Below are 56530 nucleotides of genomic sequence, written 5' to 3'. Positions count from 1 at the left end.
AGCTAAAAAAAAAAAAAAAAGAAAAGAAAGAAAAAAGAAAAGGGAGCTCATCCCATGAGTAGCTAACTAGCTAATTTGGGGCCTTGTGTGGGGCTTTGAGGGGTGGCCACCCCAGGTAACAGTGGCAGACGGGGCTAGTGAGGCTCTCATGTTTTTGTACTTCGGGTATTGGACTCATCTGGTCACCTATGTTTTGCAGTGTTCCTGTGGCTTCCTGGACCCACCCTCTCCTCCCACACCCAAATGAGGGAAAGATGTGGAGTGTCAGAGTCAAAGGGTATAACCAGAGGAACCAAAGTAAACAAATACAAATTTATTCTTTTCAAAGCAGAATTGAAGGGGAAGGGGAAAAGCACCACAGTGAGTGGCAAAGTTAAACAGTTTGTTCCCAGCCCTGCCCCTTCATCCTAAACCTTGCTAGACTTGTGAGCCACCCTTGCCACTTCCCTGAATCCCATCCTCATGACCAGTCCTTACAGCCAGCAAGCAGCATAGCAGTCTGGCCTCAAGACAGCCCTGGGGACAACAAGGACATTCAGCAGGTGCCCCTCCAAATGCAGCAGCTGTGGGCGGAGATGGAGGCTGGGAGCTGAGCCCTGGCCTTGAGCCCTGCCCTCTCCCACAGTCATTGGCGTTCAAAGAGTAAGAAGGAGCTGAAGTATTCCTTTGTTCTCAGGGCCAGATTTTGGCAGGAAAGCCCAGAGATAGAGCTGCCCCCACTTTCTCCTCCAGTACTGTTCGTGTCAGAGCGGCTACTTTCTTTAGTTATCTGTCACCTACGTCAAGGGAACTTTGAAAAGAATCTTGGCCTGAAATGGCCTCTGAGGCTGTGAGTCTGCCACTGAGAATGTCTGCTCGAGGAATGCTCTAGCCCGCAGCTGAATATGGAGCCTGGATCCCAAACACACACACTTCAGGCATCATGGGTATTCCTTAAATTCATCTGGAAGGAAAACATCTCCTAGGATTGGCCTCTGCTGGGCCTCAGGCTTTCTAATTACATTGGCCTGCCAGCCCAGCTCCTAAAGTACAACAAACTCAAAGATTTCTCTATAAACAAATATTTACATGGACTTTGAAAGAAATGGGCACTTGGGGGCCTTGATTTCAGCTTTTCCATTCTGGAGGGAAGGGCAAATATCCTCCTGGGTAGGACTCTCTCTAGGGAACCATACAACAAACAGCCTGATATCCTCCAGCCAGTCAGCCTTCCTAATAATTTCCCAACCTGACTCCACTCTGCTCTCACCAAGAGCAGATGCACCCTCATAATGGCCTTTTGGCCTCTATCAGATTCTGTCAAGAATTCATCACCTATCAATCCTAACTGTTCCCTGATACTACTGACAACAACCCCAGCAAACACTCACATCCCTTATCACTGATGCTAATCTCACAAGTCAGAGGTTTTCGTTAGGCTCCCTACCCAACGGCTCCCTTCCCCACCCTTCCAGTACAGGGGCCATAAACTACACAGCATGACACATAATACCTCTAGGAGACACAATACATGACAGATGTCTAACATGCAACACATCTCAGTAAATCCCGCCTTAATTTGAATTCGCAGTGCCCAAAGATCCATTTACCTCACTGCAGACAAACTGCCCACATGGGCTGCAATGACTGTCATTAGATCCTCCATCGCTATGCTCACTTCAGGCAACAAGGTAAACACAGGACCACAAAGTGTCAGTGACCAGGTGACTGAGAATTCAACTCTCAACTTTCTGCTCTGGTCCACCTACAGCACAAATCCTACATAACAAGATCTACATCTTCTCTACTGTGGCCCGCTATCATTGCCACAGGCCTTCAACAGTCCAAGGGCTTCCAGGTGGAGAGGGGGTTATGGAAAGGATTTTCCAGAATTTTCCAGGTCAGATTGTTTCATAATATCTACCCTCCTAAGGCTTAGGTAGGCATATGCTTCAAAGACCCTGAGCTCTCTGTCCTAGAGCAAATTTCTTCTCTCCTAGTCCTACATACAATCTAGGCTCCTACAAATATGGCTCCCCTCAACCCTGCTGCCTGATGCCAAGGCTCTGAGTTTGATCTCCACCTGCCACCTGCTCACCATATATCACCAGTTCTCCTGCCCAGGACCTCATGAGCACTAAGGCAGAGTGTCCTGATGAAGCCTGACACCCTGAACCTGTGGCTTAGTGCCCCCTGGTGATTCTAGAAGGAGGCGATCCTAGGCTTCTGGACCCAAGCCACTGCCTTCCCTCCCCTGCAGTAGCTAAATCTAATTTCTCAGCAGTTCTACCCACTGGCCAACTGCTTGATTGTTACAGGACACTCCAACCATCTCATACCCACCTGACCTTGGTGGCAACTGCTACTTTCTTCAAGGCCCTGAGCCAGACAGAAACTGGAAGATGTCTCAGTTGGCAAGGGCTACTAAAAGCCTATTTGTTCCTCCCTTTCCACACGGGGTGAGTAGACCTTGGACTTGCTCTCTTTTGGCCCCTGAACCATTGTTTGGAGGAGCCCAGGAAAATTCACCTGAGGCCCAGGTCTCAAGGGAACAAGATTTGGAATGAATGAAGTGAACAGAGGGACTCTTCCTGTTAGATTCCTCTGGGGCCACAGGCTTCTGTTGTTTTGGTCTTGAGGACAGCTCACCTCAAACATGAATGGAGAGACATCCTGGGGGAGTAGCCAGGATGCATCTATCTGTCCAACCAGAGGCTGGGACTAACAAAGAGCAAGGAAGAACATTACTACATCAAGAGGTATTAGAATTTAATGTGTGAGTGAGGCCAGGGAAGTACTGACATCCAGTAGCTATGTAGGATAGGGATGTATGCATATAAACTGAGGCAAGTTAAGTCAACTGTGGGGTGCTAAGTTATAATGCTCCTTTTGACAGAAAGCTGCTTAAATGGGCTCTGACTTTGTTTAAAGTTCCCAAGCCCACTCCCCCCACCCCCATGCCACCCCCCACTATCTATTCTGAATAGTTTCTGGATAAAAGGAAGAGTTAACTCAGTTTGAGGATGGGGTTCACCTTCCAGAGTTAGAGACACTAGTTTTACGTAAAGGAAGGCTTTGCTGTTGTCTGCGCAGAGGTGGCCAACTCCCTGATCTGTGGCCAGTGGCTCCTAGGAAGGGCCACTGTTCTGGGTGGCTTGTTGCATCTGCCTTATGATTATCTGCGGGGCAGTCAGCCACCTTGTCTGACTCAGCCTAAGAAAGAAGGGTCGCAACCTGCAGGGGCGTGGGGCAGTAACACTCCTTCAGTCTAGAGGGTGGCTTCCCCTTCCTGACCCAAGAAGAAGACCCCCTTTGCTGAGCAGCTGCTGCCCCTCCACCAGGGCTATGAGGGCCGACTCAGAAGAGCCAAGGGTGGCTTCAGCTGGGTTCCCAGGATGCAACCCAGCTGGTCTCTCAGGATGCTGGGATTTTTCAGGAGAGGATCCGGGGAAAATACCTAAGCCCATAAGTATTTCTTTAATGTTTCCCAAAGTAAGGTGAAAATAGGAACCTAAATGAACCTTGAGAAAGGTCTGCCAGGGACTAAGGCAGACAAAACTGAAGATAGTGAAGGAGGAAACAACATCTATGTAGCATCGGGACGACTAGAGCTATGCCCTCGAGCTGAAGCTACATGACACATGTTGCCCAGAATTTTTCAGGGGCACTTTGGGGGTGGGAGTGTCTTTGGGATACCCTTTTGCCTCCCTGAGTTGGGCCAGAGAGTAGGGCTAACTCCGGTGTATTCCTAATGTTGGAGCCCTGGTATCATTACACTCCCCCATCTCCATGATTCCATGGAGAATGGAAAGGGGCTATGGGCACTGCTTCATTCTGCCAGGCAGCTTCACTGCTCCCCATTAAAATGGCCTCCAAGTACCATTAGCCTGGGCTGCAACAGAAGTGTATTTAAGGGACTGGCCTCAGACTTGAAGATTAAAGGGCACATTTCCAGAGTCAGAGGAATCATGTCCCTCCATCCCCCGCCCCCACACACCCACCTCACATACCACCAAATCCCTGCTGCTGCCTGGAGCTCGAATAACTCTGGCTGAGGAGTGTGGGGCCAGTGGGAACTGGAAAGGTTGGGTGAAGGCCAAGGGAAGGCTTTGACCAGAACTGGGAGAGGACCATGGACTATGGGATGGGGATCTGGTTTCCATCAAGAGGCCAGCAGGGTGTTGGCAGTCACATCAGAACTTCGCACGCTGGGGAAGGCATGGCGCAGCTTCTCCATGATGTCCTCCAAGCACAGGCTGACATCTTGGCTCTTTGACCCCACATCATCTGAGTTAGAAAAGAGAGATTTAGGAAGAGACCTAGAGATTCCCTTGTGAGGCCAAGGAGCTGTAGTAGGACGCTGCCTGCTGAAGGGCAAACCTATGGCATTTGTATCTTCCAGGCACCTAGGTACCCATGAGATGTTGGGCACACATTTGTGGAATAAAGAAATGAAGGAATCAGTCAATAAGTCAATCTTCCTCCACCCTAAGCTCAAGGCCAGGAGGAGAAACCAGTCCCAGCTATAGCAGAACTTTGGACAGGAGACCTGGGGCAAGACAAAGCCATGGAGGAAGGGGCTAAGAGGGGTCGGGGGAACTCACCTGCAGCCTCTGTGTCCGGAGTAGTCTGTCCCTTCTCCTGGGGGTGACTGCTTTCTGACTGCTGTGGTGAGGAAGCCAGGGACGAGCCTGCAGAGCCATTGCCATCCGATTCGGTAGGTGGCTAGCAAGAGGTAAAGCGTGGCTTAGGTGGCTTTGCATTCCTGACCTTACTTTGACAGACTCTTGAGCTTTGAAGGGCTTTAGAGACCTCATGCCCAAGCCTTCTCTTTTTATTTTTTTCTTTTTATGGTTGCACCTCCTGCAGCATATGGAAGTGCCCCAGCTAGGGGTCAAATCGGAACTGCAGCTGCCGGTATACACCAAAGCCACAGCAACACCAGATCTGAGATGTATCTGTAACCTATGCCGCAGCTTGAGGCAACACCAGATTCTTAACCCACTGAGTGAGGCCAGGGATCAAACCCACATGCTCATGGACGCTATGTCAGGTTCTTAACCAGGTGAGCCACAATGGGAACTCCTCGTGCCCATCCCTTTGCCCTTGGACTTTAAGGAGCTTTTGGTGATGCCTCAAACAGTGGCATCCACTTTTAGGAAACTTCTTAGATATTCAATTACTGAATAGCTTCTTTTTTCAACATGAATCAAAAGCTCCCAGTTCTTATCAGGATGGCATTGTCTCAAAAGATCTCTTGCTGTCATTTCAGCTATAATTAAGCTATTTAGAATGCAGTTCCCTTTGGAAATAGTAGAGTTGCACACACACTTGGTTCATGACATAGTATCAAATGTTAAGATCTCCAGGAACTCATCTACAGACCATACCTTGGAGGATCTAGAGAAGAGGCATGATGTGGTATTACTAGGTATGGCTAATGGCAATAAAAGGTAACATTTCTGAAGTGTTTATTATATTCTTGGCATCATGCTAAATTCTTTTCTTTTTTCTTTTTACAGCTGCACCTGCAGCATATGGAAGTTTCCGGGCTAGGGATCAAATTAGAGCTGCAGCCGGATGCTATGCCACAACCACAGCAACACCAGATTCAAGCCGAATCTGTGACCTACAGCTTAGGGTAATGCTGGATCCCTAACCTACTGAGCAAGGCCAGGGATTGAACCTGCATCTTCACAGAGACCACGTTGAGCCCTTAACCTGCTGAGCCACAACAGGAACGCCCATTCTTTAAAGGAATTATTTCATTTTATGTTCACCACAATTCCATGAAGTTAGTGTACTTTTATCCCTGTTTCACAGATGCAGGAACTGGGGTTTAGTGATGGAAAATAACTCTCCTAACATCCTACAGCCACTAATTGTCAGAGCAACATTCAAACCCAGGGCTGTCTGACTCTAGAACTATACTACATCATATACACTACCTCTCAAAGAAGAAAGGGCCCAAAAGTAACAAGTGACCCTTTCACAGCAAAAATCTTTCTCTTGGGAGTTCCCGCTGTGGCACAGGTCGCTGCAGCAGTGTGGGTTTTGTCTTTTCTTTTCTTTTTTCTTTTTTTTTTTTTTTAGGGCTGCACCCGCAGCATATGGAGGTTCCCAGGCTAGGGGTCCAATTGGAGCTGTAGCCACTGGCCTATGCCACAGCCACAGCCACGCCAGATCTGAGCCACATCTGCAACCTACACCACGGCTCATGGCAACACCGGATCCTTAGCCCACTGATCGAGGCCAGGGATCAAACCTATAACCTCATGGTTCCTAGTCATATTCCTTTCCACTGAGCCACGATGGGAACTCCAGTGGTGTGGGTTTGATCCCTGGCCTGGCACAGTGAGTTAAAGGATCCAGTATCGCTGCAGCTGCAGCTCAGATTTAATCCCTGGCCCCAGAACCTTCATATGCTGTGGGTACAGCCATAAAATAAAATGAAAATAAAAATCTTTCTCTTGGCAAGCATGTCCAAACTTGCTTCTTTCCAGCAAACATCTAAGAAGCAAAATCAACATTCTGGATGATTCTTTGAACTCTGTTCCTTCAATACCATATTCAAGTATGTGGGGAGGTGAGCCCTCCAAAGCCCTTCCTCTGCCCTCAGCCCCATAGTGGCTTGAAAGTCACATGTAAGGACAGAGTGGAAGCTAGGTGCAAGAGAACCAGCCAAGCCAAGTGACATACCAGCCCCTTCCTTCTCCATCCCCCGCCCCCTCCCCCCCTTTCCTGGCTGCCAGCCCAGTTCTCTTCTGAAAGTCTTCTACCAGCCACTGTCAAGGAGCAGCTCTCACCCACCCTCTTGTGCTCGGAGGCTGCTCTGGTCCTTCCTCGGCCCCAGCCTCACCTGCAGGAGCAGCTCCCTTAAGCGCTGCAGCTGGGACTCGAGTTGCTTGTTGTGGTCTTCGAGAATCTGCATGCGCGTCTCCAGGCGGCTCTTGTGCTGCCGAAGGATCCGAGCCTCAGCCAGCAGCTCCTCGTTGCGGTGGTCCTGTGCCACCTCAGCAGGGCCCTCCCCCAGGGTGGGTGCTTCGGCAGCCTCCTCATGCTGCCACTTCAGGCGCCTCAGCTCTCCCTGGAGGATCCTGTCAAGGATGGAGAAGCCAAGTCCGATGGCCCTCATGGGGTATTGACTGTCCCGGGCCCACTGTCCCTTCCTACCTAGGTGTGAACAATCCCTTTGTTCTCCCATCCCCCCCCGCCCCCCCCCGCCCCCCCCACCCCCCACAGCAGCCGTGCTCTCTCTGGCTTGAATGGCCAAATCCACTTCCTCTTCAGCACGTATGTCATTTATTCTGCCATCCTTAGGCCACAGAGCACGGAGACCTGACATTTCATATAACAAATGTCTCAGGGCTTTGATGTGCTGGCTCAGGGATTAATTCCGACCTTAAAATTGGACAGAAACACAGTCTGCAAATAAATGAGGCATTGGGGCCACTGACTCACCTACTCCATTTTCAGATTTTTAGATTCCAGGGGGAAGACCTAACATAAAGAAAGATCACCCATCTTTTCTCTTTTCTCCATTACCCTCCTCCTCTGTCCATTTTAAACACCCGTTGTTGAGTCATCAAGGAAACAGATTCCAAAGAGATGATTTGTGTTGGGGCACATTACTTCTTCTTTTTCTTCTTCTTTTTTATTTGCTTTTTTAGGGCCAACCCTGCAGCATGTGGAAGTTCCTAGGGGTTAAATTGGAGCTGCAGCTGCTGGCTTACACCACAGCCACGTCAAATCTGAGCTGCATCTGCGACCTACACTACATCTCTCAGCAATGCTGAATCCTTAACCCACTAAATGAGGCCAGGGATTGAACCTGCATTTTCATGGATAACTAGTTGGATTCTTAAGCAGCTGAGCCACCACGGGAACTCCTGGGATATTACTCTTTATTTTTTGCAACTCTCTCCCTAGTGTTTCTCAGGGCCTCCCCACTGTTGCTCTAAAGCAGTGTTTCTTAAACTATCCATAGTGAAAAACCAGGGGGATTTTTCAATCCATTATGGATCAATATGTGGTCTGAATGTGCATGGCTAGTACACAGCTCATGCCACACAAGTTCAACAACACTCAAGCTGGTCTGTACCCTATTCAGTGAAGACAAGTCCACTAATTATGGGCTTGGATGTCATGGCAATGTCAAATTGCTCTAAAAGTTTTTTTAAAGCTGACTTTCTATTTATGTATTTATCTTGCTTTAAACCAGTAACAAATTGTAGATAGACCCTATTCTAAGAACTTGCTACTCCAAATACAGCCCACAGGCCCGCAGCATGGGCATCTTTTGGGAGCTGGTTAGAAGTGCAGGAAGTAAGGCCGCAGCCCAGCCCTGCAAATCAGATTCTGCATTTTACTGGGCTTTCCAAGTGCACACTAGTGTTTTAGAAGCACAGTTCTGGGATTGCTATTGATTCTACTACACATGACCAAAGTGGCTTGGACACTCCTCAAGACTCCTGCTGCCCTCCATGTGTTATGGAGGTCAAGACCATCTGCAAAATCTTCTTCACCTTTTTTCTTCCAGTCCTCAAATGCTCAATGCAATACTGTCCCCCTTTTATGGCTTTCACTAGGTGATAAGGATCTCCTTCCATTTCCAACAACTGAAAGTTCCTTGAGGGCAAAGATATGCCTCATCTCTTCTGGATTCTCTGTTTGCATTCTCTCTACTTGTACCTACTGGGGACGTGTAGATATTTGGGTTGAGTTAAAGGGATTCAAATAATTATTGGGTGAGCTAACTTTTTTTTCTTTTTCTTTCGTCTTTTTAGGGCTGTGTCCGCAGCGTATAGAAGTTCCCAGGCTAGGGGTCAAATTGGAGCCTAGGCAGCTTATGCCACAGTCACAGCAATGCTAGATCTGTGATCTATGCCTCAGCTCAGAGCAATGCCAGATTCTTAACCCACTGAGCAAGGCCAGGAATCAAACCCACCTCCTCATGAATACTAGTCAGGTTCTTAACCCACTGAGCCACAGTGGAGCTGTAGGATAAGCTCGCTTTTATTGAACCCTTCCAATAAGCCAGACATTGGCTAACATATTATATGCCTGATCATTTGATCTTCACAGGTGACTTGAAGAGGGACGTTCTATTATCATCATCATCCCTATTTTACAGATGAGGAAAGGGAAAATTGCAGAACATAAGCAACACGTTTAAGGCCACATAGCTAGAATGTGGAGATCCAGGACTTGAATTAAGCTGTCTGACTCTAGAACCCACGCAGATCTGTGCCACTGCCACACCCACCGGTTCTCATCCTCTAAGTGGGCCAGGATCTTTTCGAGCTCCCCCTTGCTTTCGGTGGCCATGCTGCATGGAGCCTGCTGTCCGAAGGCTGGCTCCCGGTCTGTGATGGGGCTGGAGTGCCGAAGCAGATACTGGTCCTCGTCTCTGTGGGGGGGAGGGGTGTGAGGAAAGGAGGTGGCCAGCCACTGAACCAGGAAACAGCTCAGGGTGTGAGTCCTCAGCTCCCAGCTAAAGCCCCAGGAGACATATGCTGGAGGATTCCCTCTCTAAGTTACATAGACAGGGAAAGGCCATGTATTCGGGCTTAAGAGGAATGAAAGTAAAATAGATAACCAATAAGGCCCTACTTACAGCACAGGGAACTATACTTAATATTTTGTAATAACCTATAGGAGAAAAAAAATCTGAAAGAAGAATACATATATATACATATATACATAATAAGAATATATACTCTAGAATATACATATTATATGTATATAATCATATATGTATATGAATTACTGTGCTATATACCTGAAACTAACATGTTATTATAAATCAACTCTACTTCAATGAAAAAATTTTTTAAATTTTTAAGAAGGGAAACAAAGAGGGATGAAAGTATTCAAAGGTGGCAGGAGTTGTGGTTGGGGGTAGCAAGAGAGAGTGTTTTCAGAATACTGGGGTTTCTGCGTTCTACTTATAGCAACCAGGGAAACCATGAGCAAATTATTCCTCTCTCTGTGATGTTCCCCCATCCCACCCCCATTCACTTTCTCACCACCACTGGGATCATTGCCTGCCTGAGTCCCAGTCCCAGGGCTAGATTTATCCATGTGGTAGCAGTTCCTAGGTCCTCTAGGGAGGCCAGGGACCTTCCTAGAGATGAAGGGTCCCTCCTCTGGGCTATAGCACCAGGGATTCTCTCTGGCCATGCTTTGGTCAAGTCTCTGGTGTCTTCCCAGAGTGGACATGGCCCTAGATGGGGCATTGGCTCTGAGCATAATAGCTCACTTCTGCAACTTTATATGGGGGCATATTCTTCTTTCCTTGGAGTTGGGCGTAGAAGGGTGGAATCTTGCAACAGGAAGGGACCTTGGCAGATGGCAGGGAGGTAATGCGTCATTCATGCCTCAGCTCAGTTGATAGAAGACAGACTGCTTCTCTTATTAAACACTGTGCCCCCAAGCAGCCTTCTGTACTGAGGGTGTCAAAGACCCTAACCACCACAACCCCCTCCTCTTAAAGATCTATCCTGCCCAAATGGTGGCAGAGGGATCCCAAAGAAAGCTATTCCTGGCAAATAAGCAGGTGTGAAAACTCACATGCTGTCATCTGGAGACAGGCTGTCATTAAAGAAGGAGCAATTTTGACTTTCCATCTCAGCAAGCCTGGAAAGAAAGAGCAGGAACAGAAGGGAGAACAGAATGTGAAGCCTGCTTACATCTCAAGGACTCTAATCCCACAACAGGATAATCAGCTTTGGGGGCTGTCCCAAGTGCCCCTCTCCCCAGGCATTGGGCCTCACTGGCTGCTGCACTGTGTACTGTGCATGTCTCCTCAGCCCTGACCCCGTTTTCTTTGCCTCCACTGAAAAGCCTTCTCCCCTGGACTCCTTACAATTCCCCTCCCCCAAAGCTGGTGGTACCTGCTGGCAAAATGCTCAATGCGGGAGTGTGTGTCAGCGTGTGGCAACATCGGGGAAGAAGCTGGCCTAGAAGAAAGCAGCAGAGACTCAGAAGACCAAAGACTGGGTAGCCGAGCACACTGTTTCCTCCGCACCACTCTTCCACATACACACCACCCTACCACCGCCAAATTAGGAAGGACAAAAGCTGATGGGAACAAGATACAGAGATTTAATTCTAGTCTATTTCTTAGGTCAGATTCCTCGTCAGGCCCAAGCTGAACTGTCACTGGTTGGGTTGGCCCTGGAACACTGCCCTAGCCCACGTGGGACTCAGCCCCTTCACAGCACATCCCCAGGCTCAGTGAGGATGCCCGTGGTCCCTGCTCAGCCACCAATACTCACGTCTCACTGTAGTCGGCCTCCAGCACTGATTGCACAGGCAGATAACCTCGCTGAGGATGTTTGCTGAAATAATGCTTTGAGCGGAATTTGTTCTTTAAGGTAGTGGCAAAGTCCCGCATGTTTTCACTGGATGTGGTCTAGGGGGAGACAAGATAGAAAAACTCACCTTAAAGGGCTATTCCAGGGAGGTTTGGCTTCTCCCCTAGTGCAGGGAATGTAATAGTTCATTCTTGTTCATGTTTACCACACCCCACTCTTAGAAAAAGACCTAAAAGGATACATGCCAAACTGTGAACACTGGTTGCCTGTGGGAAGTTGGACTGGAGAGGTGGGGAACATTCTGAGGAGAGAAGGGAACTTTGTTTTAAACACCTCTATATAATTTGACTCTTTTATAATGATCTTCTATTTGTTAAACTTTAAACATCTTTTACATAAATTCTAGGGATGTAAACGATTTGCAGGAGCTACAGGATTATCAGTCTACCATCTTAAGCCAGTTTTCCATGTGTGACATTCATGATTTTTTTTTTCTTTTTTGGCTGCCCCGAGGCATATGGAGTTCCTGGGCCAAGGATCAGATTTAAGCTGCAGTCTTTCCCTATGCCACAACGCTGGATCCTTAACACCCTGCGCTGGGCCGGGGATTGAACCTGCATCCCAGTGCAGCAGAGACACTGCCAATCCCGTTGCATTACAGCAGGAACTCCAATAATGTTTATTTTTAAATGATTATAAATGAAAAATAAAGGGCAAGGTCCCCGCTTCCATTGGGTCACATATGTTTCTGTGCCTACGGAATTTGGAGAAGAGGTGACAACTCAGGGAGATGGATCATGGAGATGGGGAGGTAGGATGGAAGAGAGCAGCAGCGGGGGTGGGTAGCTAGGAATATGCTTGGGACTTTGGGAGTATCTGTGGGGAGAGAGGGATAAAGGAGTTTAGAGAGCAGAGTCAGCTCAGGAAGCTAAGCCTGTTGCTGTGCATCCTGAACACAACAGGGGAGAAATTCTATGACTAGAGTTCAGGGATGCTGACCCACCTGAGCCCTGGAGGCTGTCTGTGAAGGGCACAGTTTCCAATGAAACCCAAGTAGGTTTTGGGTAAAGGAAATGAAAGAAAATACCCCCCCCCCAAGAGATTGAGTAACGAATTTGAGCATAAGCATCAGTATTGACTAGAAGGGATGGAAGCAATGGCAAAGTGGCAGATGAAGACCAGGAGGCATGAACAATCCAGGAAGCTAAGCAGGCAAAAGTAAAGTGAGAGAATAGAAGGTGAGTCATCTGCAACTGCCTTGCTCTATTTTTACCTGAGACTTTTCTCTTCAGGAGAATAGTAAGTATCTTTTAGATGGCCAAGGGTATCCTGTGCTGCTCTAGTGGGGGAGAAGCCCTGCTGGATGAACAGAGAGGTTGGGATCCCCCAAACTGGTGAATCACCAGGACTGTTGGGAGAATGCTCCCCAACAGAGAGCAAAATACAGTGAGCTAATGCCTGGCAAAGTGAATCAAGGGCCCAGAAGCTGAGAGCAGCCTGCCCCTCCTGCCCAGCCCAGAGGCTTCATACCGGGGTGTAATACTCCATGATGGGGTAGTGCAGTTTGTTGCCTTTGCTGGCCCTGCCTGTCAGGAAGCAGGTCTGGCAGATGTCCACGTTAAATTGTTTCAGACTCCGGTACCTTGGGGAGAGGAGAGGTGGCAGGAAAGAGGATCCAGTGTACCATAGTGACCTCCCCCCTCCCCTAACATCCCAATATACACCCACATTAGAAGGGGACAAGGCATGGAGCCATAACCTCCTATATGGGGAGCACTGAATCACCTATACATTTCAGTGGCCTATACATCTAGTCTTCACTAGATGACTAGTCTTACCCCAGAGACCATAAATCTTTTTAGGGCTGCGGCATGTGGAAGTCTCCCGGCTAGCGGTCAAATTGGAGCTGTAGCTGAGGCCTACACCACAGCCATGGCAACACATGATCCAAGCTGCATTTGTGACCTACACTGCCATTTGCAGCAATACCAGATCCTTAACCCACTGAGCAAGGCCAGGGATTGAACTTGCATCCTCAGAGACACTATGTTGGGTTCTTAACCGCAGAGTCACAAGAACTCCCTCACCATATTTTTTAAAAAGGAGTGTGGGACAGGGGTAAAGAGCTCATTATATCAAATAGCCTTCTAAACAAGGATGGCCCAAAAGGTATCACCACCTGACTGAGAAAAGGTACATTTCCAATATGAAGATAAGTGATTTTACCAGCCATAAGCAAGTTAGCTAAAAGTTATTCCCCAAAGTTATTTATAATAATAACTCTATTATGATGGAATACAGACTAGCCCTTCAGATCCACTTCCAAAGCCTGATTGGACTGCCCCGACTTAGTAGCATAGGATGGTGAAATGTCTAGACTTAGCGCAGTCAGAGGACCTGCCATCTGGTCCAGGAGCTACGCTAGCCAGCTATGGGAATGCCACCTCTGTGCTTCATTTGCTTATAAAAAGCAGCATGTCTGTAAAGAGAGTATTGCTAGTGCTTTAAAAAGGCACGGCATTATAAATCATCTATACTTTAATTTTTTTTTATTTTATTTTCCCACTGTACAGCAAGGGGGTCAGGTTATCCTTACATGTATACATTGCAATTACAGTTTTTCCCCCACCCTTTCTTCTGTTGCAACATGAGTATCTAGACATAGTTCTCAATGCTATTCAGCGGGATCTCCTTGTAAACCTCTAAACTGAGATGTTCTACTAGTATAAATTAAACATCATATTTTGAAGACATTCTGAAAAAAATGTAAAATAATGTAAAAAACAAGGTATAATAATTTTAATACTGATTACATGTTGAAATGATAAATGTTTTGGGTATATGGGGTTAACCAAATATATTACTAAAGTTAATATCACCAGCTTTGTTTTTTTTTTTTTTTTTTTTTTGTTTTTTTTTTTAAGGTAAGAATTCTATGGTGGCCTAGTGGTTAAGGATTCAGCCTTGTTACTGCTATGGCTTGGGTTCAGCCTCTGGTCCAGGAACTTACACATGCTGCAGGTGCAGCCAAGGGGCGAAAAAAAAAACAAAAAAAAACAAAAAACAAAAAAAAACAACCAACAAGAAAATCTTTAAGGAAAGAAAAAGGTAAAAGCAAGAATTTTATGGGAGTTCCCTTTGTGGCTTAGCAGTTAAAAAAACCCAACTAGGATCCATGAGGATGCAAGTTCGATCCCTGGCCTCACTCAGTGGGTTAAGGATCCAGCATTGCCATGAGCTATGATGCAGGTTTCAGATACAGCTTGGATTCTGAGTTGCTGTGGCTGCGGCATAGGCCAGCAGCTGCAGCTCTGATTCGACCCCTAGCCTGGGAACCTCCATGTGCTGCAGATGTGGCCTTAAAAAGCAAAAAAAGAGGAGTTCCCGTCGTGGCGCAGTGGTTAACGAATCCGACTAGGAACCATGAGGTTGCGGGTTCGGTCCCTGCCCTTGTTCAGTGGGTTAACGATCCGGCGTTGCCGTGAGCTGTGGTGTAGGTTGCAGACGCGGCTTGGATCCCGCGTTGCTGTGGCTCTGGCGTAGGCCAGTGGCTACAGCTCCGATTCAACCCCTAGCCTGGGAACCTCCATATGCCGCGGAAGCGGCCCAAGAAATAGCAACAACAACAACAACAACAAAGACAAAAAGACAAAAAAAAAAAAAAAAAAAAAAAAGAATGTTCATGGTAGTACTACTTATAATTGAAAACAAACAACCTAAATATCCATCAGTATGAAAATGGATAAATTGTGATGTAGTCATCATATAGAATACTTGATGCATATAAAATGAATTAAAATGTATGGATAAGGAGTTCCTATTGTGGTACAGCAGAAATGAACCCAACTAGTATCCATGAGGTTGCAGGTTTGATCCCTGGCCTCGCTCAGTGGGTTAAGGATCTGGCATTGCCATGAGCTGTGGTGTAGGCCTGCAGCTGTAGCTCCAATTCCACCTCTAGCCTTGGAACTTACATATGCCTTGGGTGTGGCCCTAAAAAAATAAAAGCACCCCCCCAATAAAATGTACGGACTACCGTTACCAAGATAAATCAATTGTAAAACATCACACTGAGGAGTTCCCGTGGTGGCGCAGTGGTTAACGAATCCGACTAGGAACCATGAGGTTGCGGGTTCGGTCCCTGCCCTTGCTCAGGGGGTTAAGGATCTGGCGTTGCCATGAGCTGTGGTGTAGGTTGCAGATGCGGCTCGGGTCCCGCGTTGCTGTGGCTCTGGTGTAGGCCGGTGGCTACAGCTCCGATTCAGCCCCTAGCCTGGGAACCTCCATATGCCGTGGGAGCGGCCCAAGAAATAGCAACAACAACAACAAAAAAGAAAGACAAAAGACAAAAAAAGACCAAAAAAAAAAAAAAAAAAGAAAAAAAAGAAAAAAAGAAAAAGAAAGAAAAAGCATTTTATGATGAAAGCCAAATTCAGGATAGCAGCTACTTTGTGGGTGGAGGGGGGAAATGCAATCAAGGAAACTTCAAATATATTATTTTTTAATGCTCTTTTTCCCCCCCTTTTTTATAAGGGCCACACCTGTGGAATACGGAAGTTCCCAGGCTAGGGGGCACATTGGAGCTACAGTTGCCACCTATACCACAGCAACACCAGATCCTTAACCCAATGAGCAAGACCAGGGATTGAACCCACATCCTCATGGATTCTAGTTGGGTTCATTACTGCTGAGCCATGATGGGAACTCCCAAATATATTGTTTAATGTATTATATAATATGTAATATATAAATTAGTAGATATGTGAAATATATATATTATATAATATATAGTATATTGTAAAATATTATTTCCCTTCTTTTTTTTTTCTTTTTATGGCTGCACCTGGAGCATCTGAAAGTTCCCAAGCTAGGGGTCAAATCAGAGCTGCAGCTGCACGTCTACACCACAGCCACAGCAACACCTGATCTGAACCACATCTATGACCTACACCTCAGCTCACCGCAATACCGGATCCTTAATCCACTAAGTGAGGCCAGGGATGTAATCCACATCCTCATGGATACTATGAGGAGTTCTTAAACCACTGAGCCACAAAGGGAACTCCTTGTTTTATTTATTAACCTTGGTGGTGGGTGCCCACAGTGGGACACTAGAGCCAGCTCTTACCAGCTCGTGAGAGCCAGTTGTTAAAATTTTATGAATTCTCCAAGCCAGTTGTTAAATATAGTCATTATATAAAAATTAAGTCATATAAACTCATAATTAAGCAAATGGTATTAAAAACAAAGGTAATAAATACTCCATCTCATCACTTCCTATATTTCACTATTATCTATTATGCTCTTGAGGTTGTCTACATCTATTGTACCTGATGGCAGAAATATTTTTTGTCTTTTTAGGGCTGCACCTGTGGCATATGGAGGTTCCCAGGCTAGGGGTTGAATCGGAGCTGTAGCCACTGGCCTACACTGCAGCCACAGCAACACCAGATCTGAGCCGCGTCTGCGACCTATACCACAGCTCAAGGCAACACCAGATCCTTAACCCTCTGAGTGAGGCCAGGAATTGAACCTGCTTCCTTATGGATGGTGGTCAGATTCACTTCTGCTGAGCTATGATGGGAACTCTGGAAATACTTTAAATGGTGTGCAACCATGCATCTCTTCCTAACCTCCTATTGGCAGCTTGACATTGGCCATGGTGGGAGTATTTACATCATGGAAACTAGCCAATGCATAAATCAGGTTACTATTTCGCTTTCTGGACAGTAGGTTGTGAACCATCTGCCAGCATACATTTTGGTACAGAGTTCTCATATGTCAGGATGCTGGGGCTTCTGGGTTCTATTTAATACTCCCTGGGAAACACTGTGTAAATTACTTCCCTTTCTGTGTTGTTCTCCCACCCCATCCCCTTTTGCTTCTCTATATGATTTTATAGGTCTAAATATTTCATAATACCACTAAGACAAAAGAAAATATTTCATTGTTTCTGTGCAATCAGAATGATTATAACAGTATATAACAAATACAATAGATTAGTTGTAATTATCTAATTATGCAATGCATTGTTTTATAATATATAATTCAAATGTAACATGGCCTATTTATTATTAATATCATTCCAGCAGATACTGCCTTCCCTACCTGAAGCCCTTGATGGGACACTGCCTACAGATAGAGCACTTGGTCTGATGCTTCACTTGTTCAGCAATGGTGACCCGATGCAGAACAGCCAGCCACACCATAGACTGGGGCTCCAAGTTGACCCATTCCAGGAACTGTGAAGCTTCAATAACTGGCTTCCCAGTGCTCTAGGGAAACAAGACCAATGGCAATATCTGAGGCCCAAAGTGTTTCATTCCTAGAATGACAGTCCTCTAGGGAGGTGGAGAAACAGCCAGTCCTGTTCTTCAGAAATGTCCACTTTCAACTGTGTCCTAGTTGGTCCTCCCCGAAGGAATTGGACCCTAGAAGCTCAGAGAACTCTCTGCCCTCTTATTCCAGCCCAACAAACTTCCCTACCCCTGAGTACTTCAGATCAAAACCCTAGTTCTTGTCCTCCCTTCTGCCCACCCTCCCTCCTTCCTTTCCTTTCCTCCCTCCCTTATTCCATACTCACAAAACGGAAGCAACTACGGACACTGGGCTCCACGTTGCTGCCGCCAAAGGCTGCTACTTCCCCCAGCTGACGGGGCACCTGAATGGCCTCATGAAGCAGGACACCAAGGTGGCGTTGGTCACACTGACTGCCTGAGTTGGCCACTTGGCTGAAGAGGTCTGCTGGTCCCACGGAAGTCATGGCCAACCCCGATCCACAAATGGCCAGAGAATGGTGAGAGGAGAAGGAGCAGAAAAAGAAGACAGGGAAAGAGCAAAGCACATCGACTTAACTAATGATGTTGGCAACTAGAATACCTAAAGGTCCATCCATTACCTCCTAGAAGCCCAGAAGTTCTAAAAAACAGCATTCTCTGGGTGCAAAGAGAAAAAAGTGAGAGAGACACAAGGAAGGAGAGTATCAGAAAGAGAGGGGAATCAAGGGGGGGAATACAGATGGCGAGCTGTGTGTGAGAGTAGTGTCAGACACAGATGTGACACTGCTGGGAAAAAAGATTCTTGAGAAGCGAGACGAAGGGGTGGGGGGTTCAATGGTGCCTGAATATGAGTCTCAGTTGGTCTGTCCTATCCCTTTCTGTTCATATAGCCCATGTAGTCTGATACTGCAGTAATCTCGTGGTTATCCGCACAAATGGAAAGAAACACTGTCATGGATAATCCAAAAAGAGGAGATAATTTGACACAGTCAATCATCGGAGAATTAGTTCTAAATGACTGTGGAACAGATTCTGGTATTTACATTTGAATATGGGCTACATCTGCCTTTGTGGGAACTTCCCCATCCCACCCCAACCTTAGAAAACCTCCTCCAGAAGTTCTTGCCTATCTGCTTCATACCTCACCAGGGCCCAGGAAATCAACAAAAGTAGAAGGCAGAGGGCCTGGGTTTTAGTTCTGGATCCATTATTGAGTAGCCGGTAAAACCTTGGGTAAGTCAGGAACCTCTCTATGCTGCAGTTTCCTTACTTGTAAATTGAGACTAAATCATCACTGTCTATCCCATCTCAAAGGACCATTGGGAGAAGTAAATTATGTCATAGCTAGGAACATGCTTTTTAAAGTCTTCTTCTTTGGAGAGTTTTCTTATACTGCTGTCATCCCTCTCCTGTGAGCTGATATAACACATATCCTCTGCCATTCAGATTATTCTAATTAGCACTCTAAAAAAATGCTTTCTGTGTACTTCTGTCTCCTCCTCTGGACTTGAAACCACTTGAGGCAGGGACCATGTCTAATTGGACCTTGTACTCACCACATTTAGCATAGCAGTCAGCACACATTAAGCACTTGACAACTAATGATGCTGCTGCAGAAAGATGCAAAATGTGTACAAAAGAGGGAGGATGAAGGAGATAGCAAAGGCTCTGTACACCAGAGAGGTTAACACCTACCAAATTACCTAATGTCCACCACCCAGACAATGGGAGTTATTGCACATAGCCTGCATTTTCACGGGGGTCAGTCTCCAGAAGAATATGTCACATGGCTTGAGCTTCAGACTGGGAGAGGGCTAAGCCTGATAGGCCACAGGGAAATGGAACTAGAAAGTCCAGGTCCTGGGGATCCCAGGATGCCAACTCAGATTGTCATCAAGTCATTACACCGGATCAGAAGAAACCAATGCCCTGGGAGGGACAGGGGGACTAATACCAGGCCTTAGACCCATCTTGGCCTTGGGCTGCTATGGATTCTTTGCAATAATCTGGACCAGGAAGCATTACAAGGTAGCCAGAGTAGCCCTCTGCTGAGTCATCAGACTGACCTTCTGTTTATCTTACCCCCTTCATCCTCCCACCACACCTCCTCCCTCCACCCAAACTTTGGAGTTATACTCACACTGCAGTTTTTCCTTCACTTCTGTGCCACACAGGCATGCAATGCCAGTCTTAAAGGACAATGCCCGCATCTTTCCACTGCGACCACTAGGTTTAAAAGAAGAGACTGACAACATGACTATCTGTAAAGGGTTAACATTTGGCAGTCATTTCCCTCACAGGGTTGAACCCGGCAGGGTTCTGTGACAACCATGTCCCAAGCTGAGCTGAGTCCAAGTCCACCATAGGAACAACCCCTTCCCGCTACACCCATTCCAGGCGCCCCACTGAATTTCCTCCTGGAGGCTGCTAAGACCTCAAGCCCCTACCTATCAAAAACATTCAGGAGCCAGTTGAGGCTCATGTCCACACAGAGTGGCACGTTGACCAGGATGCCTCTTTCTTCTTCCAGCCGTTCATATAAGGCAGTCAGGCAGTGGATGACCTCCACCACATCCATCACATGCTCACTGGCTTGCAGATCATGCTCATTGAAGATCTCCAGGGCTGTGGTTAGGGTTACCAGGTCCACTGGGAAATAAAGGAGAGAAGGAGAAAGTACAGCCAAAACTAGAACCTCAGGGACTAGACAAGGAGATCTGGCCACCAGCATCACCTAATTTGACTCAGTCTCCAGACTAACCATTTCTAAGTATGAAACAAGCTTGCTCTTTACCAAGACCCTCAACCAAAGCAGGGAGAAGGCAACAAAGGGCCCCCTAAATCAACTCAAAATGTTTCTAAACCGGGGAGTTCCTGTCGTGGCACAGTGGAAACGAATCCGACTAGGAACCATGAGGTTGCAGGTTTGATCCCTGGCCCTGCTCAGTGGGTTAAGGATCAAGTGTTGCCATGAGCTGTGGTGTAGGTCGGCGGCTACAGCTCTGATTAGACCCCTAACCTGGGAAGGTCCATATGCCATGGGTGCAGCCCTAAAAGGACAAAAGACAAACAAACAAACAAAAAAAAATGTTTCTAAACCTGTATGTTCTTTGACATCAGTTTCAAGAAGATGGTGGGATTTGGGTAAACTCCCAGGGTCAAATAACATGTTCAAGTTTTTCTGTCTTTACATGCTTTTCAACTGCAAATAGGTTTGTGAGCCTTAATCTCAGAACTTAGACACTGGTTATGAAGGCTCAGGTATGCCTAGGTAAATGTGATATATCTCAGGGGGACTTTTTAAAAAAATTTTTTTGTAGGGTTGCACCTGCAGCATATGGATATTCTTGGGCTAGGAGTTGAATAGGAGCTGCAGCTGCTTCCTACACCACAGCAATGGCAACACTGGATCTGAGCCACATTTGCAACCAAAGCTGCAGCTTGCAGCAACGCCGGATCCTTAATCCACTGAGCAAGGCCAGAGATTGAATCTGCATCCTCACAAAGACAACATCACACCCTTAACCTGTGGAGCCACAACAGGACCTCCTTATGAGGACTTTTTACTTATCAACCTAGCCAGATACATCTGAGCCAGGAAGAGTGAATGGACAATGTCTCTGATAAAAGACAGAAGGCATATTATATCTATAGACAGGTTATCCCCTAACCACTGACATTTGCTTTAATAGTTCTGCTGCTACGTCCAAAAATCCCAAGATGGTGAAAGAACACAAGCCTCCAGTGGCTCCAAACCATTTGCTGAGATACTTCATTTTTTTTATTATAGTTGATTTAAAACATTCTGCCAATTTCTGTGGTACAGCAAAGTGATTCAGTTATATATATACATATATATATATATATATATATATATATATATATATATATATTCTTTTTCTCACATTATCCTCCATCCTGTTCCATCACAAGTGATTGGATATAGTTCCCTGTGCTATACAGCAGGATCTCATTGCTTATCCACTCCAAATGCAACAGTTTGCATCTACTAATCCCAAACTCCCAGTCCATCCCACTCCCTCTCCTTCCCCCCTAGCAAACACAAGTATATCCTCCATGTCCATGATCTGTTTCTGTTTGAGATACTTCTTGCCATAAAACAGTTGCTTCATTATCCATGTTGGGCAGGGAAGAAGGGTCAAGGAACAGGAAAACTGTGGGGTAATTTGGAAACAAGTCTGGGGGTTGGGGAGAATAGAAGGGCCCTGGAAAGATCAGATGTCCACAGCCAGCATATCCTAGTGTTTGGAGAGTCCCTATCAAGCCAATCAACAACTCTGGCCAAGGGGGAATGAAAGTGAGAAACAGCCAACATATGAGGAAGATTAGGAGTGGGATGAAGTGCGACAGGAGACTTACGACGCAATGCCTTCTGGACTCTGCGGAGTTTCATGGCAGTGCGGTAAGCTGAGAACTTAATGTTGTTCAGATCAGCTGCAAAGAATAGAAAGAAATCCACTCAGATCAGGGAAATTCAAATTAAAACCACAACAAGATACCATGTTACAGCAAAATATAAAAGTCTGACAATAACAAGTGTCAGCACAGAAATGGATGAACGAGAATGGCTGGTGGAAGTGTAAACCGATACCATCACCTTGGAAAACACCTTGATATTACCTAGTAAAACTGAACATCCATATATTCTACAACCCAGCCAACTATATATCCTGGAGCAATGATTGTCACACTTTTTTTCACCAAGCAGCCCTGATTTTGTTAGCTCCAAATTAGAAAGGACCCAGATGTCCATCAACAGTGGAACGGATAAGGAAACTGTGGCATATACAATGGAACACTCCACAGCAATGAAAATGAATGAACATGCATATTGATCACATGCATCAACATGGGTAAAATTTACAACATAATAATGAGCCAGGGAGTTCCCGTCGTGGCGCAGTGGTTAATGAATCCGACTAAGAACCATGAGGTTGCGGGTTTGATCCCTGCCCTTGCTCAGTGGGTTAACGATCCGGCGTTGCTGTGAGCTGTGGTGTAGGTTGCAGACGCGGCTCGGATCCCGCGTTGCTGCGGCTCTGGTGTAGGCCATTGGCTAGAGCTCCGATTTGACCCCTAGCCTGGGAACGCCCATATGCCGCGGGGAGCGGCCCAAGAAATGGCAAAAAAAAAGACAAAAAAAAAAATAATGAGCCTCTTTTAGAAGCCAAAGATGAAGCACACAAGAGTCACACTCATCATCACCTGGATAGTGTCTTTCCAAGCAGATCTAGTTCACACCTATAAGCATGATGCCTTAATGTGATGGTAAAATCATTTAAGGGGAGTATAGAGCTTCCAGTTGAAGGAGATGCAGAGAGGAAAGGAAGGAAGGATGCTGGAAAAAGGACAAGGACTCACTTCTACCCTCACCTGCTTGTTGAATGGGATGCCCTTCTATTCTTTTTTTTTTTTTTTTTTTGGCTGCATCAGAGGCATGTGGAAGTTCCTAGACCAGGGATCAAACCCAAGCCACAGCAGTGACAATGCCAATTTCTCAACTGTTAGGCCACCAAGAAACTCCTTAATTTATTTCTTACTGAGATAACATTGGTTTGTAACATTATATGTTTCATGTGCACAATGTTTTATTTCTATTTCTGTATACACCACTGTGTGCTCACCACCAAAAACTTAATTTCCATTTGTCAACATACAGTTGATCCCCTTTACCCATTTCACCCTCCCCCATGCCTCCCTCTCTTATAATCACTACCCTGTTCTCATGAGTTTGTTTTTACTTGGTTTGTTCGTTTTTTTGTTTATCCATTTTTTTTTATATTCCACATATGAGTATTTGTCTTTCTCCATCTGACATATGTCACTTAGCACAATATCTTCAAGGTCCATCCGTGTTGTCACAAATGGCAATATTTCATCTTTTTTATGGCTGAGTAGTGTTCTATTGTGTGGTGTGTGTGTGTGTGTGTGTGTGTGTGTGTGTGTGTGTATCCAGCTATCCCACTTCTGGGTATTTACTCAAAGGATAAGCAAACACTAATTCAAAAAAGATATATGCACGCCTATGGTCATCACAGCATTATTTACAATAGCCAAGACATAAAAACAACCTAAATGCCTACTGACAGATGAATGGATAAAGGTTATGGTATGTATATAGTCAGAGATTTGCAGACTCATGGGGTGTTTTGTTGTTGTTCTTGTTTTCTCATCATTCCATTGTGATACTAAGAAACTAAGAAGCTTAATGAAAAATAAAATGCTTATGTTGTTATATAGACACACACACACACACACACACACACACACACACACACACACTCAAAGAGCCAACTGAATAGAATAGAATACTGCTGCCTTCTATTCTTATAGGTCAAAGGCAAGTGTATAGATCCCCACCCTATACAGGAACCTTGAATTCTTACCTAGGGTTTGGTATAATTCAGTCATCTTGGGATGGTCCCAGCATGTGGTCTGAGCCTGGTGACTACAAACAAAAGCATCAATAGCGCCAAGGTCCATACCACCCCCTGCTCCACATCCCCACACACACAAGTATATCACTCAGTGATAAGTTGTATGCAAGAAGCAGCAGGTCTGAGAGTGAACCCTGAAGATCCCAAAGCACAAGGTTCACCTTTACCCACGTAGAGTCTTGAGTTCTTGAGATGAGTAGGAGAAAACACTGGACTGGATGGAGGAATCCCCACAGAAACAGGATGAGAGTGATCGGTAGGAAAAAAAAAAAAAAAAGACAGGCGAAGGACAGGGGACAGGGTGGGCAGGTGACTGACCCGTTTCTGATTCAGATGCCCACTCACTTGATGTAGTAGGGAACTTTATTGGGTGAAATTGCTCTTTCCCAGGGCACTTGAACAGAGGCTGGTGAGAGAGAAAAGAAAGAGAAAGAAGCTGGCCACTAATGCTCTCCATGCCCCCAGTAACTCCTCTGTTCTATCCTCCCAGAGAAATAGCCCAAAAGGGGATGCCTGACTCTTATTGCCAGCTCTTAACAGCTGCCAAGAATGGGGCAAACATTTCTTTTTTTCTTTTTAGGGTCACACCTGCAGGATATGGAAGTTCCTAGGCTAGGGGTTGAATTGGAGCTGCAGCTGCCGGACTGTACCATAGCCACACCAGATCTCATTGCAGCCCAGGGCAACATCAGATCCTTAATCCACTGAGTGGGGCTAGGGATTGAACCTGCATCCTCACAAAGACCACATCGGGTTCTTAACCTGCTGAGCCATAACAGGAACTCTGGGGCAAACGCTTCTAATGAATGCGCTTCTCTCCCTGATGTTAGGGTGAGGGAAGGAGAAAAGTTTGTCACCAATACCCTTAAGTGCTAGAGACATGACAAAGGCATGAACAGGAATATCTGGCCTTGGCCATCCTGCTGGTCTTCTCCCTGAGCAGGCTGCCATTTTATATGTTCAGCTCAGGCAGCTGGTGTGCTGCTGTAGATATGAAGTGGGCCCTAATTTCTCATGGGGCTCAAAGCACTCCCCAGAGAAGGTCAAGTTTCTTAGTCCTGTGTGACAATGGGGCATGGGACTGCCCATTCCTCTCTGGTGAGGAACTATGGAAAAGGATTCCTCTCTTGGCTCCATGTTTTTAACCTCCAGATCTTCCAAGAGAAACTCAGTCATTGGCCTACCTCCCCATTGCAGTTTCCCTCGGTGTGAGAGCCCTCTGTGAGTACAGCTGCAGGCCAGTGATTATAATTCAATAGTTCTAATGCCATTAACATTTATTGGGTTCCTGTAGTTCCTGTCGTGGCACAGCAGAAACTAATCAGACTAGGAACCATGAGGTTACGGGTCTGATCCCTGGCCTCATTCAGTGGGTCAAGGATCCAGCGTCGCTGTGAGCTATAGGTCGCAGATGTGACTTGAATCTGATGTCACTGCGGCCATGGCATAGGCCGGCAGCTGTAGCTCCGATTGGACCCCTAGCCTGGGAACCTTCATATGCCTCAGCAAGAAAAGAAAAAAAAAAGAAAAAGAAAAAAGAAACATTTATTGGGTTCCTACTGTGTGCCAGATACACTGCTGAATGCTTTGTGTGCATATCGAATTTTTCTACCTGTACATTCCCACCATTTCCACTGCTACCACTCTGATCTGGGTCACCATCATTCCTTATCTCAAGTGTTGCAACCTGCTCTTACACTTGCCCCCAAGCACTGTGACTCTGTTGAAACATAAGTCAGATTATGTCATCCCTCTGCTCAAACCTCTATAATGGCTCTCCATTCCATTCAAAATAAAATCCCAAGTTCTTACCAGAGCCCTCTAGGCCCTCCATGTGCTGGCCTCCTGCTACTACTCTGACTTTGTTACTCACTTTTATACCAGCCTACTTGCAGTTTCTCAGGCATGACCCTGTCTTAGGATCCTAGAAACTGTTCCTTCTGCCTAGTCTGCTCTTCCCTCGGATATCCACATGGCTCATCCCCTCACCTCCTTGTGGTTTCCACTCAATTGCCACCCTCTCCGTGATGCCTCTTCTGATCACCCTATTCAAAATTGCAATGCATCTCCCATTAAGTCCAGCACCCCCTAATTCACGCCTCCACTGATTTACCTTTTTTCCATTGTACTTGTCACAAATTGACCATATATATATATAGGGCCTATACATGGTCAATATATATATGTGTGTGTGTGTGTGTACACACACACACACACACACATATATACAACTTATTTGTTTATGGTCTGGCTTCCTCCAGTAGAATGTAAGCTCCAAGTCCAAGGATTTTTTTGTCTGTTTCATCACTGATGAAACCCCAGTGCCTAGAATCATACCTGGCCCACAGCAGCCCATCAATAAATACTGTTAGAAAAATAAAATCATTTAATTCACATAACTCTATGAGCTAGATAACATTTCCCTCTTCTTTTTATATACAGGAAAATTGAGGTTCAGAAAAGTTAAGATATGTTTTTCAAGCTGGCACAGCTATAAAGTCAAGGAGCTGTGACTCAGATCTACCTCTCTTTGACTTAAGGCTTATCCTTCTAATCACTACACTGCTACTTTATCCTACTGATTCTTAGACTCCAAGGTATACTGGGCTCCCACCAGGCCCTCAAAGGACAACAGTAGACTCTCTTGGAAAGCGGCTGAGGTTCTACCAAGTGAAGTCCAGTTTTTAGAACATACAGGAGAGGAAGTGCTGTGACCCAGGCCCAAAGTCCCGGTGGGCATCCTGGAGCTGCTTAAGCCTCTCGCCAACTGACACCTATGGAAAAAACACACAGGAAGTCAGTGGATTCATTCCAGACATTTAGAGTGGGCTTTCCAGGTGCCTCAGGCAATCTTTGTGAATTCCCTCAGAGGCTGGCTCTTCTCCAGTTCCAGCTCCTCCCACCATTCACCCAACTCCTAGCCCTCCCATGGCACTTGCACAGGTCAGAGAGGAGCATCCTTAATTCCAGAGCAGAGTTACTCTCATCTGTCCCTGTCAACCCTGAGTGCCTACTCATAGACAAGCCCTTCTCAGATTTTTTTTTTACTTTAAAAAGAAAATTGTCATATATATATTAATTTTTACAACATTTGAAAGCATCTCATTCCAGAAAGGATATGAGATGAATCACTTCCTTCAGTTTAGAGGCTGAAAACCCTGTTTTTTGGCCCCAAATTCTCAACTCTCTTGCAACATAGATCCCATTTCAATGCCCCTTCCCTTCTTTTGGGCCTGGAGAAGTTCCCCACCAGCCTAGTTACACTGAGCCTTCCCCCTCACTCCAGCCTTCTCTCCTACCTGTAGCTGTTTCCACCGGATGTTGATCTGCTCCAGGGCTCGGGAATTCTCCATTGACAAATGCACATCAGATATGGCAAGCTGATGAGCCAGATCATTTACCAACTTCACTCCATCTTTCATGGGGGAGAATTCTTCTTTGAACAGCTGCAGAACCAGGACCCATGTCCCACAGCAGATAGACAAGTGGAAAGAGGAACCATGAGTCATTCATCGCAATTCCTCCCTCCTTACCCAGAGATTTGGTTTTAATAGCACACCCTCGGTTCTTACTTATTAGGGCAACCAGACTAAGGTGTGGGTGGCCGTTGTCCTTATCTCTTCCTTTTCTACTCTCAGAAAACACCAGAGAAACAGAAGACAGAAGAACAGAGGAAACTTCAGCTAAACTAGCCCCCAAATCCAGCACAGAAACTGGGAGAGACTCTGTTGAAGTCCAAGCCAACTATTGGGTCTCAGCAGCAAGAACACTGTCAGGGTCTGGGCGGAGGATCTGGTCTGGGGGTGCACTGTAACCAGGGGAGGGGCCCGTATACCTTAAGAGCCTGGATGTGCTCAGGGAGTGAATCAATGAAGAGATCCCCAATTGGCTCCCATGTGGCTCGGACACCCTCAGCCTGGGTCAGTGTTGTGCTTAATTCCTCCATTGCCCCTTGGATCTCCAACAGCTGCTCCAGAGTGCGTTCAATATGGCGGTGCTGGTCCACACAGCGGGCTGTTAGCTTCTCCCATAGTTCACTGGCCACGGTTGCCTGCTTCCACACAAAGCGGCTAAGATTCTGGATCCGCTGTCTTGGAGAGGTATCTGCAAGGGCAGGCAGAAGGTCAGGTCAAGCCAAACACAGAGGGGCAGCAGAAATACAGAGACAGACAGCCCTTTGTAAAGTCTGTGTGTGTGTGTGTGTGTGTGTGTGTGTGTGTGTGTGTGTGTGTGTATTTTGTTCTATGTGATTATATCACATGTGCAAGTTCATGGATCCACCACCACAATCAAGAGACCATATTGGTGGAGCTCCCATTGTGGCACAGCAGAAACGAATCTGACTAATAACCATGAGGTTGCAGGTTCATTCCCTGGTCTTGCTCAGTGGGTTAAGGATCTGGCGTTGCCGTGAGCCGTGGTGTAGGTCACAAAGGCAGCTCGGATCCTGTGTTGCTGTGACTGTGGTGTAGGCCAGAAGCTGTAGCTCTGATCCTGCCCCTAGCCTGGAAACTTCCATATGCCATGTGTTCAGCCCTAAAAAAAAAAAAAGACCATAGTGGTGTTTTCCACTTATTATAGCATGGAGATTTTCTCATATTCTTAAAAAATGGGCAAAGTAAAGAGTGAAATATTTTAAAATATTTTAAGAAGTATAGTGAGGCAAATCATCCAGAGTCTGATTCACATGATACTGGAATGCAATTTTGCCTTGGCATATGCTGCTCACTTCTTTCCAAAGAAGGAAGGCATGTTATGAAGACCTAGTACAAGAGGGGTTAGGGTGACTTGTCCAGCTTTTCCACCAAAGTTCCTAAGTTGTAGGTTTCCTCTTCCTCCTTTAGGCCTCCCTTCAGCAGTAGATAATTGTTCTGCTCTTTTGAGCTTTTCTATGAGGCCCACTGGGTAGTAAATTGAGTATTAGGTAAACTTGAGAGGGTCAACAGCATTGAGAAAGGGCTCCATTAAGGAAGGGTCCTTTCAAGATATTCTTGGCCAATCTCAGAGGGTTGAAGCCTCTTTCTGGAGAGGAGGGCTTCCTGGGCCACCACTCAGACCTAAGCACCATGAATCCCACCCTGCTGCCTTATTTAAACCTAGATCTACAGTGATCCGAGCTATCAAGGTATGGGGGCCAGAAGTCACCAGAGTGAGTATCAAAGAGCCACAATCAACTTTATTCTCAAATGTCATCACCTAAGTTTTTAGATTTTTTAAAAAGTTGTTTATTTGCTTGTTGATTACAGCAGTGTCACCTGCCTCTCTACGTTGGAACAAAGCAGTATGTTGGCCTTGTTTTTGTTTTTGATTTTTAGGGCCATATCCACAGCACAGGAAAGTTCCCAGTCTAGGGGTTGAATCAGAGCTGCAGCTGCCAGCCTGCACCACAGCCACAGCAACGCCATATCTGAGCCTCGACTACAACCTACACCACAGCTCACAGCAATACTGGATCCTTAACCCACTGAGTGGAGCCAGGGATTGAATCTGCATCCTCATGGATACTGGTCAGGTTCGCTTTTGCTGAGCCACAATGAGAACCCCCAAAGCAATATATTTTTTAAGAACATACTACTACTTTTTATTTACTGAGTCATATTAATGCATTTGAGTCTTTCGAGTTTTTCATTCATTTGTTTTGCTTTTTCATGACTCATTAGATGGTCACACATGATGATCCAGAGAGCCACATCCAGCTTTGGGGCACACATTCATCTCCCCTGCTCCAGGCTCTGTTCTCTTTGCTTTTTCTTATCGTGTGAATCTGGCACCCTTCCAACTTTGAACTCCTAGGAGAAAATTATCCTCCTAGATAACGGCCGATAAATTGAGTCTGGAGAGGGCAGGAAGTGCTGAACGGCTCATAGCTTGAGAAGAAGATAAAAGAGAGGAAGACCACCAACCTTTGCTCTCAGAACGAGGCTCCTCCAATTCTTCAAATGGGTGCTGGGACAGGAAGGCTTGAGCTGACTCCAGCACAGAGTAGATGTAGGGGCCCCGAGACTTGACATCTTCCATAAAGGCCTGTGAAGTTTAGCAGCATGGTCAATAGGGAAGTAGAGTCTTTCAATTCCATCCTGCAATTGACAACCTTTCTTCTCCTAAGTGCAAATTGATCTTTAGCATGATTCTGTACCTTTGGGCATTCAAACTAAAAGAAGAGCAGTCCTCTCTATAGGCAGAAGGGTAACCTTCTGACACTGGAAAGTCTATTTATTCTGAAGTGGGTCTGTCTGTGCCATGAGGTAAAGAAAAATGCAAGGATTTGGGGCTAGGAATCTTGGTTCTCTGGACGATCAGAAAATCCTCTGTAAGGGGCTTAGAGAAATCAAAACCAGTATGGGCAAGATTTATATGGAAATTTTAATTGCATTTTTGTTGAAATAGACACCAAGAATAGTACCCAAATCAAATGTTACATTTGACGAATTTCCATAAAGTGATTCCATGTCTGCAACCAGTACTGAGATGAAGAAACAGAACTCTACCAGCATTCCAGTGTCACATCGCCTAAATATCACTTCTTCTAGTGCATTGTGTATTCATTTTAAGAAACATCTGTTGTCTTTTGCTGATTATAGGCATAATATATGTCACAGAAGTCTTAGACATTTTAGAAAACTCTGAAGACGAAAATGAAAAAGAACTCTAATTTTATCACTCGGAGTTAACCATTGTGAAGATTTTGATATAGTTCTTATGTTTGTAGATGTGTGTATACATGCACACATCTATACTGATTTTATTCAAATGAGATCCACCTGTATATAGTCTTATATCCTGTGTTTTTTTCATTCAATATTACATTATGTTCATTTTCCCATGTCCCCATTAAAAATCAGGGTAAGATTTTAAGGGAGGCCAATATTTGATGGAAAGAAGAGAGGGTAAAGATTTGATTTGTTCTCTGGAGTACTACCCCCAGACCAGCAGGGTTGCATATGGGTTCCTGTGACTTTATTTGTCTAAGCAGAGATTGGGTATCTGTCTGTTGGGGTGTTGCACAAGAACACCCTTCCTGGAGTTTCCCTTGTGGCTTAGCGGTAATGAACCCAACTAGTATCCATGAGGATGCAGGTACGATCCCTGGCCCCACTTAGTGGGTTAAGGATCCAGCGTTGCCATGAGCTGCGTTTTAGGTTGCAGACGTGACTTGGATCTGGCATTGCTGTGGCTGTGGCACAGGCTAGCAGCTTGCAGCTCCAATTTGACCTCTGGCCCGGGAACTTCCATATGCCATAGGTGTGGCCCTAAAAAGACAAAAAAAAAAAAAAAACCTTTTCCCAATGGAGAGGCTACACACCACAGCTTCCTCCATAACTCAAACCTACCGCGTGTGTCTCCTTCTCCTGTTGCACCAGGATCACATCCCCTTGTAGAGGCAGCTGAGCTGACAGTTCTTCATCCTTTTGGCTGAGCCAGTCAATAATCTCTTGGAGAGGAATCTGAAGCTTTCCACTGTGGTCTGAGAAGGCCTCTAGGCGGGCACTGCACACAATGGTAAGACAGTGATTTTCAATCCTTTTATTAAGGTGGCAAAACTTTCTTCCCCCAACAAATATGTAGGTGGAAACTTAATCCATAAGCAGATGAAATAGATGCTGCTCTGGTGGAAGCGGGAGAATCCCTGGAGCCCTCCCTCTGGCCCAACCACAGAGGCTCCTCAGGCACCTCAGCAAGGAGCATGGTACTAAAAAACTTGGCGGACATCAGCTAATCCAGTTGCATGCCCAACATCAGGCTGGGAAAGGGAGCAAACTGAACTAAGCAAAGGCATTAGAGGTGACAGCTGTCTGGTTGCCCTCCTGTCCTGGAGGAACTCAAGTCATGCCAAACTGCTCATCCACAGAGGCTTCTCAGAGTCTGCCCTCTGAGCAGAGGGCAGATGCAGTAGGTGTAAAGGGCACGTCAGGTGGCTGAGTGTGGGCACACATGTGTGTGAGGTTGCATACAAATATAAGCAGCCCAGGGGTCCCAAAGGATGATGGGAACATAAGCTAGAAGTTTGACATACAGAAAAACGTGTACCGCATAATCATCTCAGTCTGCCTTCCCCTACAAATGAGCCATGAGCTGAGGTCCAAGTGTTAGGAAGCCAGAAGCCAGCCCAGGCTGTGTGAAGCCATCCCCTTAGCCAACAGGTAACTGACCATTGCCTCCCTACCACCTGGACCAAGCGGTCTAACTACACTTTTGCTTCCATTAATTCTCAGAGCAGCCTGGTGAGGTAGGCACTGCTATTGCCCAGAGAGGTTAAGGAATTTGCCCAAGGTGACACAGTTAAGTGTATGATTTGAACTCGGGTTTGCCTGATTCCAGAGCCTGCATTCTTTCAACTCGTCCACAATGTCTCATCCCTGTCAGAGCCTATTGGAAGCCAGGAGTTTAGTCTTTGATGACAGGAAGTGGAGAAGAAAGCCCTGTGTGTGTGTGTGTGTGTGTGTGTGTGTGTGTGTGTGTGTGTGTGTGTAGGTAGGGTGCTATAGAGAAGGGTGGAGGAAAGATGAACAACTGATATAGAAATTACCCTCAAGCTCTTACCTTAGTTTGGGGAGGTGTGGGTGGATGATAAGCAATGGGTGGGAGCAGAGGGATGAAAAGATGGGATAGACAGCAGAGGCGATCTCCCGAGATGGAGGACAGTTATGAGAAGAAGACGGGGAGACAGTAATTAAATCGACCATTTATACCTCAGCGCTTTTTTTTTTTTTTTGTCTTTTTAGGGCTGCACATGCAGCATATGGAGGTTCCAGGCTAGGGGTTGAATTGGAGCTACAGCTGCCAGCCTATGCCAGAGCCACAGCAATGTGGGATCTGAGCCACGTCTGCGACGTACACCACAGCTCATGGCCACACTGGATCCTTAACCCACTGAGCGAGGCTGGGGATCAAACCCATGTCCTCATGGATGCTAGTCAGATTCGTTTCTGCTGAGCCATGATGAGAACTCCCATCAGTGCTTTTAAGTTCAGAAAACATTTTCAATCTCAACTGAATCGTCACAACAACACTGGGAGATAGTTCAGACAAGTGTGATTCCTCTAGTCATTTTTTCCCCCACAAAACAAAACAAAAAATCCAAACAAATGGAAGCTAAAATTCAGAGATTACTCAAACCAATTCTCCAAGGTGACACAAGTACTTAAGACTGAGGCTCAAATCCAAGTTTCCTGACTTCTAACCCAGGGTTCTTCCCCCAGTGCCAGAGAAGGAAATGGATGAGAAATGGAGGGTGAGGCTGATAAGAAGGGGACCCACATGCTGAGAGGAGGAGGATGAGCCTGACACCATCCCAGCCAACTCCCTCAAGCCCCTGGTTTGAGGGGCCAGGTCTTACCGGAGGTTGTGAGACTTCTTTTTGATTTCATTCCAACACAGATTCATGGCTGGTGGTTCCAGGGGTCCAGCGGCACCAACAGACCCGTTGAATAGCTTTGGGCTTAGGTGGGGCACCCCAGCACCATGGTGAGAAGGTGCAGGGGTGGCGGCAGCAACTCTAACCTGGACAGAAACACAGACACCTCTGTAATCCCTGGAGTGTTCCACACCCTGGTCTGCACCAGGCCAAGAATGGACTAAGTGTAAACAGGGAGAGAGAAGGGCTGGCCCTGGGTTGTTTTTGGGGGTGTGTGGGGGGGTAGCGGTGAGATAAATGAAGGCTCTGTGGCTCTGTTCATGGCAAGGTCCTCCCTTGGTAAAGGCCGGTCACTTTTTTTTTTTTTTTGTCTTTTGTCTTTTTGTCTTTTTGTTGTTGCTATTTCTTGGGCCTCTCCCGCGGCATATGGAGGTTCCCAGGCTAGGGGTTGAATCGGAGCTGTAGCCACCGGCCTACGCCAGAGGCACAGCAACACAGGATCCGAGCCGCGTCTGCAACCTACACCACAGCTCACGGCAACGCCGGATCGTTAACCCACTGAGCAAGGGCAGGGACCGAACCCGCAACCTCATGGTTCCTAGTCGGATTCGTTAACCACTGCGCCATGACGGGAACTCCTTTTTTTTTTTTTTTTTTTGCTATTTTAGGACTGCACCTGCGGCATATGGAAGTTCCCAGGCTAGGGGTCAAATTGGAGCTTCAGCTGCTGGCCTACACCACAGCCACAGCAATGCCAGATCCAAGCCGTGTCTTTGACCTACACCACAGCTCATGGAAATGCTGGATCCTTAACCCACTGAGCAAGGCCAGGGATCAAACCTGCATCCTCATGGATCCTAGCTGGGTTCGTTAACCCCTGAGCCACATGGGAACTCGCAGGCCGGTCACTTTTAACTGCTGACTCCTATCATGATCACTCATGATTGTAAATTCTGCCAGGACTACAGCCCAAGCAGGATTCTGGAAGCACTTGTGTTAAGTAAGAGCTGCTCAGAATTGCACAAAGACTGGCAACCATGGCATTCAAGGTGAGCCATAGGCTCATACTCCAGTGTTCCACAGTGTACCCAGTATTCCAAAAAAGAAAGCTAAAGGGCTGCTCCACAAAGTTCCGGAGAAAGAGGAAGAGAGAGAGAGAGATAGAGAGGAGAGAGAGACCACCTAAAACCACAAGTAGTATAAGTCCTACTTCTGACATGAATCTAGGCCTTGGTGCTCCCTCTCCCTCTCCTCCCACTCACATTTCCCGCCACCATCAGGAAGGCTGGAAATGGTCCTAAAGAGCTCTGTTCATCTTCCACGAGTTGAGAAAGGGCTAAAGCACCATTTTGGATCCCAATCTCCCAAAGGCTCTGACTAGAGTCAACAGAGAAGAGGACTAGCCACAGACCACATCAAAATCTTGCCTTGGTCTCTCAAGCTCAGAGCCCATCACCTCCTCACCCTGTAGGATCTCCTGGGGTTTAGGAGAATGAGGGCTGTGCCAAATAGTCCTTCAGAAGTTAGTTACCTCCAGCGCCATGCCAGACCTGCCCAGCCAGGGGCAGGAGGGGGTGGAAGGCAGGGGATTGTGGAGGGAGGAAATCTCAGCCTGAGAAAACCCACCCACCTGCCTGCCTGTCTGTCTACTTGCTTGCCTTCTGGAAAGAACACGGTCCTGTTGGTGGCTCAGCCTCTTCTAGTCTCTCCTTCCCCCCAAACCGTACTTTCTCCCCACACAAGACTCTCCAGGAGGGAGTTCCCATCGTGGCACAATGGAAACGAATCCAACTAGGAATCATGAGGTTGCAGGTTCGATCCCTGGCCTTGCTCAGTGGGTTAAGGATCTGGCATTGCCGTGAGCTGTGGTGTAGGTCTCAGATGCAGTTCAGACCCTGCGTGACTGTGGCTGTGGCGTAGGCCAGCAGCAACAGCTCCGATTAGACCCCTAGCCTTGGAACCTCCATAAAAAGACAAAAAAGAAAAAAAAAAGAAAAAGACTCTCCAGGCAAATCAGGAAACCGATCATCCCATTAAAACCACAGCTCACAGCCACACACCAAAAGGGAAGTGAGGGAGCAGCCAGGCTCTGGGGCAAAGTTCTGATGAGGTCAGTTGCCCTGCATCCCCAGGAGCTGATCCTACCTGTGCTGCCTGGGAACCCGGTTGCAGGATCGGGCAGCCCCATGATGATCCCTCCACAGGAATCCAGACCCTGTGCCTGGATGGCCACAGGCAGAGTCCTGACAGGCTCTCCCAGGGAGGGCGGACAAGGCTGAGCCAGGCCAGGAGGCGGGATCTGTCACCCTGTTTGTTTACTGACCCTCCAGGAATCCAGAGGGGGCGGCTATGTCAGGGCTCAGGATGGTGAATCAGGGCTTTGTCCCTGGGGAATTCCGGCTCGCTCCCAACTGGGCCCGCCACACCGGGGCCAGGAGGGCCCTCCCAGGCTGGCAAGGATGGCGGGAGTGGGACCGGGCATTCCATGGTGCTGAGGAGGTGGGCACGCAGAGGAGAGCTGTTGTTGATTTATGGTCCCTTTCCCTGGAAGACAACAAAGGACTCACTCTGCCTCCAAGCCCACCCCTCCCCTGAGGTGGAGGAAAGGGTCAGACCACTTTGGTGACAAGCCCTGGTAAGCTATTTTCCCAAGGCCTGGCAGGGCAATGAGCTGGGAGATAAGCCCTATCCTTGACTAAGTAAGCATCCTCAGAGGCACACCTGGGGACAGAGCTGTGGGATGCCAGGGTTGGTATGGTGAGCAGTAGAAGACAGATCCAAGCCTGCAGTGAAAATGAGGGAGTGCCTTTGCAAGGAAAGGCAGGACAGTCTTGTCCTCACAGACCTGTACTCTAAGCCCAGGGGGAGATGGACGGTCTGTGGGCTTCCCCTCCCCCACCCCGGACTTCTGTAGGGGGAGGAGAGGGCAAGATGGTACCTAGCCAGCTCCATGCAGGGATCCAGTGCCAGGGAGCCCCCTGAGCCCTTTGCAGTCCCAGGCTGCTGGCTGAGGGGCAGGGCCCTTTCTGGAGGTGGCCACGCTTCTCCTATTCCAGCCGACTTGCCTGGGGAAAGGTTAACATTCCCTAGCTGGGCCCTCACCCCTTAGCAATGAGGGAAAACACTTCGTTTTGACCAAAAAGGGTTCTGTTCCCATCCTCATTTATCTCCCACAGAGTCTTCTGGGCTCTCCACAGTTCCACATTGTTTCCATGCTGAGGCCCACCTACAGGAATAGTTAGAGCAGCTGCCTGACCCTTTCTGGGGGGTCTGGGGTGGAGCCATCCGGGATAGAGCCATCCGGAGTGGATGGGGGATGGCAGGGGATGGCAAGCCAAGAGCAGGGAGTGGCTCTAGCTCCAGGTCACAGCTTGGCTCATGCTGGGATAACTGAACTCAAGCCGGTCTCACAGCGTCCACCGGACTGGGAATGCCCCAGAGTTAGAAACGGCCTCTTGGAGTTCCCGTCGTGGCGCAGTGGTTAACGAATCCGACTAGGAACCATGAGGTTGCAGGATCGGTCCCTGCCCTTGCTCAGTGGGTTAACGATCCGGCGTTGCCGTGAGCTGTGGTGTAGGTTGCAGACGCGGCTCGGATCCCGCGTTGCTGTGGCTCTGGCGTAGGCCGGTGGCTACAGCTCCGATTCAACCCCTAGCCTGGGAACCTCCATATGCCGCGGGAGCGGCCCAACAAATAGCAACAACAACAACAACAAACAACAAAAGACAAAAAAAGACAAAAGACAAAAAAAAAAAAAAAAAAAGAAAGAAAGAAAGAAACGGCCTCTTGTGATCCAGCTTCAACCAAGTTGTTCTGGTTCTGAGGGAAGCACCCACAATAAGCTGGGTTCCACCCATGTCAGCCTTTCATTCCCTCCAGCCTTCTTCTTGGTTTCCTAACCCCCACTTGGCTCCCTTGCTATGTGCCACCACCCCGTTGTCCCCTCAGAGTTCCCCCTAATACTCACAAACCCCCTTTAGCAGAGCTAGGGAGACAACAGGCAAATAACAGATAATCATTCTTTTCTTTGCCTATCAATGGCCTTCTACTTCTGGCTTTTGTGGCCAAGAAATTTGCTTCTCACCACTGGCTCCCCATAGGGCTCTCTCCTCATCTCTTGAAACTTTAAGACAAAACCAAGGCCATAGAGAAGGAAGGGAAGAAAGTAGACGGTGACCGAGAAGAGGGGTTGGTCTCACCATTCTTGGTCACAAAATGAAGCCCTCAGATCCCCCTGCCTAAGTGGTGAAGCTTGGAGGCATTGTGCAATGAGCAAGGCAAGCCTTCTGGAAGGATCCATGCTTCTCAATCTTTCCACACTATAAAGGGGTAGGTGCACAGAACTCTAAGTTGACAGTGGCTTTGAGACTATGTGACAAGTGGCAAATTCTCTCTGGCTAGATGTGCGAAAACAGCTCAGGAGGGCCTAGATTTTATGCCTCTTTGGACTTTCACTTCCCTTCATTATTCTCCCTCAATGGGCTCCCCAGCACTTCCATTCCTGCCACTTTTGTCTCTCCCTTCTTCCTCTCTGTATATTCAGCTGCTGTGTGCACCCCTGGGAGTGACTTAGCACCACAGCTTATTTGTGCAATACTAAGAACATAGTACTTGCACACACTCCCATGGCCTGTGGACCCAAAAGCATTGTAGGGCAAGCCAAAGTATGGTTATACTTCTCCCTTTGTCTTGTCAACTTTCCCTTGGTCCTTCCTCACTGTCGGGAAAGGATGCCGCCCTCTAGAGATTACTGCCTCTTATGCATCTTCCACAACATTCGCAGACAGGTGCACACAGTCCCATTGCTCCACTCCTGGAGGAGGAGAGAGAGGGGTAAGGCAGCTATGAAGCTCAGACAATTCTTAGTGGGGCTAACCCTGGAGCTGCAAGTAAGACTAGGGACTTAGGAGGAAAAACCAATGGAAGGAGAGAGAATATTTTGCAGGTGCAGAATATGAGGCCACAGAGAAGCCAAGACAAAGGAAAGTCCTGATTGTCCTAGGCCATGCCCTGAAGGATTACACTCCTCTGGTACCTCCCTTAGGAGGCTGATATGAAACCAACCCCCTCAGTTATTGTGGGCCCTTTGGTTTGCCCAGCCCGCCACACTTTCTTGGCCCATGCCTCCCATGAAAGGCCTCTTGACTTACAGGGATGGGCCAGGAGGAGGCTCCGTGCTATCCAAAGAGTTTCATGTCTATGGAGAGTATCTCTGAGCCTTAGGAATCATGAATATACCCGCAAGAACACCCACAGATCCTGTGTCCACCCTGTCTCCACGGGTCTTTCTTTTGCTCTTGTCCACTTACCTGAGGCTGGGGGCAGGTGCTTCGGAGGCTGCTGCTATGATGGAAGTGGTCCACTACTCGCCATTCATGACATCGTGGGAAGGTGGAAGGGCATCCCTGCATGACCAGAGGTTGCATCAGAACCAAGGCTCATGAGGGGGCAAGGACAGGCAATGCACCAACTGTTGAGCATAAGCACCTGGAAGAGTGACAAGGAGAGGTCTAGAGTCACAATCTAGAAAAGGCCTGTGAATCCAGCACTTCCCCAGAGGTGCCTTGACTGGTTATGAAAATAAGTATTCAAAGCTTATTGACCTACCCAATAGTATTTCCCAGGCCACCATGTACCATCAAAACCTGATTTAATTATTGATCAATGAAGCGTTTATTGTCTTTCTATTGTGCTTTGTGCTGGAGACACAAAAATGATATGTGGTCTGAGATCTCACAGCCTGGGGATGGGGTGTAAGAGGTAGAGGAGGGCAGTCATGTAAGCTGATAATGACAATAAAACACTGTGGCAAATGCTATAATTGAGGATTGGCCAGAAAGCTAGGGGAGCACAGAGAGGGAAACCACTAACTCTGAGAACATGCAAAGATTTCAGAGAGACTGCATTTGAGTTGAGTCTTGAAGAGCGAGGAAATGTTTGCCTGTGCAGAGAAAGGGAGAAAGGGAGAAATGTACTCCCAGCAGAGGGACCCACTTGTGCAAAGGCAGATGTCACCAAAAAGCCCAGCACATTAAGAGAACATTAAGTGTAGTGTGGCCGGAGTTTAGGAGGCACAGAGATGAAAAGACATGGTGCCTATCTGAAGAATTCACATACAAAGAGAACAAACATGGAGAAAATCAAGCCATGAAGTCTTACCTGCATTAATAGCAGGAGTATTTATGGGATGGAGTGAAGGGATGAATGAGGTGAGTTCCACCTGGTCATGTCAGGAAAAGTCTCCCTAAAGGAAACATTTTTTTTTTTTTTTTGCCACCCTGCAGCATATGGAGTTCCTGGGCCAGGGATCACATCTGAGCCACAGTTGTGACCAATGCCACACAATGCCAGATTCTTAACCCACTGTGCCGGGCCTGGGATCGAACCTGTATCCCAGCACTCCAGAGATGCTGTCAATACCCATTGCACCTCAGCAGGAATGCCAAAGGAAATATTCCTGAGTTGAGTCATGAAAGAGAAATTAGATTGTCATTAGACAGAAAATAAAAACCAAAAAAAGAACATTCCAAATAGCACAAAAATAAAATGTATGGTGTGTCCAGAGTACACGGAAGGTGCCTTGTGGGGAGATGCAGATGAGGCTGTGGCCAGATTGGGTCATGCCTTGAATTATAAGCAGAGGATTCTAGGCTTTATCTTGTAGACAGTAAGGAGGTACTGAAGATTTTAAGCAGAAGCGTGACACGACCAGATTTGCATTTTATAAAGATCCCTCTGGCTACCTCGTGGAGTGATTCTCCCAGGGGAAGAACCCATAAACGACAGAAGCTGTCATAATAGACAGGAAGTTGCAGTGAGGATGGAGCAAAGAACATGGCTTTGATATACATTGAAGAGGTAAAATACACTAGGCTTGGTGATCACTTGGATGTGAAGGGTGAGGAAGGTGAAAGAGTCAAAAGTTCCTAATTTAGGAGCTGGGTGGATAATGTTGTCAACCGCAAGAGAAGGAAGACAGAAGGAGATACAACTTGGGTATGGGAGAGGGATGATGGCAGCATTCCCAAATAAGCTATTCTTGAGACATGTTCAGCTTTCAGTGTCAAGAGCTAAGCTTAGAAAAGCTATGAGTGCAAAGAGAAATGTACACACTAATTTACAGTTTAGTGAATGTACACAAGTATAATGAGAATAAATGTCTAAGACAATGCTTGCAGATGATAGTCCTGGGCAAAGACAGGCAGACTTTGACCCAATGGGCAGGAAGTGACCATCTTTGATTCCTGATGCTGTTGATTAAACAGACACCATTTTTAGCCTCTATTTCAGTGCTTCCCAACATATTAGGTATAAGGGCCCCTTTAAAAATATCTCACTTCACCCACTCACATCTATGTAGTAGCTGTACTTTTAGTACTTACAGAATGAGAAAAACACTTATACATTTAAATATCTGTGGACTCCTCACATTAAATACCCTTCCCTCCTTCTCATGGGTCCATGGTCCAAGGAATGGGGACTATTACAGATCATGAAGATTTCATGATCCAAAGGACACTTTATTGCAGTCAAAGTCCCTAGAGATCACACACCTACACAGTTCCTCATCCCCAAAGATATTTCCCAAAAGAATGGTTGCAAAGATGGCTCCCCTCTGATCCAACACCACCATAAAAGAATTACTCAGATCAAAAATGAAGTATTGCTATGGGCACGTTGTAAGCATGAAGGCTATGAAAGGCTTGCTTTCACACTTCTTTTTATATTAACATTTAAAATTTTTGTTGCCTATACAAGGAATTGTGTTCTTTATAGAAAAACTGGAAAATACATAAAATCATAATTGAAAATAAAAATAACCTATAATACTCCTACTCATGAGATAAACATTATTACAGATATGAATCCTTACAATAATTCTTCTATGAAAAATATATACATACACTTTGGAAATAAAATTTTCATCATTATTTATATATTAATTATATGCATAAATACAATTTTGTATCATGCTTTTTTTAATTTGCCATTTATATCATGATCAGTTTAGAATATCACTAACTATTCCTCTAAAACATGATTTCTAATGATCGCACAGGTGATAGAGTACTATGGTTGAGGCCATGGGCTTTGGCATCAGACACACCTGGGTCAAAATCACTATTCAGTCTATTAGCAGTGAAACCTGGAAAAAGTTAACCTCCCTGAGCTTCAGTGTCCTCAACTGTAAAGTGGAAATGACTGCCCTTAGAAGTTTGTTCTAATGATTAAAATTAATAATGTATTTAAATAGCTTAGCACAGTGTCTGGCAATAGTATACTGTTCAATAAATGATTAGCTGTAATCATTGTTGTATACTATTCCACTGAATGGCTGTACCACAATTTATTTTAACATTTAAACATGTTACAGTGCAATGAACAGTCTTGTGCATATTTGTTGATTCTTTCTGTAGGATAATTTCCTGGAAGGAAGAATTCCTGGATCAAAGGCATGAAGCAATTTCAGACTTGTAATAATACTTCTAAATTGACCTAGAAAAAAGTTAGATCACTTTATACTACCCCTAGCAATGTGTGAAAGTGCCAGTTTCCCAGCACACTTTCCAACAGTGAATATTCTTATTTTTTTAAATGTCTGCCAATTTTGTAAATGAACATGGCATATTAAGGATTACTTTGTATTTCCTTAATTACTAGAAATAATTAACTTTTCCTTACATTTTTAGTGGCTGGTTGTATATCTTCTTTCTTCTTTTTTTTCTTTTGTTTTTTGTTTTGTTTTGTTTTTGTATATATTCTTTCATAAACAATCCCTTTTTCTCTTTTGAGGTTCATCTTTCTACAGACTAACTTCCTTCCTTCTTATTCTCCTCTATAGACCTGATGTCAGGCTAATGCTTCACAAAACAAAAATAAAACAAACTCAAGAATCAGTGAATACAGATCTTTTGATCAAACAAGGCAGAAAAAGAGTAAACACTGGTCCTAGCATGACTATCCTCTGCTATTTTCAGACCTTGCCATTGACTGTAACCTCAAGTCATTTCACCTCTCTAGACCTTGGTTTGCTAACCCGTAAAATGTTAATGTTTAACAGCTGTCACACATCAAAATGCCAGCGTTCCCTGTATTTGTACAGCAGCTTTCATAGCCTGCTGTACTGTCTTGCCTGATCCTCAAAGGAGGTGGTAAGGTTGGTCCAGCTGGAATTATGATCCCCTCTGACAGATGAAGATGCTGAGACACAAGTGAACCTGGGCCTCCTGACCCTTGGCCACTAGTCTTGGTTCTACACAAAGGTTCTTTTTCTGTCTCTTTCTTTATCTCCATCCTGTTTCAAACTACCACCTACACATATTCTCTTCCTAGTCCTCCTTTTAACTTGCAGAGGCTGTAAAGAATTGGAGATGAATCTGACTTGGTCCTCAAATGGTCAAGTATAGGAAATAAGACATATAGAAAAAACAAACAAAAAATAATCACTTAAGGGAGAAATGATTCGTACCTTATGTGGGACACAGAAATCATGCATGAGAGGTCACAGAGAAGGTATTGTTCACTTCAGGTTGAAGGGATTTAGGATGTATTTATGGAAGAGATGGTTTTGAGCTAAAGTGAGAGAGAAGATTTGGATGCATGAAGTCATGTGGAGGATGCTTTTGGGGTGGAACTAACTCGCCTGTGCTCTCCCTAGGGATCTTGCTAGATACTGCTAGGAACACTCTTTTCCTGGTTCTCAGAACCACACACAGGCCCTTCCAGGAGGATTCAGGGGGAGACATTGTTTCTCTTGCACAGAGATAAAAGCTTTAAAAATCTGTGGGAAATACCAGGATTCCAACACAAAAGTAAGATTGTTGGCTTGTGGAGGACAAGATTCATGCTCAACATTTATTTTTATCCCACATATTTTTAAACACGGAGGCAGGCACAGAGCAGGCATTCAGCGAATGTTTCCTGACTTGATTTTTTTAAATTGAAGTGTAGTTGATTTACAATTTTATATTAGTTTCAGGTGTAAAACATAGTGGTTCGGTATTTTTATACATTATATTCCACTTAAAGTTATTATAAACTAGTTAGCTATATTCCCTGTGCTGTCTAATATATCCTTATGGCTTCTTTATTTTATGCATAGACAACTACACTATGTTACCACTTATATGTGGAATCTAAAAAATGAAACAAACAAATATATACAACAAAATGGAAACAGAATCACAGATATAGAAGAAAAACTAGTGGCTACCAGTGGGGAGAGGGAATCAGGAAGAGGTGAGATGGGGCGTGGGATTAAGAGACAAAAAATGACTTGATGGATTGAATTGAACTCCAATTAGGTGAGAACAGTTTCTCAACTTCATAGGTACAAACTCCCAGGGGCATAAAGAGAAAGCCTTTGGATATACATATTTACTTGCATTTCTGAGAAATGATGTATACAGAACAGAACCTTAGCATTGGAAGCAAGGCTTGGAATGGCAAAAAACTGCCAACAAGCTAAAGGTCCATTACTAGAGGATCATTAAACAAACAATGGTGTCCATACAATGAAATTCTATAAAGTTATTGCAAACAGATATATATATCTATATATATATTTTCTTTTTATGGCCACACCAGTGGAATATGGAAGTTCCTGGGCCAGGGGGCAAATTAAAGCTGCAGCTGAGGTCACAGCCACAGCTGCACCAGATCTGAGCCACATCTCTGACCTACGCTGCAGCTTGTGGCAACACTGGATCCTTAACCCACTGAGCAAGACCCAGGATTGAACCCAGATCCTCACAGAGACAAGTTCATGTCCTTAATCCACTGAGCCACAATGGGAACTCCAAGATATATTTTTAAGTAAAAAAGAAATGAGGAAAAAAATAAGGCTGGTTTACATTTAAAAAAGGAAAATGCTTACATACGCAATAAAATATCTTTGGAAAAATACAAAAGAACTTGTTAACATTGATTGCCTTTGGAGAAGGGAATCAAGTGTCTACTAGACAGAGTTTGGGGAATTCCTTTCATCCCTTTGAGATTTTTCCTTATTTTCCCTCTTTAAAACTGAGAACTATAACTGACCAAAAAGTACATAAAACATATGTGCAAAATATACTGAATTATTACAAAGCAAATCTTTGTATAATCACTACCTGGGTTGAGAAATAGAATAATTACTCATACCAACAAAAGCCCCAAGTCGCCGACAGGAGATATAGTTTTTATTGAATATCCTTTGAAACCTTTTGAATTTTGAACCATGTGAATATATCAGCTATTTGACAGCTACTTTCTCCCTCCTTCCCCACACCTCACCAAAGTGCCATGGACATCCTCAATTGTTTTATGGAAAGGTTGATGTAGCAGCTTTTCCATAGTCAAATAAGTAATAACAGTCAAAAATTACTGTATTCCACGTTTTACATATATTAACTCACCAGTCCACATATATCATGTCACTGAATCCTTGTGACAATCCAATGAAGTAGTTACTATTGCTGTCTGTGTGATGCAGATAAGAACACAGAGACAGTAACTTATTCAAAGTGATATTGTGAAGACAAGGTGAGGAGCCGGGATTTATATCCATGCAGGTGTGTCCCAGAATGCAAGTTCACTGCTACACTATTCTGCCTCTGTCATGTCTAGAAGCCAGGCTCTGAGGCATTGTGGTCACTGATACTAAGCAACTGGAGAAGATTCTTCGCTATGGGCCACCAAGTGGGAGGCCAAGTGCTGACTCAGACATGCCACTACCCAGGCAAAGACACAAATAATTAAGAACGGACAGGGTACAGTGGGTCTGGGGTATCACCCAACTGGCAAATCCTGTAGAGCATTTAAATGACCTTTCAGGACATCTGAGAAGTAAAATGCTGATCAACCCTTGTAGTCTGACCTCAGAGCTTCCTAGGTGCCTGAGAGCTCAGTAAATATTTTTTGAATGGATGAATAAGCTCTTTCCACCAGTATACTGGAGAAGTCTAGGAACCTATTCTACAGAAATACTTGCGGAAGTGGATGAGGATGTCTGCTGCAGTGTTGTCTGCAAAATCTGCAATCGACTCAAATGTCCATGCACAAGGGACTGGTTAAGCAGACTGTGTCAGAGAGGCGACACAGCATGACAGTGAAGAGCCTGGGCTCTGAGCCAGCACACTTGGGTTTGTACCCTGGCTCCACCACCCATCAGCACAGGTTTGGCCAACTCCCTGATTTCTGTGCTTCAGTATCCGCATCTGTAAGACAGAGATAACGAAAGACCTACTTCATAGCTTTGTTATAAGGAGTTAATTCATAGTTTATGACATCTAGTAAGTACCCAAATCTTTTCTATTATTGCAGCCACTCACGCAATGGGGTATTATTTAGCTATTAAAAAGAAAAAGGTGAGAATTCCTGTTGTGGCTCAGTGGGTTAAGAGCCCAACGTAGTGTCCATGAGGATGTAGGTTTGATTTTTGGCCTCGCTCAGTGGTTTAAGGATCCAACATTGCCGTGTGCTGCAGTGTAGGTCACAGAGGCAGCTTGATCCTGTGTTTCTGTGGCTTTGCATAGCCTGGCAGCTACAGCTCTGATTCGACCCCTAGCCTGGGAACTTCTACATGCTGCAGTTGCGGCCTGAAAGAAAGAAAGAAAGAAGGAAAGAAAGAAAGAAAGAAAGAAAGAAAGAAGAAAGAAAGAAAGAAAGAAAGAAGGAAAGAAAGAAAAAGGTATGCGAGTTCCCTGGTGGCCTAGCAGTTAAAGATCTGACTTTGTGACTGCTGTGGCTCAGGTCACTGCTGTGGTGTGGGTTCCATCCCTGGTCCAGGAGCTTCTGCGTGCCATGGATACAGCCAAAAATAAAAATAAAAAGAGGTAGATCTGTACTCACTGATTTGAATAGATGCTGAAGATATATATTTTAAGCTAAAAAAAAACACCCAAATGTCAGAATTAATATGCTTGGTAGAACTCTAATTTTTTCTGTGTATATATAGAAAGAGAGCCTATAAGGATACACAAAACTGTTCAGCAACATTGCTTCTGGAGAGATGGATGAGGGGGGCTGTCCTTTTGACTTTATATACTCTGTGTGTGTGTGTGTGTGTGTGTGTATATGTAACATACTATATATAATAATATATTTTTTATAACAAGCATTTATTATTCTTGGAAGAAAAAGATAGAGATGAGTTCTAAGAAGAGGACAGTGAAAAGAAGACCCCTTTCCTTGAGCTATAGATTCCTCTCTCCAAACTAAGGTAACACTGCACGAAGGCCCTCCCTCTGACAGCACTGCCTTTCTACCTGATAGCATGGCACTGAGAGACAAGACACACATTTCATCCGTACCCAACCTTGTTATGTGTTCCTAAAATAATTCCTGCAATGTAGCCAAAAACCAAGGTTCTGCTTCAGATGCTCTCCCTTAATGAATAAATCATGGGAACGCAGATTGTCAAGCTGGTAGGGACCTTAGAGATTATCTAGGCCAACCCCCTCATTTACAAACGGAAACAATGAAATGTGTTCCTGAGAAGGTAGCTGTCAAGTAATTTCGAGAAAGAGAATTTATTTTTGGGTGGAAAAAAAACAGAGATGAATCCTTATGAGGAGAGTTTTATTAAAAAAAACAGTTAATAAACAAACTTATGGTTACCCAACAGGAAATGAGGGGGAGATAAAATAGGAGTTTGGGATTAACAGAAACACACTACTACATACAAAATAGATAGCTAACAAGGACCTACTGTAGAGCACAGGGAACTCTACTCAATATTTTATAATAACCTATAAGGGAAAAAAATCTGAAAAAGAATAGATATACATATACATGTATAACTGAATCATTTTGCTGTAAGCCTGAAACTAATACAACACTGTAAGTGAACTATACTTCAATTTAAAAAAAAAGAAAGAAAGAAAAGAAAACCAAATGAAATAAGAGTTATAGGAATTGGAAAGAGGAAAAAAAGAACCAATTAAGGCAATACACTTGAAACCTTTATACACTGCTGGTGGGAGTATAAGTTAGTAAACCATTTTGGAGAGCAATCTGACAATAACTCCTAAAGGTGAAATTTTCATACCCTGTGATGGGAAAATTCCCTCCTAGATATACACCTGATAGCAATAGTCACATATGAATATCTACCCAGGAATGATCCTAGTAGCTCTAACACTAAGTCAAAAACTGGAAACAGCCTAAATGTCCATAAACATCAGAATGGATATGTAAATCATGGTATAGTCATTAAATGGAATGCTATACAATAGTGAAAAATGAATGAGCTAGAGACACTTGTCACAACATGGATGAATTTCACAAACATAACTTTGAATAGAAAAAAACATATTGGAGCACACATACCATTGACACAGATTTTTAAAACCTATAACATATAAAGCTGTGGCATATGCTGCTTAAAGATACCTACATATGCAGTACAAGTATAACTAAGTATATGAGAATAATAAATGCCAACTCCAGAGAGTGGAGGGAGGAAAGGAAGAAGCTTTGATCACAGAAGGATAGACAAAGGGTTTCAACTTTACTGGTCATGTTTTTTCCTAAGCACAGTGGTGGGTATCCTGATTTTCATTATACTATTCTTTATACCTCTTTGAATGTCTAAAAATTTTCATACCACATTGTTTAAAAGAATGCAACAAATGCCATGCTGAAAGGGAAAGTCATAATTTTGGACTATAACAAAAAACTGAAGAAATGTATACAAAAAAAAGATCCCTGGGGGTAGTTTCTGATGTACACCACAGCCACAATGATGCTGGATCCTTAACTCAGCCAGATATCAAACCTGCATGCTCATGGATACTGGTTGGTCCCTATTTGTGGGATCTGGATTAAGATGGCAGAATAGAAGGACTGGAGTTCAACTTCTTTCCTAAAAACAACAAAATTCACAACTAAAGGCTGAGTAATCTCCACCCAAATGGACTGGAAACCTTAAAAAAGATACCCTACTCCAGAAGGAAAAGAGGAGGCCACATCAAGAGGTAGGAGGGGCGATTTCACATTATAAAAAACCCCATACCTGCCGGGTGGGAAGCTCCGCAGACTGAAAACTAACTGGTTCACAGAGACTCACCTACAGGAGTGCGAGGTCTGAGCCCCACATCAAACTCTCACGTGTGGGGATCTGGTACTGGGAGAAAGAGCCCCTGGAGCATCTGGAATTGAAGGCCAGTGGGGCTTGTGCACAGGAGCTCCAAAGGACTGGGGGAAAAGGAGACCCCATTCTTAAAAGGCGCACATGGATTTCACGTGCACTGGGTCCCAGGGCAGAGTGAGGTCTCCATAGGCATCTGGGTCAAACCTGACTGCAGTTCTTGGAGGACATCCTGGGAAAACAGGGGTGAATGTGGCTTGTTGTGAGGGAGGGACATTGAAAGCAAAGCTCTCGGGAATATTCAGCAGCTGCCTTTCTCTGGAGGTGGCCATTTGAGAAAATCTGGCCCCACCCATCAGTCAGCACTGAGAAGCCCCAGGGCAAACAACAATCCAGGTGGGATCACAGCCCTGCCCCTCAGTAAACAGGCTACCTAAAGACCCTCAGGCACACAACTGCCTCTAATCCCATCCAGAGACTGAGCCCCACCCACCAGAGGGATTAGAATCAGCTCCACTTACCAGTGGGCAGGCACCAGCCCCTACCATCAGGAAGCCTACAGCAAGCCCCCAAACCGACCCCATCCACACGGGGGCACACACCAGAAGTAAGGGAGGCTACAACTCTAGTATCTGTAAATAGGTCACCACACCAAAAACCTATACAAATGAAAAGACAGAGAACTATAACTCAGATGAGGGAGAAAGGAAAAACTCCAGAAAATCAGCTAAGCAAGGAGGAGATTCTCAGCCTCCAGGAAAAAGACTTTAGACTGTTGATGCTGAAGATGATGCAAGACATTGGAAATAAACTGGAGGCAAAGATGGATAACTTACGGGAAACACTGAGCAAAGAGATACAAGATATAAAACTGAAACAAGAAGAGATGCAAAATACAATAACTGAAATAAAAAACTCACTAGAAGCAGCCAACAGCAGAATGCAGGAGGCAGAAGAACGAATAAGTGAGGTGGAAGACAGATTGGAAATTACGGATGCGGAACAGAAAAGAGAAAAAAAATTGAAAACAAATGAAGAGAGTCTCAGAGAACTCTGGGACAACGTTAAACGCACCAACACCCGTATTATAGGGGTGCCAGAAGGAGAAGAGAGAGAGAAGGGGACAGAAAACATATTCCAAGGATAATAGCCAACAACTTCCCTAACGTGGGAAAGGAACCCCTCACTCAAATCCAGGAAGCACAACAAGTACCATATAAAATAAACCCAAGGAGGAACACCCCAAGACACATATTAATCCAACTGACCAAAATGAAAGACAAAGAGAACATCTTGAAAGCAGCTAGGGAAAAGAAGCAAGTAACATACAAGGGAACCCCAATAAGGTTATTGGCAGATTTCTCAGCAGAAACTCTGCAGGCCAGAAGGGAGTGGCATGATATACTTAACGTGATGAAAGGAAAAAACCTCCAACCAAGATGACTTTACCCAGCAAGGCTCTCATTCAGATTTGAAGGAGAAAGCAAAACCTTCACAGGTAAGCAAAAGTTGAGAGAATTCAGCAACACTAAACCAGCCTCACAACAAATACTAAAGGAACTTCTCTAGGCAGAAAAGAAAACACAGCAACAGGAAACAAAACTTCCACAAATGACAAGGCTCACCAGTAAAGGTATATATACAGTAAAGATGTGAAATCATCCATGCACAATTATGCCACCAAAATTGGAAATCATAAGAAGAGGAGGGTACAAATGCAGGACACTGGAGATGAACTTGCAATTAAGGGAACAACTTAAAACAATCTCATATGCATACAGACTCTTATATCAAAACTTCAGAGTAACTGCAAACCAAAAGTCTACAATTGATACACAAACAAGGAATCTCTGGAGAAGAAACATATCTCATAGTAAATAAGTGCATAATCCACCATGAAGGGGGTCATTTGACATCATTCTTGGAATGCTGAAGTCTTCTTAGATCTGATTCTGATTTCCTCCCCATCAAAGAATTTTTGATAATTACAATTAAATAATGCCACTGCACAATTAAATAATACAGTTCTACAACTGTATTATTAATAACCATTTCTCTCCATGGTACAATGTAAGGTCTATAATGTCTTGTTTATCACATCACCTAGAATGGTGTAATGCCTGTATTGAAGAATCAATAAGATGTAACAAATTGTGAGGACATATTTACATAGTTACACTGTTTTTTAACCAACTTATGCATTTTGTATTTTACTTATTTTCAGAGGGTGTATTATTTCTGTTATTCTTACCAGTTAAGTTATTCTTTTTATTATGCTATATAAAATATTTAATGGTATATAAGGCTTTCGTCTTTATAAATTTTAGTTGCACAATATACACAATTTTAATATAATGCTAATATTTAAAGAAAAATTGAAATGTAATAGATAACACTAAATAGTAAAGATGAAAGCCATAAAATTGGGATAAAGTATAGAATAAATTTCCTATTTGTCTCAGCATATTTTCCATTCCACTTCTCCAGAGGGAGACACTTAATCTGTTTCTTAAGATCCATGATATAATAATCTGTGTGAATGTAATTGTGTTTAAATATATGTATTTTATTCTGTAAAAAAATTAAATTAAAAAAAGAAATGTATACAAATATGTACAATTGTCTGGCTCAAAATGACAGGATTATTCCTTCAAACCTGCTTCATTTTTCTGAGACTAGTTTCATGGGAGAGAACCTGCTAGAGAAGCAGCCATTGACACAGGGGACTGAGAATCAAGAGATAAGGGTTCCACTCTTTCAGATACTCAAAAAGAAAAATTTCATTAACCTCTCAATTTTTTCACAAAGTCAGAAAGAGAAAGACAAATACCACATGATATCACTTATATGTGGAATCTAAAATACAGCACAAATGAACCTACATACAAAGCAGAAATAGACTCACAAACATAGGAACAGACTTGTGGTTGCCAAGGGAAAGGGGGAGGGAGTGGGCTGAACTGGGAATTTGGGGTTAGGAGATGCAAACTATTACATTTAGAATGGATAAGAAATGAGATCCTACTGTACAGCACAGGAAATTATATCCAATCACTTGGGATAGACTATGATGGAAAATAATATATATATAAAAGAATGTGTGTGTGTGTGTGTACATATATATATATAAATGACTGGGTCACTTTGCTGTACAGAAGAAATTAGCACAACATTGTAAGCCAACTATAATGAAAAAATTTTAAAAGGTGGTGTTGGGTTAGATGATCTTACAAATTTTTTCTGTGACAATTTCTTCCAGTTTTTTTTTTTAGCAGCAATTTCTAAAACTGTGTGCTCGAGATACTAAATTTTTTTGCATGTAGAAAAGTGTTCCCTAGTCAAATTCCTTTGGGATATACTGGGTTAAACAGATTTATTTTTTCTCGGAGACTTTCATACCTTATATACATTATGACTCTCCAAGAGGAGAATTCAGTTAGGAAGCATTTTTAAAAAAAAATAATCGGACCATAAACTACACTCCCCCTCACCACCACTGCTCCTTATTTTAAAACAGAATCTATTAACATTCTCTCCCAACAGTGTTCTGTGGAACATAGGTTGGGTAAACACCATCCTAGAAGGATTTGTCTCACTTGTTCCTTTACTGGCTGATGCATGTTTAGAATCTTTCCTAAGAGAGGAATGTAGTTTCATAGTGTAACTCCCACAGAAGGGGTTTCTTTGAGTGAGTGGCCCTGGACAGTGTCAAGGGATACCTTCTCGGGCTTCACTGGTGAGAGCCCATCTGATCTGACATTGTGGCAGATTTAACTTTTGAGTCTCTCTGCTTGGAAGTGCTGCATCCCAGATGTGCTATCTGCATCTGGCTCTAGGGCTTTTGCTAAGTTTGCTGCTTCAAGCCATGCTCTTCTCCTTCGGGTGATGGCAGAGCTGAAGAGTGTTCTGGCCTGGAGCTCAGGGCCGAGTGCTTGGGGTGACAACTCTCAGGATAAGAGGAGCCCTGTCTAAGTGCCTTCAGCCCCCAGCATGGCTTTGCAGGAAGCATGACTGCAGAGCTGAGGCCAGCCCACCCAGGAAAAGAGGGGCTCTTTCTTTTGTCAGGGACAAGACACTTACCATTTCCACTGGCAGAGCCACCTTTTCAGGGGGAGGGCTTCCATAGAAGGTCCTAAGGTTTTCTGGAACCATCTCCCCACCCAGATCCCAAAGGGGAGCCTCTCCTGAGGTTCACGGTTCCCATGGGGCCTATTCAAAGGTGATCTGCCTAAGAGCCTTTAATTTAGAAATAAGGATTCCTTTGGAAAAGTCCAGGTGCTAAGGTGAACTAGACGTAGAGATTTTTAAAGGCTTTTGTTCTTTTGAACAATCAAAAAGAAAACATAAGAGAAAAGTATGTTCTTTCCCAGGCAGCAGGCTCTCAAAGGAAGCAAGCAGCTGCTCTTTCCTCTTCCTCTACCCTGCTCCACCCCAGCCCAGCCCAGCCCAGCCCGGTTACCTGCTTGGACCCAACACCTCTGAGGCCCAGGATAAGCCCTCACTACCCACACTGTCTCAGGTCCACTTGCCAGGTGGGGGGCATTGGGCCTGATGCTGGGGAAAGGTGAGGAGAGCAGAGGGGTACTTGATTCCAGGAGAGGTAAGCCTGATTTCAAAGCTCCCCAGGCTCTGCTCTCAAGAGTGGAGAGGTGCCTCCTGGTTACAGGGGGTAGAAAGGAAATCTAGGGGCACAGTGAGGAAAACTGCTGGATTGGGGCAGGAAGTAAATGCAAAGATTAGGAGGTGCCTTCAGCCCCAGGGTCCTAGGTCAAAGCACATTTGCTCCAGGGAAGTGCTCCTGCAGTCCTGTCTGCTGGCCAGACACTCATTTGTTCAGAGAACCTTCTCCGAGGTCCCGGGTTTCCTCTCTCCTCCCTTTTCAGCCAATGCTTTCCACACCCCTTCCCTTCCCTCCCGCCAGGAAATCCATCCGTGGACAAAAAGCCTGTCATTGAGAACAGACATAAATAAATAAACAAGTAAATAAGTAAATACCCCCCTCCTTTCAAAGCAGCAATCTGTGGACCTGCTTCTTATCCATTTTTAGACCATAGTTGCTCAAATTGGCTAGAGTTTCTATTCCCAAGCATCTTTTTTTTTTTTCCTTCTATGAATCCAAGCGGCAGCTACTTCATTGTGGGTATTTTTTAATGTAAGTTTTTCCCCAAAGGCACAAGCAAGCGGCGGCAGGCAAGCAGGTGCGCGCGCACGCACACACACACACACACACACACACACACACACACACACACACACACACACACACACACACACACACACACACACACGGGGTGAGTGCACGCGGAGTACCTCTGGAGCTTCCCTTCCCTCAGTCATTTCCCCTCAGCGGGCTGAAAAAGGGCGAGGCTTGGAAGTCGTTTCTCTGTGGCCTACCTTCTGATTCCGTCAGGTCTGAGGAGCAGGCGGCCACTGGGAGCTGGGCGGCCAGGGCTGGGCTGTCTCTGTGAATCAGCAAAGAAGTCCCTGAGACAGGGATGCCGACAGCTGCTGTATGCACACTCTCCCTCTGTCTCTCCCACCTCCCCTGCCCTCCTTCTCCTGCTCCTCCTCCCCTCTCTCGGAGCCGCTCTGTGTTGCTATGCAATCATATCACTGGGACTAAACAGCATCACTCCGACCTCAGGCAAAGATACCCTTGACTGGGCAAATGCGCAAAGAGCAAGGACAGTTTTGTAAAACTACTGAAGCCTTGGCGGCTCTCTCGGAGGTTTCAATTCATTAGAAGCAGGGGAGGAAAGCGGAAGAGGCTGAGAAGCAGAGAGGGAGAGGGGGAGAGGCTTCCACTGGGGAGGAGGAGACAAAAGAGGCTGGGAGATCAATACAAGCTACTGAGAGCGAGGAGCCTGGGCCCCAACTTCCACAGATCTAGCCCAGAGCCAAAGCCAACTTCAGAGCCAGCAGCTGGCAGGGCCCCTCGGTAGCTAGTCCAGGATTCAGTTTCTGTGTTGGAGGTTGAAACACTCTGCTCCAGAATCACTGGTACCCACTGTATCACAAGCTACCGTCTGCCAGCTACCCATAAGTTCTGTTCTCATCTCGTCTTAGATCTACATATAGAGCAAGCCTCGACAATGAGGACAACAAAATGGACCTGAAATGATTTGAGAAAACATAGCTCCTCCATGCCTCCCCTCAGCCACTACCACACTCTCCGCTCTTCTGTCAACACCAGCCCTTACTCTTTTAACTATTGCCCCTGTTAAAGAGAAAAGGGTATGAACTCCAAACACACTAGAGACTCAGCCACTAAAGGGATGGAGGGAATTATATCCCTTTACAGAATGCCCAGTACACAGTGTGTTAACTCAATAAATATTTGTGGAACGAGTAAATTGGATGGATAGATGGATGGCAGTCAGAAAGCCCCACATCCCCATCCACTTACACAAACATACTTAATGCCCCAGCAGCTCCAGCCAAGGGCAAAGGATAAGAGAAGCATTCTTTTATTTTTTTTTAAAGGCCACACCTGCGGCATATGGAGGTTCCCAGGCTAGGGGTCCAACTGGAGCTACAGCTGCCGGCCTACATCACAGCCACAGCAATGCCAGATCCGAGCCACATCTGCGACCTACACCACAGTTCATGGCAACGCTGGATCCTTAACCCCCGAATGAGCCCAGGGATGGAACCTGCAACCTCATGTTCCTAGTCAGATTCGTTTCCGCTGTGCCATGATGGAAACTCAAAGAGAAGAATTCTTTCTTCTCTCCACTTCCCAGAACAGGGAGTGTATGAGAGAGAGAAACAGATTGGTTTGGGGGTGGGTGGCTTAATTTCACTGAGTTGCCTCTAAAAACTCTATAAGCTCTGTTGGCACTGGGATTTAGAAGAGAAAGTACTTCCTGGTGCCAAGGACTTGTTTACAAAGTTTCTATGAAGACTGAGAATTTTTATCGTTGTTGTTGTTGTTTTATTATTATTATTATGGAAAATCCTCAGCTAGGAAATAACCAGTGTGCATGTGTTTTCTTTTGAGATAAAATGTTGAAAACTTAAGCTGCTGGGTTCAGTTCAGCATTAGCCATAAGGCCTGATCTCCTCCTTAAAACAAAACAAGCAAAATGGGAACCAACTGCTCCCTCTGCCAAGCAAGGCTTTCAGAGCTGCGTAAGTGGCCCCTCCTGCAGGGCCAGAGAGGCAGCAGCCAGGCCCCCATGCAGGCTTAGAAACGGCCTTTGATTTCTGAAGGGGCTTTTGGAAGCACATCCGGCTTCTCCATCTACACATCCCCCACCAGAGCATTTCTGAGCTTCCCAGCTTAGCCCGCCTGGCCGCAGTCTTAACCCTGGCAGCACCCGGGGAGGGTGGGGGTGGTTCTCAGCACCATCCAGACCCAGGACCCCAGGAGTCCTTTACAACTGATTCAGAATGACTTGGAGGGGGGAGTTGGCTAGAAGAAAGACCAGAAGAACACTCTGAGACATTGTTTGGGCTGGCACAGCACAGAACACACACCAAACACATGGGAACCTGACTCGATGTTCACCCCTGGCACTGGTGCACAGGCACACTAAGCCAAAGCAGAGTCTGGGTCTAGAAGGATATAGGAGAGTGAGCTGGATGGAGTACTTGCTCCCTACTTTGACTGTACTTGGACTTGCCCATATCACAAGGAGCAGTTGGAATCCTCCTTTTCTTTTTCTGTCTCTAGAGAACTCATTCAGGCTGCAGATACAAAGAGACAACACCAGCCTCCAGGAAAATAAACCCACAGAGTTTGTTTTGAGGGGTACAACACAATCTTTCCCCAAATCTCTCTCCCACTGACCCAATCATGGTGGAAAAACACCTCCCTTCCTCGTTCCTTTGCTTAAGGCACTCAGAGCTCCTGTGAAAAATTAGAATATTACCAATGAGACAAAAACCATTAAGCTATTATCAGCAAGTGACACCTAAGATTTAATTATTAGATTATAATAATGGCTAACATTATTGAGCATTTACTGCAGGCTAGGTACTGCTTGAAGTGCTTTGCACACATTATTAGCTCGTTTCATCCTCATAGCAGATTAAAAATAGCTTTTATTATCACCCCCACTTTATAGAGA

The 56530-nt window shown here is 45.3% G+C and overlaps 1 protein-coding gene across 5 annotated transcripts; it reads right to left on the bottom strand.

Moving 5' to 3' along the window:
• Positions 295-54283, bottom strand: DRP2 (dystrophin related protein 2). 5 transcript variants are annotated; one of them, XM_013986299.2, is made up of 23 exons: positions 53769-54281; positions 38698-38875; positions 33371-33534; positions 31365-31521; positions 29937-30057; positions 27869-28137; positions 27333-27479; positions 26729-26807; positions 24379-24439; positions 23983-24044; positions 21956-22030; positions 20023-20224; positions 19716-19801; positions 17881-18038; positions 17406-17572; positions 12828-12939; positions 11259-11395; positions 10875-10940; positions 10552-10617; positions 9245-9388; positions 6839-7076; positions 4584-4704; positions 295-4266 (listed from the first exon to the last, which is right to left on the bottom strand). In XM_013986299.2, the coding sequence occupies exons 2-23, from the start codon at positions 38812-38814 to the stop codon at positions 4142-4144; spliced, it is 2874 nt and encodes a 957-aa protein (XP_013841753.1). In that variant the 5' UTR covers positions 38815-38875; positions 53769-54281; the 3' UTR covers positions 295-4141. The 5 variants fall into 5 exon arrangements, with proteins under 5 accessions (XP_013841753.1, XP_005673820.1, XP_013841754.1 ...); XM_005673763.3 differs by having other exon boundaries at positions 53853-54280; XM_013986300.2 differs by lacking the exon at positions 53769-54281 and adding an exon at positions 38065-38201 and having other exon boundaries at positions 38698-38834.

This window comes from Sus scrofa, chromosome X (assembly GCF_000003025.6).
Source record: "Sus scrofa isolate TJ Tabasco breed Duroc chromosome X, Sscrofa11.1, whole genome shotgun sequence".
Lineage (NCBI taxonomy): Eukaryota > Metazoa > Chordata > Mammalia > Artiodactyla > Suidae > Sus > Sus scrofa.
Note: the sequence above shows the minus strand (reverse complement) of the source record. Positions and strands in the feature narration are given on the sequence as shown.

Excerpts from the sequence above, each read along its gene's own strand:
- DRP2 (XM_013986299.2), bottom strand. The coding sequence starts at position 38,814 with ATGCAACCTCTGGTCATGCAGGGATGCCCTTCCACCTTCCCACGATGT. Across the intron at positions 7,077-9,244 it reads CACTTAGAGGATGAGAACCG|GATCCTCCAGGGAGAGCTGA; the intron begins GTGGGTGTGGCA and ends CATCCTTGACAG. Across the intron at positions 4,267-4,583 it reads TCCGGACACAGAGGCTGCAG|ATGATGTGGGGTCAAAGAGC; the intron begins GTGAGTTCCCCC and ends TTTCTAACTCAG.